At 38.3% G+C, this 72089-nt stretch overlaps 1 protein-coding gene across 1 annotated transcript; it reads right to left on the bottom strand.

Moving 5' to 3' along the window:
• Nucleotides 1–4843: 4843 nt before the first annotated feature.
• On the bottom strand, nt 4844–28161 carry EIF3E (eukaryotic translation initiation factor 3 subunit E). Its single transcript, XM_035546442.2, has 13 exons — nt 28006–28161; nt 26328–26442; nt 23217–23334; nt 19701–19743; nt 19112–19216; nt 17018–17143; nt 15452–15576; nt 14679–14805; nt 12645–12746; nt 11585–11694; nt 6566–6668; nt 6219–6353; nt 4844–5025 (listed from the first exon to the last, which is right to left on the bottom strand). The coding sequence occupies exons 1-13, from the start codon at nt 28093–28095 to the stop codon at nt 4987–4989; spliced, it is 1338 nt and encodes a 445-aa protein (XP_035402335.1). The 5' UTR covers nt 28096–28161; the 3' UTR covers nt 4844–4986.
• Nucleotides 28162–72089: the final 43928 nt, after the last annotated feature.

Consider the following 72089-nt stretch of genomic DNA (forward strand, 5'->3'; position numbering starts at 1 on the left):
ACACAGTTCAAAACCTTGAAAAGTTCTTGAAGTGATTTTATTATTTTTATATTACAATAAAAGCTGTTCATGAGAAACTTCCCTGACATGCTGGCAGCAAATGGTGCTCAACAACTAGAGTGTGAACCTGGCAAGGACTGTGAACTGCTTGGGGGTAAAGCTCTACAATGTGGGTATTTTTGTCTGCATCCACATTTATACCTAGCTTGTGTTTAGAGCTGCTGATACTGCATTAGTACAAGATGTAATGGCTTGAAAGCACCAAAAAATTATATCTGAAAGGCTTTTCTTACTTTATATCAAAAACAAGCAAGACTCATTGCTTTCACTTACCAAGAGATACATAGAACAAGGTACACATAAGATGAGGGGCAGAGAACACTTGAGCTGCATCTCACACGCAAAGTGGTTCATTCTTCTGTGGGCTCCACAGTCCTGAAGCTGTTTCTTCATCTGAGGACTTCACTGAACAGTGTTGCAGCACCCTTTTGGCTGTGCAGGCTTCTGGATTTCCAACAAGGAAATGAACGACAACCAGCTCTCCACTTGCCACCCTGCCACTTCAGATGCAAGGAGAAGTGCTGAATAATTCTCAGTGGAACATGGTGCTGAATACATATCAGCAGCATGCACCAACCCACAGCAGCAACCTTCAGAGGTTTTGAATCTTTAGTTCTTGCTGGCAAAGCCAGCCACCCTCAGAACACATTTACATGGCCCTTGTTACCATATATGCAGTGCCCAAATACATTAATGTTTAAAATCTCAATGTATTACAACTACTAAAATAGAAAGGTATACAACTCCCTAAACCATATCTATTGCATTCACATCGCTTATGTCAAAACATTTTCTTAACAACTTGATCTGTTATTTTTGTTATATGATACAAAACAGTATTTTATTTTTTTTTAACGAGATGCTGGCATAGTATTCTTAGGCATTAAAATGTAGCGATCACTTGGAATAAAGAATAACATGTCTGTCTTTCCATACTTGTGTGTTGAAACCTTCATTTTAACGTACAGCTCACAGGCATCTGATTTGAGTTTGCTTTTGTCTCGGATATTGAAGTCTACATAGTAATTATCAGCTAATTACAGAGAAGGAATGTAACTTGCAGGCTGAAGTTCCTCACACCCTTTTTACACTTATACATGGTATGAAAAGGAGTTTGTTATCAGAGATACCACTTGATTCCTCTTGGTTCCCCTTGATGCTGCCCTCCTCTTGAAGAAAATTTTTTGAATGGCTTCTGCAGGTGTAATTTCTGGTGGCATTTCTCCAGTAAGAATATAGAAAACTTCATGAAACTATTAAAAATTTTATTTAAAAGAGAAAGGAAGATGACATTTTAACACCCAGAAAAATCAGAGCTTTACAGATTACCTTTTAAAGAAGGAAAACTATAGTCTTTCCTACCAAAGAAGGAAAACTTGACAATAATATGTTGTAAATGCTCAACAAATTTATTGGGTGAAAAAAAAAAAAAACTTTGTTCAAAAAAAAAAAAAGCTCTTACAGGAGGAGAAGTAAAAGATTTCCCCATCTTGAACCTTTCCTCTGTTCCTCTCTTCCCAAAAAAATAAAGAGGGGGAAGTCTTAAAATGTTCTTCCTCTCTTCCTTTTCCAAGGACTTCTTTGAGCAGTTACTACAAATATTTTTCTAAAAACAAAGCCAAAACAAGAGGCACAAAGTTGATCTTATCCTCATGTAATTTAAAGATGGGAGGAACTATTCCTGGATGTTTATAAAACATCACTACTAATGAGATTTCTAAAGCTTAGTCAATGAAACATTGTGATGGAATCTGCAATTGTCGTACTTGACATTTCAGCTACTGCCAACCTCTCGCAACACTCGTGCTCCAGACAGCTTCATCCTTTGGCTGAGAACATGTTTTGCTTTCCCTCTTTTGCTCTTTCTCCCCTACATATTTCAATTTTAACCCAGTTATTTTGTTAAGACCTCCTAGGTGTACAACTTAAGACGCGTTACCAATACCCACTGCAACAAGCCATACTGAGCACACATTTACTTGTGCAGCAAAGCAGTTCAGCAAGATCCAGGGCTGAGCATTGCCATAACACTGACCACTGAATCCTGTGAAGGCTCACACTTCCAAATTCGGGTTGAGCAGAATACTTCCCCTCTAAATAGCCATGCCAGCACACCGAAAATGAAGAGGGGGCCATTTGGGCCAGTAAAAGCATAAATTTTTTTCATCAAAGAGTCACCTGGGACTACAGCCCTGCATAGCCTGAAGGATACCAACACCTTGAATGAGGCACCTCCTGTTCACCAATCCAAACTGGCAAGACCTATGTGATTTTGATTTAAGAGAATGATTTTAATAACGTACCCTCACAGCTTCAAAACAGATGCACTCCTTATCAGTGATATAGCTACTTCCATGTTTTATTTATTAAAAGGGACATAAATAGTCCTTCACAGCTTCCCATAGCAGAGGTATCAGGTAGCTGACAGAAGTAATATGAAGTTATATAAAAACAAACAAAACATCATTTCAAAGTCAAATTTTTAGAAAATTAGGAACTACTTACAGTACACTTGCAGGTACCTATGAAGATATCACCAGTGAACATAGCTTGCTCTGAATTTCACATATTTTTTTGTAATTTCTGTTTTAGTGAACTGACCAGTAAATTGCTTCTTTTAGAAAATGGTACAAATTACTATTTTGTATTCCTGTACTGAAACCTACCTGACTGTACAATGAAGTCAAAGGCTTCAGTGATCACTGCACTGGTATTGAAACGCTAGGGTGAAAGCAAGATATCACCCCTAACACCCTCAAAACCAAACACCACCACCAAACAACACCACCAAAATTCTGCTATGTGATTTTTACATCTCCAGCAAGTTGGATAAACCTGACACTTTCAGCTTCCTGGAATGGACCAAAACTATCACGGTCATTTACTGTGCATGAATGTCCTAACAGTGATTGATTTTGTGAGCTCGACTGAACCCTTTAATAGAGGACCCTTTGAGACACATAGGTCCAGGTCTGTCATATCTAACGTGTATGATGAAAAAATATTTAGGTATACAACACATTTACAGAAGGTACTGTAATAATTTTGAACTGACGTTTTTCTTCAAGTTTTATATACAGAATTACTCTCAAGTCTCAAAATTGCTGATAAAAAGTGATGTTCCACTTAATAGCTGAGGGAAACTCAAGAATTTAAGTAGTGCTACAATCTGCACACACCTTTTTAATGCATGTGCACCTGAGAGATGAAAGGTTGAAAATAACAGAACTGAAAACTAACAATTCTGTGCCCACAAGACAAGATGATTTTAAAACTCAGCAACTACTCTTAAGTAAATTCTTCCCGTCAAAAGGAAAGCTGCATGTGGGCCATTTTCCTGCTGTTTACAAAAAACATTCCAATTTTATCTCATTTTAAAATTCTTGAATTATTACATAACAGTTCTTCTGTGATTGTGCTATCAAACAGGGAACATGGCTATTACACAATCTGAACTGTTCTAAAGCTAGTAGTTCGGGGCTGTAGCAATATAGAATGAACCTATAGTTTGCAATTCAGTCACTCTCTCAAGAAAAAGCTTGAGAAACAGCAAGAAAACTCATCATAAAGAACACACTCAGTCCTAGGAAACTATGCTCCAAATGCACCTTGCTAACTGCAGCTCTGATCCTTCAGCCCCTTCCTAGAAACCAAACATTCATCAGTGAAATGACTGCTTGTGCAGTAGAGCAGCTTTCTGTGCTGCTATATACAGTCCAGTAACAATTCACCTTTAACTGCTTATCTCCACCATGCTAGCACAGTTGTTTTATATCATGGGCTCTTCCTCCTTTCCTCCTCACCATTTCAGTGGCCCTCCCCAGAAGATCAGTCTCTTTGTATCAGGAAACCCTGAACTTGGGCGCCATATTCCAGCTGTGTTCTCACAAGGAGAATAATCACTTCTGTAAGCCTGTAAGTTCCAGTCTTTGCTAATAAAGCTCAGACAGGACATTGTAGAAAGATATGCCTATGGCAGGACCACAAAGCACCTGCTGACTTGTGTTCACCTTGCTATACACCATCCCCCAGGTCCTTCCTTTTTAGGAAAGTTGCATTCCCTTTAGTCCATGATCCTTGATGTTATTCCATCCCAGATGCAGGACTTCACACTTTGCCTTGCTGAACTTCAGTGTGACCACAACGTTCTAGTATATGCAAGATGAGCATGTTACAATAGATACAATAGAGGAGCAGGAAGAGGAGAAACACTTCAAGCTGGAGCTGCTACCAAATACCTTCTAAAAATTATGATCAGGCCATAAAGGTAGAAAGGTCTTCCTTCTCTTTACATGAAAAATTCTAAAAATCAGCTTTTGCCAGCTCTGGCATCATACTAGCTGTCCAGTAAGTCTTAATGTAGCCAAAAATACAAAATATTCTAGCCTGGAAAGTATTATAGGAGGAAGGTTGGGAAGTTGGAATAACTTGCTACATGTAAATAGGTTCCAGAACTTTAAGAAAAGAGGAAAAGAAAGTATACGATTGGGGGTAAGGTGAAAGGGAGTCAATTTTTCCTTCAACCCTAAAAGCTGAAGTATGCATGCAGCCAGTATCTCTTCCTTTCTGATATTTGCATTGACTTCACTGATCAGTCGCTATAGTTCACAAATCCCTAAAAAGGGACCTGGACTTTCTGGCTTGGAGGTGCTATGCAGTATTCTGCAGAACAAAGGTGCCAAGGAAATCCACTGAAGTGTGATCCAAAATGCTCCAGAACATCATACTAAAAAGCCCCTTTACAACATAATTAAGTACAAAACTAATCAGATTACAGATGACAGACTGTTAAAAGCAGCCAATTTTATTCAAATAATTTTTAAGAGAATACACAATTAGCTTTTCTCAAAAAGGTTACATATTTCATATTTATCATATGCTTTTTAGTCAAATGAAAACTGATTTCTTCCCCTCCGCAGAATTCTCTCAGTAGAAGCCAGAGTCTTGAGTAGCCCAGTTAGGTGCCTAGAATAAAATAAGGATCAGTAGGAGAGAACTTACTACCCCTATCAGTAAGTTACTGAAATTTATGAGAAACGATTTAAAATTCTTCTAGGACTGATACAGGACAGAAGTGGACATTGTTAATTAGTAAAGGAACTCCTCAAGTTTCAAACTAGTGTTGATATAGCAGAAGTATGCAACATAATTAAGTCGTACAGCCAGAGTCTCCCAACCTAGTAGCTTCAGAAAATGAAGTTTAGAGCATTCCAAAATAAAAATATAAAAAATTGGTAGCTATATTCACTAAAAAGTAAATTCACAAGTTTTACAAAATTCTGTCTAAAATTCTGTCTAATTAACTTTCTTAACCTTTAACATTCTGTCTAATAAACTAATATACCATTGCTTGTTCAACTTACCTTAACACTTTCGTCAAGTAGTGAGGAAGCCCAATAAAGTTTAAGTTACTAGCTTTTTTTTTTTTTGAAAAATTTCTCAGCAGATCCTTAGTGGACCTCAGTCATCCATGCTACACTATCTTTTTCTTTGCAAAATTTCCAATTTTCTAAGTAAGATGGACAAAAGCTAAAAAAAGATGATTTTGCCAACTTTATTTTCACTAGTGGCCAGCCTCATATTCTCTAACCCTTAATGATATAGGTCAAAACATCAGGGTTTTGCACAGCTCCACGTCCCAGTTTTAAGCATTGTTAATTCTTCTCCCAGTAGTACTTACCTAAAAATACTTCAATTACAAATGACAACGCAGAAGGAATACTTGCACAAAACCCAGTAATGTCAAAGAACACTGAAGTGTGAGGGAGAGGGCCATTTATCTCAGTGTTCAACATTCAGAATGGTTCAAGTACAATCCACTTGGAAAAATAATGCAACTACTTTCATACATGTTCCCCTTCAGTAACAGCCTTTTAAGGTAGCGAAGGAGACCATTGCAAGGAAGTACAGAATCAAATGATGACAAACAACTAATCTGGTATTCCTTTTTTCGTAATGCGAAGAGAGGCAAGAAGAAAACAAGAATCACCATCTAATGCTCACTATAAGAAATAAATATCTTCGTATTTAGCTTCTGGAGCCAGAACTAGAATTAGGTACTTCTGGTGAACTTGAACTAAAGAACATTTTAGAATTATACTTTAATATTACTCACAAAAAAGATAGCAGGAATTCAGAAAAATACAACTTATACCAACCTCAGATCTACCACTCTGATTCAATTTCTTCTCAATGTTCATAGCCAGCATTTGACTACGAAAAGACAGGCTTTTGGTTTTTTCAATCACTTGTTGATAAGGTGACACTGCGTTGTTGCCCATAACTACATGGCCCTAGAACACAAGATACAGGAAATTTAACAGCCGCTCAGAATGCACAAGCCTTTAATTTAATGCTCTGCTTTCAAAGCTTTCACAAGTCATCTCCCACACTAAATCAAAACACAGTAAGTGAAGTCCACTACATTTTACAGACAAAAAAAAAGAACTTGTTGCTTCTAGATAAAGAGAAATAAATTTGATGAAAATTCAACAGATTCACATACCAGCTTTGAATCCAATTTGGCATCTAATCTTGCATTTCGTATTAGATTAACAATCCATCTTTCTGCTTCCTCAGGAGTCATGTTTAGTTTATCTGCCAACATACTAAGAGATAACAGACTTATCAGAAACTGAAATACAATCCCTCTCATGTTGGTAAATATACTCCAGGCCTACAGAATATGCACTAAAGCAACACACCAAATTTAGCAGAGCACAAAGCTTGTCTTCAGCAGATATCACATACTTGGGAAGCATACTTTCGTTTGATTGAAATAACCCTAAAGCTTACATACATACACCCTTTCACATCTTCCCCTTCCTCCCCTTTTGTTTTTCCCTTTCATAAAAAGATTTATAAAATTCCTATCACTGCTTGGGACATTCTGAATAAGGAAAGTAACTTTTTGAAGTATACACCTACTTGCTATGAACCTGTTATTTTGCACTTAAATCTTGGCCTGTACAGTTTTATATAATATGTTCCTATTAAACCTTGCCCACATGAAACAGCAACCATCACCATAAAGCAAAAAAATGAATTGCTTATAGTCCTATTTAAACACAGACAGTAGTCAAGAAAGTTTACAGCAATTACTACAGGAAAGTGTTTGACAATAACTCCATTAGCAACTCCGAAGTTCCAGGAACAAGTGCCATGAGACTACACAGCTTGTTATAGAAGATGTGACAAATACATTATGCATCCAAAGATGATGCACAACACTCAAACTTCTTGCAGTTTCAAAGAGGAATGAGAAAGGAGGGGAAAATGAAGGAAAATGCCTTATGAAGCAGGCACTCTTGTCCAGGAATAATTCCCTCTGATGGTGTTTTCTGTGGCTTTCCAGCCAACTCCTCTAGTTCCCTACTGGCATTTGGCTCCTGCAGGTTATTTGTAATGCTCATTCTTCCATCAGCTTTCAGACCGACACAACAAACATGAGGTAAGGGCTGCAGACATCACCAAAAACCCAGCTGGCTATGCTGGAGTTGCACACGAGGTCAATTTCTCACCAGTTCACAGGATCTTGCTTACATATTTTTCTGCACCTGAAAGTCATTTTTATTTTGATACTAATTACTGACAAGCTAATACTTGATAATCTATCAATTATTAACTAGTCTACCTAGCTAGGCTAGGCATAGAGTCTTCTTTATACAATCTTCTCTCCTACATGCTCTTGATGTCTCATCCTTCTTCCAGCTGTAAAGATAAACTCAATTCTCCCCACCACCACCACTGATGACTGTGAAGTGGGATAAACAAAAAAACTCAAGTAATTTATATCCTGAATTCACTTCAGAGAAATGACAACAAACAGACAAGGTACGTGGAGCTTGACAAACCAAGGGAAAGTTAAGACCCAACCACAGTTGCTCCTATTCCATCAGAACATTAATCAGTGGCTCACTTCAAGGTTGTAAAGACTTAAGACAAAGCAAGAGAATAGAAAATATCAGATGCAAACATTATGGAATTATCAGTATCTTGACAGTATGAGATCGATATTTAAATAGGAAGAAGCTACAAATTGCTTTATCATCTTTGAATCAATGATGCTAAACACTATGAAAATTCCAAATTGAAAGAACATGGGGTAGGAGGGGAGGAAGGTTAGGGGAGTTCATATTTCTCTTTTGGAGGTATCATTTGGATTCTGATAAAGTAACTCCTCCAGATGACCCCAAAGTTGGCTTTTGCCACTACTTTGTAGATTAAGTTATCTACCTTGTGATTTAAATATCGACTCTCTACCCTTGGAAGCAATCAACCATCAGCTAGGTAAGGCTTTGAGTAGCACAATGTGACATTGAGGTAGCCCCTGCTCAGAGTTGTAATTGGGTGCACAGGATTGAACCAGATGGCTTCCAGAAGTTCTTTCCAACCCTCAGCACCTAGATTTTGCTTTTTCCTTATCTTACAGTCCCTCTGTACTTCAGGAACTGAGGGGAGCACACAGACTTTGAGGGAAGAGTTATTCCAAACTAGAAAATATTGTGTCTTACAACATTCAATAGATAATTGTACCTTTTCCTATTATCAAGAGCCAATGAAGATGCACTTCATCAACTGGATAAACTACAAGCATCTACATTAGCATTTAAGTTTGGACAAGAAATTCAAGTCTCTCAATCAAGCTGACTTACCATACACTGAACTTGTGTCCCAGTGCAATGAAAACTATGATCAAAAACAGCCTGAAAACTAGATTCTTATGATTAGACAGTAAGCTAGAAGACACTTAAGTATAGAGCGCTCTAACTACTAAGAGGGGGTCAAATCTATATTTATGTCAAATCAGAACATGGAGGAGTGTGGATGCCAGGATCCTCAGCAACAACTTTCTCTGTAGATCCACTCCTCTTACACCCCCTAGGAAGTTTTCCAACCCTGACAATGGCTTTTGAGAAGGAATACATTCTCTACACCTACATACTATCAGTCTCAAACAGGGGATAAGCGCTATAAATTGCTTTATTCATGTCTATAATTTAGTAGCTCAGCTTCTTCAGAGGTAGGCTCCTCTGTTAGCTAAAAAGTTATACAGCACACATGACAGAAGTCACACCTCTGTACAGCTTCTGGAGAGGTTTTTCTAAATGCATATGCAAGAAGAAAAATTTCCATATTACAGAATGAAAGTGACAGATGGCACAGAGGGATATAAAAACAATTCTCAGTTTAACTTCGAAACGTACATGGATTTAACTTTAATATAAAATAGCTGAAGTTACCAAGCAACAAAACAACTTTTAGTGAAATATATACCCATACACACCAGTATTAAAAAAAATCTATGATTTTATCAAACTTTTAAAGCAAAAGATGATCTAATTTCAGCATTTCCAGTTATTGGCTTCCACCTTAAAGTCCCCTTGCAGACACTAAGACAGTACTTCCCTGGTAAAGCAACACAGCCAAAAAGCATTCGATCTTTCCAAACTGATTACACTGAATACTCATCCTGATTATAATGTTCCAACAGTATTCTCCTATTGCACTGTTGATATATGTATCTAACACTCCTATCTCCCAATTCAGGTTACAGGTGGTTTCAAAATTCGTTTCAGAAATAGTTTTCTTGATTATTTCCATCCCTCTGTTTGCTAAGGGAAGTTTACCAAATTCCACACATCTTCATATATAAACAATTCTATTGTGTACTGTGCACAGAAGGAAAAGAGAAGAGCTCTTCAATTAAATATAGGCATATCTAACCACACTAACCAAATCATATTTGGAACTCATTTGATCTATTATTCCCTATTAAGGATTACAAATAGTGAACTATTGTAGGATGATATAGCATATATAAATTTAAAATTACAATTGATAAGTGAACTGTGTCCTTCAGAAAAACATCAGCTGCCTAACAGATGGAAGTAGTTAAAGAATTAAACTATCCCTCTATTTTCTATTTAACATAAGGAATAGAAGTTTTCTCCTAATCATTTTCAAATTTGTTCTGAATGCTTAAACAGTACTTAATAAGCACTGTGGTACAGCCAACTAGTTATCAACTCCAGGAATAGCAGTGGAAGTCACTTGTGGACTGAAAAATACAAGAACTATGCCTTAAACTTAATAACATTTTGACTGGCCAATTCCTTCAAAACAAGTCCAGAATGCACTAAGAAATACTTATGCACCACACTTAAGCCTAAATTTAATGATTGTTACAGCTTGTGCAGAAATGTGCCCATCATTTAAAACACTATGTCCTAGTGAAAAATCTTATTACTGATTGATTCCACATGCAATTACCTGAAGCAGTATATGCTAGGAATATCCATGTCCAACTCAACTCAGTTTACCCCTTGCCTCAGAACACCATAATGCTTATAAAGACGCTGCTACATACATTTACGATCACACAGAACATGCACAGCAAGCCACAATATTTTCAGTCATACTGGAAACTAAAATACCATATACAGCATGAAGCAGTATGAACCATAAAACAAGTAGCAAATACTAAATAAAGGACAACCACCTACCACAGACCTTGATTTGTTAAATAGAGCTTGTTACTTTTGCCTAACGAATCATTTGTTGTCCAGTCTATCAGTATCTTCCAACAGAGACTTCAAGCATACTTAAAATGCATCTTCCAGGCTCTCTACTCATAGCTTCTATAATCCAATACCAAATTTCTCAAAGATATTTAGTCTTCAGTTAAAGAAAGCTTAAACATCTTTATAAAAACTTGTGCCTTCAAAACATAAAAGGATTTTTTTTTTTTACAGCAAAACAGCAAGATGCTATGTAGCTTTATATTCCTTAAAAACTCATCCTTGAGAGAGCTTCACTTAATATATTTTTTCTAAATACTTATCCAAAATCGTTTTATCCCCAAATGTGCAGTACTTAAGGTGATTTTTAGGCAAAAATATTAGCCTACTCACTCAAGTGAAAGTATTGAAAAATTTTGTTCATCACATTTAGTTCAGATTACAAATGAGTATGCTTAAAACATACCACAGCTAATGAAAATTCCCTCCAAAATTCGTTGTCTTCTACCAACTTTGGTATTGAACTCATTAATGACTATTTTAAGCTGATACAAATAAAAAACCCTATCATTTTGCAGATGCATTTGAAGACAACTGTCACACTAAACAGGAAGTAATAGTTTCTTTCGCCTTTCTCCTACTATAAATATTAATGCAAAAAAGTAATCCTTTCAATAAGCTTCCAAAACTCCTAAGACAATTTTCTGTCAAATCTTTTTGTTTTGAAATCAAATAGCATTAAAATGCATCTTCAGAGGGCCAGAGACTCATATTCGCTCTGGATGCAAAGCTGGTAACAAGATTCCATTGAATTTGATCGATTTACCAGCTTTGGTACCTGCTATCCCAGATCTCTGCAACGTTCTCTAGAGATTTAAGTGATGTGGAGCTATGGGGAACAGGAGCATAGCATAACTGAAATACATCACTTTGAAGTTTATGCTTTTTGTCAAACTCATCTGCAACTGATTTTTCTGAACTGCAGTATTAAAAAGTTACCTTACCCAATGCTGATACACTGATGGATGCGACAGAAAGTCTCAAATATAAAGAGACGGGCATTCTCAATGAAGTCTTCAAGACATGCCACTAAGAAGAAATCATTCACAAGCACCTGCAAGCGTAAGGAGAAAGGCAACACTTAGAACAAACATGGAAAGAGCAGATATGTACATACCTTCAATAAGCATGATCAGGGAGCAGTCCATCTAAAAACAGTTCTTGGCATATTCCAAGATGTGGACAGAAATCTACATATCTAGAAATTTTTTTTTATAAATCTGTAGCTTGGTAAATTAAAGTCATGCACTAATATACCTGAGGTTGGACTCAAAAAGCAAACAAGGTCTACAGTTCTCATAACTCTGAAGACCTCCCTGAGTAACGCATAAAATTTAAGTACTGCACTCATTCTCTCATCGGGCACTTATCAGCATTCTCCTCAGCATACAAACCAGCTTAATAGATGCATTTGCACTACTGAGTAAGTTCAGACAACAGGGCCATCAGCTCTATGAAGCAAACAGAATAGCTAACCTGATTTACCCATTTAGGTGACCAATACCAATGAAAAGAGCCAAAGCAGAAGCTGTAAGAACTGGCACTAGCTTTCAGCTATAAGAAGTATTAACCTTTACACTAGTCAGCTCAAGTGCTAGGTAACTTTGTTTATTTATTCCAAGAATATGCACTCCACTATCCTTGTTATTTCATATTGTTTTTCACCATCACAATTCAAGGGTGCAACATCTTTCAGAACAAGAGGTAAATACAAGCTTTTCTTCAGACACTTCTCAAACAAATGGAGAAGCTGAAGCTCAGACAGATGAATGATCACTTATTCCCTTTTTGCTCTAGAAACTGATTAAATATAATTTTAAAGCTATACTCTTAACAGTAAGTTTTGTTTAAGTGTTACAGAATGAGTTGATCAAAAATCATGAATTAATGCTTATCAGAAGACATCTGCAATGAAATAAAATACCACTTCAAACAAATTAGCTGACCATTGCTGATTTTAGAGATCTGTACTTAAAGGAAAAAAAGAAGTGTTCTAAAGCTTACTGTTTCACACTCTCTCAGCTTCTTCTGTGCACCATCAAAATCAAAATTAACATACAGGCATTCCACAAATTCTGTGATGGGGTCCCTGTACGTGTAGGACTCCTGTCAAAAATCAGTAAAATCAGGCAATAATATTGGAAACCAAGGCCACAAGATCACTTGATCACTGTATCACATAAAATTTAATACTTGAAAAAAGTCTATACAGTATCATAAGAGCCACAAACACCTATTTTTAATAGTCTCATGAAATAATCAGGAGTGCAGTTCACTTTCAGCATGGCAATCTTCAGGTTAGAGAAGTGTTACTGAATAGAACTGATTTTGTGTCAAACATGCTATTTTCTTAAAATGTTAGAACACATTCTTCCTCAATTTGGATTAGTTTTTGTAATTGGAATAGTCAATGCTTTCAACTGAATCAGCACTCAATATACACAAAAAAGTCATGACAAATAATGCTACTTCCCTTATACAAAAATACTTAACTTTGACATTACAGAAAATACTCTAATTAAAAGGCAAGAACAATAGATTTATATACATCTGTGTAAATTAATACATAATACAATTGGTATGTTCCTAATGTATATTTTAGGATAGTTTAATTCAATAGCTGTCATTATCAGCTTCAGCATCCAAAGATGAGCAGATGAAGGAAAATTACTACGAAGGCTCTTTTTGTCAAAATCATTTTTCAGTCTCATTTCCTTGGAATCTCATTATTTATGTTTAACATTCAGTTTTATGGGCCATTTTACACATCAAAATTGCACTTACTAACCAAGAAATTAACACTCATGTGAAACAGCCCTGGATAACATTTTCAGTGTAATAGAGATGAACATACAACTGCTCACCTATTAGTTCAATACTTGCAGAACATTAGTGTCTTAGTGTTTAGAGAATGGACTGACTTGCCTCTTATCAGTAGTCTACCACGCAACACTGCGCAATTGCTATTCATCCTGTGTGAAACACTTTTTTATATATATATATATATATATATATATATATATATATATAAATAAAACCTCTACCATGCAACAATGATATAATGAACCATACAGAGTAGAGGAGTACTAAGAAAAAACTTTTAATGGGCATTTCAAAACCAACAGAATTGTTAGTTTCAAAATGGAATATGCTACTCATCCTTTTTTCCCCCATACTGAAAGTGTAAAATAAAATGAAAGTGTAAAATGCTGTAGAAATGTTGTTTTTTTTCAAATACTAGAAATGTGTATTACAATTCAGTCCTAAAATAAGGTTTTTCCTCAAGACAGGTCTTGACACTTGAACTTCTTTACAGTTGCTTATGCTACTTCTGCTGTGAAGACTAACACTTCGAAAGATTGAGATGCTTAAAACTTGAATTTTGCATTGATTGTACTCAGCACAGGTAGTTGTATCGCTGCTTAAAGTGGACAAGATTGCTAGCCTTTAATAAATGCACCATCACATATATACCATAGTTTATTATTCACTATGTATGGTAGTATTTCATGTTTAAAGGCTGATGGCTTTTATAAAAAGTCACACACCAATTTCAGCTAAGAATCTTTGTGATCAACCGCTTAACTGCTATTATCAAGCACCTTGATTCTTTTATAACTCCTATCGATGGCTACATCCTCTCATAACTGTGATAAAACAAACATTTAAGAAATGCATGTGAATTTGAACATAAAACAGGGTACACTGTTCAATTGTCCTGAAATGCAAGCAAGATTTTACTCATACAATTCCTTGTAGGGATGGCTGAAAAAGAATCAGATCCAGAATAATTCCAAGGATCTTGCTGAAATTTTCTGCACTTGATCATACAGGGAAAAAAGCAAAATTGACAGCACATTCTACTTCACTCATTATTCTGTCCCTCCAGCAAACAATATACATTTTACTCCACAATGAATAACGAATTCAGTGAGAGAGGTAGGAATGAAATATGTAAGAAGTCCCAGAACAGGCACATAAGATTAAAGTTATACAGTCTCAGTAAAAAAACAGGAAACATCAGATTTCAGTCCTTACCTGTTGAATAACCTTGACTAGATCTTTCAGCACTTGTCTACGTTTTCGAACATCCTTATTTGTTATGACTGCAGTAGTGAGGTATCGGAGGATATGTGGGCACATTGTCTGAATTGCATTGAGATACCTGAAAAGTCCAGACAGAGCTCAGAAAATGTACTTTTGCATCAAAACGATATTTATAATAGCTCATATCTTTTATGCAATACCATAGTACATTTATTCAAATACAGAACGATTATTTATATTTGTTAATAATGACCTCTGGTGAGGAAGGAGAAAAGGCAGCAGTGCACTAGGAGAGAAAGGAGTTTACACTGCAAAAGAACAGTCCATGTAATACTCATAATTAATTTCTGGTGTTAAGCTGTTCCAGATGTCATAGTTCTACATCTCAATTCGCATTTTTATTCTTCTCAGGTTTTCTTCAGAAATTCTCAAATTGATCTTGTAAAATCAAACCAGATTTTACAAGATCAAACCAGGAACCTTCCCCACCACCCTAAAAGATGTTGTAGGAGTCAATACATAAACAGTTATTCCATACACTTCAACATTGGAAAAAAGGGCCAGTTCTTCCTGTTTTACCATCTGCCTCCTTGAAAGGGAAGTATAGCCACAAAGAAAAGCAAAGTATAAACAAAAATTTGGAAAATGAAGTGCTAGTATCACTGGAACTCCTGAAACAGTGGACCAAAAACACTGAACAAGCTTGCATATGTATCTTCTGTCTTCACTAACCCAAGAAAACAATAGAGCACAAAGCAACTTACTGTGGTTGATAGAGAAAGAGATCGATGATATTGTCCCTCCCTTTAGGATGATTAAAAAACACAAACAGAGACCAGTGGATGAGCCATGTTCTTTGCTGAAGGGACTGCAGTGGAGAGCTTACTGACTAAAAGAAAACACTAGGTTAAACCAAAATAACAAAACAAGACATACAGAGTTCACATGAATACCAATACATGGAAAATACATGAAAATGTGTAACTAACTAATTTTCCACTGACTCCTTTTAGTTATCATTCTAAGGCAGAGTTTAACCTCCAACTTTTTAACTTATCTGGAAAATACAGATTTGCTGAAAGCTATGACCAAGATAACATTTTTTCCAGCATTACATTCCCAATTGTTTGCCAAAATTCATATTCTGTTACCACAAGAGCATAGACTTCAGTTCTCGAAAAAAATCGCCATACTAACAAAGTAATTACTTCCCTTTTTAATCCTGAATTTCAGTTCTTGTGTCTTCACGTACAATCTGATGAACTACTTGGCTTCTCCAGCTTTTCAGTTTCTCTTCTAAGCATCATAAGAATATTTTTTCTGTACACTCTCAGACGATGAAATGCCACAAACATTTCCAATGAAAAAATACAAACCTAGCTATCTTCATTTAAACTAATTGATACAGCACAAATAGGGCTTCAGTTCTAAGCTTACCTGGATTCGCTCCAAATTTAACAGCACTTCAAAGAGGTTGCAAAGCAACATATTGAAAACTAATATATACAGCAAGTAATAATCACTCACAGGATCAGGACAACTATTATGATTCTACCCTCCCAAAAGACATGTAGTCTCAGGACTAAACCAAATTTAATAGTCTATTATAAGCATATAGGTTCATAGAGATTAGAAAATTTGACAAGAAAAATTAACATTTATCTGCCATGTAAGATAAAGAACAATGGGGGGTAGAGGGGAGGGAAGTGTTTCAGATACAGACACTGAAGCTTTACAAAAAAGTAGTTAGGACTAAGACTGAGAGATCCTTAATCACTTCAGGTGCTTTGAATTAGTATTGCAGCCCCATTCTTCCCCTTCATGTTCCTGGTAGTCATCTGAACTCACATGTAGCTGGTAGGGAAACTGAATTGCCTGAAACTTGTTTCCACTAACAAACTTTCCTGCATTTTCTGTTAAGAGTTGTTTTCATGCAACAAGAATATAGTTCAGATACATGCATTTAATTCTTTACAGAAAAGGAACAGTACAACTATCTGAAATTTAAGTAGCCAACAGTTTCTCAGAGTGCTACCTTGCTTTCAAACTCATCCCTGAGCCAGGTGTTTTTTTTTTTGTTTGTTTTGGAAATACCTTAAAAAGTTCTCAGCTTCATTTCTAAAACAAAAGCAAATCATTTGAAAAAAGAAAGCCTGGATAGCTCTTCAACTTTTCTTCTTGAGCATCCTTCTACTCTCCTGTCACTATTTAAGAAATGCATGTCTCTGGCAAAAGCATGATAAACTGCTCTTAATGACATATGAAGTAATTAATAGCAAGACGTGAACAACAACTCCTTGCCTTACTAACATGACCAAGATCTTACTTACATTATTATCTATTGTCTCCTTCAGTCTTGTGAGATCTTCCATGGCTGCATCCCAATTCTGCATCAGAATTTCAGATGCAAGTTTCCCCCACAGAGAACTCAGAGCATTTCTGTCTGTAGCTGGAACCTATTTCAACAACAGCAATAAAAGTCATTTTTTTAAAAAAAAGATTTTAACTTCTAAAAAGAGAATACATTTTCTGGTAATATTTTTAACTTACAGGATGTCAAACTCAGTCCTATCTTTCTGAATTAGATGTACATACATACACACACTTCAAATACTTATGTATTTAAAGCAATTTAGGTTCAGAAGGTGAAAGAGCAGTAAAAATTCTAAAGTAGAAACTAGAAAATCCTCTAAGACAAAGTTCCCTGCTGCTCCAGTTTTAACTTACACAAAAGAAAAAATTATATGGCTGAGCAGGAGATGACACTAGTTCCAAATCTATGATACTATGTAAAAATGCTTCTGAGCTATTAGAACAAATGCCTCTTTCAAAGCAGATTCCCAAAAAACTTGGGACAGCAGATAACCACCATCACCAAATCTAAGACTCCAGAATCCTTTCTGCTAATGCTGTAGAGAAAACATACTTCTTACAAGTGTTCAGTAAGACTACAGCTTTGCAGCAGTGAGTCTGTTTCTTACACGAATAGTTCCAAGGTCAAGCTGTGTTAGTTTGATACAGGAACGAGTTACACTAGATCATTCAGTGTTAAATCTTATTCTCAAATTAGTTACCAGATTTCTTTCACACGTTATGGTTCATCAAAAAAATAAAATCTTCTCCCAGAGTTAGTAGCAAGCCCTACACCAAGCTATTACCAGCACCAAAACAGTATTTCATGATTTTAAATCCACTGACCTAAGAATATAATGTTAAGCCCAGAGTTACAATGCAATTAAGGACAGCTGCCCACAAACCTATACAAGTTAGGTATTTCCTCTCTCAGAACATTAAACTCTCAGTACAGAAAAGTAATACAGAAGAATTCCACCTTATCAACATTTGACTACGAATTCAACTCAATTCTTACTCTCAACCCTATTTTCATTAAGGATTCATTTCACAGATTTGCTTTTTGAACTACAGGCAACTACAAAAACTGTTGCTATCTAACCTAGCAGCATTTCAGAAAGTTTAGGGCCCTTTTAGATGGGACTAGAAAGTAGATAGCAAGAACTGAACTTGAAGACAACTGACTTCAGTCAAGTCAATCACTACATACTGTTTTCAGCAGTCATTTCGCATATCCTTGAGTGATGCATGGTTTAAGTCTATCGTCCGGAAAACCAAGGTGACAATTTAGTGGATACTTTTAATCAAGGTGGTTCACAAGTACTGTGCTGGTTCCAAATCACATAGTTAGCTAGCTATTCACACTAACTGCCTTCAGATACTGCAACTGCTCTAGCTACAGTTACTTTAAAATTCCATTTATTAATAAAATGGCACATTCACTGTACAACAATAAATTGACTGTATTGAGATTCTCACAAGACACTCTTGTCTCTCACAAAATTCATTCCCACAATTAACAAATGATATGAGTTACAATAACACGAGCAGAGTTGCTTAAGGGACGATAGATTTGGTTCTACAAATCTCATTTACTGCTTACACTTCCTAGGTACATGACTTATTCTTAAATCTGTCATAAAAATCGCAAAAAGACAGGTTAAGAGTCCAGATAAGTTGGCAGTTCACTATTACCAGTGATTATCTTCAATCTACCTGGCAAGCTTTTTACCACTGTTAGTGCCTGTGCACAAAAACAGCTATCCATTTTGCTGTATAAGTTTTTCTCTAGGATACACTTACAGAGGGGAAACAAGAAATACGGAACAAGAACTAGCGCAAACCTCAGTCTGATCACAAGACCTACAAATGTAAAGAACAAATCTGAAGTTTAGCATGAAAAGAGTTTCTGGATAACAGTCACTAAGACTATTATGAGTCTGACAAGTCTTTTCAATTTTTCCTTGGTGCACAGTAACTGTCTCAAAAAAGCTCGCAAGTACTGTATTTTCACAATTACCACAGACTATAAAGGTCTAAATATTTCATTAAAAAACACACCTAAAACTTACCAGAACCCTAAAGAAGTATAGATATTCTGCAGCTCCAGAGTAATTGCCACATTCGTACTGGAATTTTGCATACCTGTAGAGTGTATCTAGGTACTCCTGCCTAAACTGAAAAGAAATAAAAAAAAGTGTTTTCTTCACTAGCAAAACAAAATGTTGTTAGAAATCCATTTCAATAGTAACCCTTAAAAGCCCTTTTCGAAAAGTTGAATAACTTGTCAAAAGTTATTTGAAAGATATTGTAGACTCCGTAGACAATGCAAGAGCTACTCTTAATTTACATCACTGAATCAGTGATTAAACTAATACTTTGGAAAAAAGTTCTGCATTGCAAAGTAGAGCACAACTTAGTTACAAGGGCATAGCTAATATTAAGCTCCAGCTTTAGTTTTTGTTTGTATTATTGTATGAGCACAAAAGCATTCCAATAAAATACTTCAGAACTAGGTATTCCGTCTATAAGCTACAGTCAAGTGAGACAGGCCAAAATGCCTGGTTCGAGCATAATGGTTCAGAGCTATTGGCTGTGGGAGAGGTGGGATGGAAATGTTTAGACCTGAGTTCCAACAGATAGAGCAATTAAAACACTTACACCATGCTTCTCAGCTAAGTAGTCAAACAGCATTCGACCGTCCCTATAATGAAAAGATAAAAACTGCTGTTTTCACAAAACATACTGATTGTCACCACGCAACACTACACAAACACAATCTTTAGCTGTTAAAAATAAAGTACCCAAATAGTGCATGAATTTAGAATGATACTTCTCCAGCTGTTGTGCAATAGTAACTGCAGAAATAGCAAGCCAATTATTCCCTAAGTAAAATTAATGTAATTTAAAATAATGAATGCCACCTGCAACAACAGATAGAATCAAGAAAGGGTGGGAAATTGTTTTAAATTTGACAGCATCCCCAGTGTTCAATATGAAAATTAAATTCTAACACAGCTCTTCTCACTCATGTTCTAATTCACAGCAATTACTCTAGCCAAGAAGTTTGCATTTAATAGGAGATGAGAAAAAAATTGCATTGACTCAAACCACTAGAAAGGAAACTTATCACACTCAGCACTGGGACACAGTGGTTAGTAGTGATACCTCTATGACAGAAGTACCTGAAAAGTACACAACTATAAATAATCATACTTAGTAGGTTGTAAATGTTTAATTTACACATGAACACATTTATGAAGCTTTTTGGATTCAATATACATAATAAAAGAACAACCACCATTATCGTGACCAAAGAAAAGTTCAAGCCTCCAGCAGGCAAACACAGGATGACCTACCACCAGTGTCACACTACTGACCACAGGATTTTATACACCTGATGTATTTTTAAACAATAGCTGATTTTGTGAATGATTTTTTTTATCCAGGATTTGCAATAGTTCCTGATCAGCTCTTGGAGTGCAGTTCTACCACACCGGCTTTTTAATGTCATAAGAGTTCCATTCAAACTCACATGCAACCACCATCTGGCAACAAGCACCAACACTGAATTCATAAACACAGCTGAATTGGAAAACATTACTGAAAAGAGTCAATTTGGCACTTTGATTGTATGAACCACCTTTCTACAATACTGAAAGAACATTACTTTCTTTCTATTCTAATGCCTCCCACTTCCTATACCCTTGGCTACCCTCTACTTCTTCTGAGAATTCAGATTTCATTCAATCATGTGGGATAGACACAAGGACTCAAATATAATTCTCCAGAAAAATAACTTAGTGTTTAATGAACTCTGTTCAACTGCATCCTATTTTAGGAAACTTGCATGTTAGCTGTTCTTCATGAGATTGACTGCATTTTTGCTATTCGGTAATTCAAAGGGAACAATGGCAAACAAGTTGAATTTCATATATTACGTAAGTAAATCCATATGTAAATCCATTTCCATACTCTAACATACCCAAGATGTAAGCACCAAGCTACAAATTACTCTGCGGACAAAGATACAGTGAAAATGCACACAGGAGACAACTTCCCCAGTCATTCTGAAATCAACTGACCACGAAGCTGTAAGACTGTGTAACTACAACTTAGTATCTGAGTCAAGATCATACAGGGAAATGGCACACTGCCAAGGCAGCCAACAATGACAGACCTCAGTAATACCTGTCAAAGTTCTGAAAGGCTCACAGGTTTCTTCCAGTGGAAGATACTGCAAGGAGGCGGCATACTGACTATTTCTCTATAATTTTTAAAGCTTTATGGCCTTTCTCCAACAGCTGCATGGAAAAAAATAAAAATAGAGATATTTTGGCTTACTCTTGAAAGAGCTGCCAGTTGCAACGTCTTTCACACATCTTCCACCATTTCCCAGACTTCGATGTTCTAAACAGCATTGTCATGGTTCAAAAACCGATCTAGAGCCCTGATGATACACAGCTCTAAGTCTGATACAGGTTACAAGTCACCAGCAGAAATTCAGAGGCCAAGGAAACAAAGATTGCTATCTACTTATCTAAAGACCACTACTCAGTTCTAGGCGGATTTATACCTTTGAGCCCAATTCACCCCATTACTGTAGGATAACAACAATCCCAATCAGGATTCCCATTGAGCCAATAACCTAAACCACTATTTCTGAGTGGCAAAGTTTTCAGAAATTTCAAAAATAAAAAAAAATGCACCAGTCCTGAAATAAAACTTGCTGCACATGAGGAGCAGGGATAGCATTTCTTAGCATCAGACAAATTATTTTGTGTGGTTTTCTGATACTCTTGCTTCTAAACAGTGTCTACAACTCGGGATCAGTACTACCAACCAGCTCCCTTGGACCAAGGATCAAGGTAACAGAATAAGTGTCCCATGGGATGCTAGGTATTCGAATTGCAACAAGGTTTCTAGTCAAAAAAATTGCTTTAAAAGAACTGGCTAAAGGCAAAGCAAGGATTGAATGAAGTCCCTACATATAGATCCGAAGTTCACTTACAGATTTGAAAAGTTGTGATACCATCTAGTACCTTGTTTAGGATTAATACAGTCTCCATCAACAACTTCAAGACAGTTAATTGCAATTGGACTTTTTACTTTCAAAGCTGTATTTCCAAATGCTCTCAAATGGCTCCCTTTTTCCCATAACCACTCAAGCCATAGGCAAACATAATTCCTTCTCTTATTATAATGGACTTATATCCGATTTCTGCATGGATATGCATATAAAGGTACTTTATTTACCCTGACAATGCTTTTTACAGGGGAAGCTTAAGTACTTTCTGAACAGAAAATAAAACCTTTTTCTGATTCCCTGGAAAGCTAACTAGTTTCAATATTCCTATTCCATACATAGTGGTACACTATTTGAAATCTTAAAGCAAGCAAGTCTGAATAAGGGATCTAACTAATTTTTTACCAAAAGGTAAGACACTTTCACAATAGTAATAACAATGTTGCTAACGTAAAGACAATAAGCAGTAACTTACACACACACACCCCCTCTGTTGAAGTCACACAGTTACTTCCTCAACTACTACAGCTGAATCCTTTTAACTCAGGCTTAATCATAAGAAAACTGTCTAAACACTGCATCTAAGAACCGACAGACTCATTCTACTTGAATTACTTCAATTCAAGCGAAAAGTAATTGGACACATCTTCAAAAAGATGATTATTAGCACTATCTCACATCAACAACATGGTCAGTCCATGGTGGGAAGCAGATGGTGGAAGGACATCATATGCCTGAAAGAAATAATTGCTATGAAGCTGAAAGGATGTTTATCCACCAGGCTTCCCAGAATGACAGACAGCATTCAATAATCCTCTGTGAAAGATACAGGGAGAGAAGGTAGACATCCACAAAAGAGGAATCCAAGTTATTTCAATTTCCCACCCCCAAAAAACAATGTACTGAATAACAGCAGTCACTTGTCTGCAGTTGATTTAGCTAAGCATTAAGAACAGAAATACTTGTGTACAACAGGTAAAAATTACCAAAAAGAGTAAATTGGGTATAGCAATTGTAATCAACTGTCCACACAACTCAAATACTGGTTAAAATATAAATGCCTTTCTTGCAGTTGCTACAGACAGCATTCCTATTATCAACACTTAAGAGGTACCAACAAGCCTTCCTGAGAAAGTTATGTTAAAAATTACCTAGTGGACTGCATTTGCCTCGTAGTCTCTGGATCCTCAAACATCTTGACAATAGGTTCAGTTTCAGCTTGAAGTTGTTTCAGCTGTGCAACAACAGTTGTTCTCTTCTCACGCAGAGCTAAACACAAGCAAATCCATGTAATGCTTTAATTTTTTGCAGAAACCAAGCCGTAATTACATGGTGCTGACAGCACATGTAAACACGTTCTTCTAATCCCCACCTGGCTTGTCCTCTCAGTCAAGTCACAAAAACAGGGGTATCTAACAACTCATTATTCCACACAAGAGGAAAGGAACCAAATGATAGATGCTTTTTATTAAGTTAACGTCTCATCAAGCCATCTAAGGAGCAGCTAGCTCAAGCCAAGGCTGTATTAGGCAAGGTATCTCCAGGCTTCCACTGTGGAAGAAAAACTTTAAGTAACTTCATATATTCCAAAATAAACTTGTAAAAAGTAAACAGTGCTATTACACCAATCAGATTAATTTTCCTGTAACTGACCAGGTTCTAAAAGCACACTTTTAGAATATTTAGCTGAAAATTCACAGAAAGACTTTAAAGCAGTTCAATCTGCGAGACTACAATCTGAAATGTTATTCATGTTTATTCAGAATATTAACCCTTTCGTTTGTTTTATGAAAAATTGGTAAGAAACAGAACAGCTTCAGGATGATGGTTTTACAGACTTACAAGCTTTTCCACCCAGTGCTACCATGTGCAACAAAAATCAATACTTAAATTGCAGCCCTTGTGCTTTAAGAAAAAAACAGAAAAAAAGCAGCTTGAGACCAGCAATATGAACAAAAAAATGGGATCAGAGAACCCAAGAACAAATACCAGAAGAGCACAGAATCCAGGAAGACATGACAGAGGGCCACGCACCAGGGCATTCAACACTACAGTGAGCCCATTAGACTTGGGTTTATGATTTCGTTGGCAGAGGAGGTCCAAAGGGGAAAACACCATAATAGTGACCCAACCTAGATCTACAAACGACTTGCCTGACAGGAAGTACTCCAATAAGGAGCAACTATCTCCAACTTCAGATGAATCTTGAAGTTATAACAGAAGGGGAAACAGATGTAAGAAACTATTGGTAAGTTATTAGGAGTACAGGATTTTTTTTTTCTGACATCTTCTGGCTATGGAATTGTGAGGTGATCACAGAAGACAAGACAAAAGGAACTATAAATTCTGCACAGACTTTTCTAAATATAATAGTTTACTAAGTATAATAGTTTAAGCGAACTTAGCTTTGACGACTTAAACCAGTAAGGCCTTAACAAAAAGTTAGTATAAAATTTAATGAAACCAGCAATTTTGCAGGCAAAAAGACCCTGTCTGTGCCTACATTTTGGTAGTATTGCTTCATGAAGGGGACATGTACCAGAAAAATCTCACAGTAAGTTAAGACCATCACATAAAAAAAACAAAAGAAATCTGAACAACTCTCAGATGAAAGTACTACCTCTGTTAATTTAATGTTATACTGTTAAATGAAAGCCAAAGATCAAAGAGTATGAAGTCATTGTATTAAAAAAAAGTTTCACACTGCCAAAATAACAACTTAAAAATTAAAGAATAGTTTACGAAATACACAAAGCAAAACATTAGAAGGGTGGGAGCTGCTGGACTGTATGAAGGCAGAGCTTTCCCAGTGGCCAAGTTCATTCAACTTACACACAAATGAGAGCTTTTAAGTTTATGCAGTTTAGCGATCTGCTTAAATAACTGGCTGTAATCAGATTAAAAACCTTGGACTAGTTATTTTGTGAAGGTGTACAAGGATTGCTACTTCTTGTACTGACATTTTACTGTGCATTTACTATTGATATTGTAATATCCTTCAGTAGTTTAGAAAGTCTGGAGCAAGGAAAGAAAAACATTGACCTTTAAGACTTTTACAGCCCTGAGACTAACTTTTGCAACCAACAGCACCAAAAGTAACTTAAAGGTAAAGCTATCAATACAACTGTTTTTTAGATGAGGAAGTGAAAGCTTCTGGTTCTCCTGATTGGTATTATCAGTCCCATGCATCATTGCATATGCACCTGTAAACAGTATCTAATGCTGGCATATAAAGAGTTTGTCCAAAAAGTTGAATCCTACACCTACAACTCAGCTCTATGCATTCAAAAAGGGCTAAATGCAACTGTACAGTTCAAAGAGCAAGACCCAGAGGCAGAAGAACAGCTGGATCTTGCACCTGACTAAGCAAGAGCACTGAGTCTTCCTCCTACACTGCACAGGCAAGGCAAACTGTAGTCCCTCTACAGTTCAGGAAAAGGTGATTAATTCCATAAAATTCAATAAGATGTGGAAATGGGGAGAAAGCAAATATTCAGAGACTAAGGTCAGGAAGGAAAAAAACACAAACACAAGAAGAAATGACAAAAGGAAAAAAGCCACAAAGAATAAAAGTTATATAAGGAAAGATATCCTATTTTTCTCCCCTCCCCAGGTGTTATGCAGGAAGATAAAAGTTGAAAAGTTTTAAGAAAGCTTCCAAAAATCACAGAGACAATAAGAGACTAAGTTTCATATTCATCATGATAATATTGATCAATACTGATTTTCATATATCTTCAGTTATTTCATTTGGAGTTTCTCCTTCTAAAGCAGCAGCAATTTATCCATTCACACAAGCAGGCAAAACATGTATTTCCAAAAATGACTATCGCCTCAAGATCTGAAAATCAACTACTGATCAATGGAATTACTTATAAGGGAGATCTAGCCTTAATATACTGGATGCTTTAAAGAAAAAGTTACGCTAACCCCAAAACATTTTGCAATAGTATCTAATTTGACAGATGAAAAATAGGTGCCACTTTCAGGCTATACCACTGAAGTGCTTGGAATAACCAAATCAGCACTGAAATACGTGCCACGTTCAAAGACTGGGTTCCTGACTGACCAACTAGCCCCAATGTCCCGGGATTAGGGTACTCATTTCAGTGTCACACATCCTGTCCATAAGACCAAAACTAAACAGTTTTGTAGTCTGAGTGCAATATGCAAATTACTACCTGCTATTTATGATTTCAGATAGGTTGCAAAACAAATACATAAAATTTGTTTCAAAACTTTGTTTTAACTGAGCAGCTTACCATGTGGAATTTCATCGGAATAAAGGTTTTTGTACACATCCATAGCAAAATCCACCATGTTGGTATCACTAAGGAGATCCAGCTTTCCTTGAAGCAGTTCTTTTTCATTGTATATCTGAAACAGGAATTATCAACAGATTTCTCTGAATACCACTGAATAGTTTCCAATGAATATTACACAGTTAACTTTATGGTAAAGTTTATTTTATGAATTTCATCCATTAAGTTGCTTTAAACATCAGGTCTCCCACCTCTACAATGCATCACACAGCTCTGTCACTTAGTGTGATTACCATACAGCCTCCCTACTTCTAGTCCAAGCAAGATAATGCCAATTCCCTACTATCCATGAACACTTGAACTTAAGAATAGTCACAAGACAAGTAACATTTTTAGATGATTATTTCTAATGAAGGTAAATTAGTTACTTAGTAGGCCAAAGTAAGTAACAATTCACATGGTGAAAGGGGGCAGGGGTATAAAACAGGAAATTTGACTAAAATTTAAAAAGTTTTGAACCCAGAACTTAAGAGATGCAACACGGAGGGGAAGTTCAGAGAATAGTTTCCACAAAATAGCATCCTGAACCATGCAGACTCATCAAATACTTTAAATTGGATCTCAGAAGAGACATTCAAGATCAAACTTCACATGTAACCGTAACACATCTTAATCTAAGACATTATTAAGTCTATAGCATAATAAGTAAATTTAGCTGAGCTTCTGTAATTAGTTCACTATTTTTAAGCTTATTTAATTATTTCTTAAACATCCCAATAATTTAGCCTTCAGCTGGAAACTGCTGCTAGATCATCAAGATGCAGGTGGGGGTGTAAACTAGCACACACCTCAAAAATACATTTACACGAAGGGTGCATTACAGTTCACCACATCGCATGCAGATCTCTCATATATAAAACCTGCAGAAGCTTAATTCAGCTCTGAACACTATTATTCAAGATAACACACCGCAAAAAAGTAACTGTTTAATTACCTTGAGCTGGTTTACAAATGCCAAAATACAACTAATGCACTCAAGATGAGTGACGTCAAACAAAATCCACATAGTAGATACGAAAGCTTGTTATGTCAAGCTGTTGCAATGTACATACACTTCACTGGTTTGTTTCTGACACAAAATTTCAACTTCAAAATTTAAAGTTTATGAAGCCTGGCATGTTTTTAAATTTTAAAATAGACCAGCTGAGTACCTTAGGTAATTTTCGTTGGCAAGAGCCGAGCCTCGAACACTTCTGACACCACCGGGATTCCCCCAGTGACCTAGTTTGACGTAAATATAACCAACCAACGAGGATTTTCGGCACACAGGACCTGCCCCTGCCCTACACACCAGAAGAAAACCAGCGAGGAGGGCGGCTCGGAAGGCCAGCTGCTTCCTTACACCGCCCCCCCGAAGGGTGACAGCCCCGGACCGGCAGCAGAAGCCGCTGCAGCGAGGGTCCTCTCCTCACCAAAACGGCGAAGCCAAGGAAGCCCCGAGCAGCTCCGAGCGTCCCCCTGCCCCCTTCCACCCGCCTCCCCCCGGGGCGGCCCCTGCCCGCCGCTCCCCACATGGCGCCGCGCCCCCTCCCGCAGGGAGCCGGCCCCGGGCCCGAGCAAGGCGCCGGCAGCCCCCCAGCGGCGGGCCCGGCCCCCCCCCGCCCCGCCGGGCACGCACCTCCTTGACGGAGAGGAACTCGAGCAGCGGGAAGACGAGGTGCCGGTCCAAGAAGTGCGCGATGCGGGTGGTCAGGTCGTACTCCGCCATCTTGGCGCGGGAGGCGGGGAAAAGGAAGGGCCGCGGCTTTTACCGTGCTGAGCGCCTGCGCGCGGCCGGCGCAGGCGCGGCATTGCCCGACCGGTATGGCCGGGGCGCATGCGCGGAGGGGGCGTGGTTCTTGGGTCGTGGGTGTTGGGTGGTCGTAGAGTCATGGGTTGGAAGAGACCTCCAAAATCACCTGGTCCAACCATCCACTTACCACCACCATCACCCACCAAACCATGTCCCTAAGCACCACGTCCAAACTTTCCTTGAACACCCCCAGGGATGGTGACTCCACCCCCTCCCTGGACAACCCGTCCCAATGCCTGACTGCTCTTTCTGAGAAGCAATGTCTCCTCATTTCCAACCTGAACCTCCCCTGGCACAACTTGAGGCCATTCCCTCTAGTCCTATCACTAGTTACCTGCGAGAAGAGGCTGACCCCCAGCTCCCCACAGCTTCCTTTCAAGTAGTCGTAGACAGCAGTAAGGTTTCCCCTGAGCCTCCTCCAGACTGAACAACCCCAGTTCCCTCAGCTGCTCCTCATAGGACTTAAAAATTAAGAATTTTCTTCTGAAGTGTAGTTTCTTGTGAACTGTCTCGCACTCTAAAAGCATTGTGTGACATGCCTTTTGTCATAACTTTTTATGTTGAGAAAAATCCATGTGGATTTGTAACATTTTTTAAAATGTCATATCTGGAGAGTCCACGTTTTGTTGCTCCTCCTTGTTTTCCACAATGTAGGCTTTATCGAAGTATCAGGTACAATGATAGTGAATTCTCCTTTTTACAGTAATAAAATGAAGAAATGCAGTTAAAGGAAGGAAATAAATGTAGTGAATAAAGCATCTCTGTGGGGAATGTAATTGAAATATATATATATATATATATATGGTCATATTTCCCAATGGCCAGAGATTCAGGTTGTTGGAGTTCTGCACTCAAATTACCCAATAAATTGGGGAGAGGGTATCTGAAGTATGGCACATAACTGTATCTCTGTGGCTGTCATATGAGGCAGGGATTGTAAGTTCTGGTGGTTTGTTTTCTTTTTTTCTATTCTTTTTTTTTTTCTCCCCAACATTAAATTTTGTGAATTGATGTGATCTTATTCAGAGCAGGGGCTGTATGTTGAATTTGTTTATAAAGGTCTACGCATTGTGTTTTAAAAGAAAAACTTATATATATTTTTTTTTTCTGAATCAGGTTTTGGCATAATGCTAGAAAGATATTGTCCATCTAACACTATCTTGTCATGCTGGATGGATCTCATTAGTACTTCTCTTAGAGTCCACTAGGAAGTTGGGGTGGACAGTGCACGTTTGGGATCCAAAATCCGTGATCTTCATTGGCATCGTTGGAACAGATGTTGGTATTCAGTGTGTCACTAGTGCCTTTCCTATATAGTGGAACAGATTTTTTGTTAGCCAAACTACCTCAAAAAGAATTCTTAGCATTCACAAGACAAACTTCCTAGATTGTTTTTAATACTGGAAAGTACTTTACTGAGTTGTACCCAATTCAGCTTTTAGGGATGGGAAGATGGCTTTGAAAAACAAGATGGACAACTTGAAAAGATCATCTGATTTTCAGATCTTTCATTTTTTTTACTTTTGGTTGGTGACTGACATTAATCCACATTTTTTTAGTTTTCTTATTTTAAAAGGGGTCGGGTGGAAGAATCACCCACCAGTAAGCAGCATATGAAGTCTAATAGTAGTCTAATAGTCTAACAGTAGTCTAATAGGACTTTCTCAAACTGAAATGTGACATCTTGAAGATGTATATTTTTGTTTGAAGGCTGGAAATGTGTCACTAATTTCTTAGTTATGGTAGATTAATAATACATTTAATTTCAGCTGTGCAAAACATTACAGCTTTGCCTTTTGTAGAGTTGATTTTTGTTTTTCCTTTAAAGTATCAGTCATGTTTTCCATGTATTGTCAGAAAGAGTCTGTGTGTTGCTATCTGGAGGTTGAACAAAGAAAAGGAGATCTAACTATTAAGATTGAACAAGAATGTGTTAACAGGATTCGTCTTTAAAGCTCAGTCTCATTCTGAACTTGTGAACAAGCTGCATGAATTAACTTTTCTAAATTGTGCATAATAAATGCGAGAAGTTGCTGCATGAGAACACTCCACTGATTTTTATCAGGACACAGCTGAGCTCGTTCAAGCGAGTCAAGTCTCATCTCTTCACGTAAAGCATGACTCCATGGTTTGTCAAAAGGATACAAGACCTTTCCCTCCTATGGGAAGAGGCACAAATCATTTGTTTAGTGAATCATATAACTACAGATTATGTCTGTGACAGCTACAGTTGCTGTTTATGTTGGAACAGAGAGTTAATATAGTTGTATTACAGGCTAGTTTTACAGCTTGTTTTGTTTTAAAAGTCACTGAGAAATAAGAAATAAGGAGGTGGTACACTTAGGAAGCCGTTCTTCAGGCTGTTAGTGGCATACTCCCTGTCTTGGTGGAGAGATGTAAAGGCAGCACAATTAAGGTTATGACAGGCTGGTTTTTAGAGGTCAGTCTTTGAAGCAGCTCAAAGATTACAATAGTAGAAGGGATCCTGTAAGATGAGAGAGTGTTTATGCAGGAATGAAGTCAGTTCTTTACAGGATCCTGTTTTGACGCTTTTATATAAATCTATGGTACAGGTAGTTTTGCATACAGTAACACTCTTCCCAGAACATCAGCTGTGGAAATGGCTTTTTATCTACAAGACAAGCCTGTATTTTTCATAGTAATTGTAGACACCATTTCCTTTAAATGATATCTAGATGATATCACTGATGGCATGCATCAATGCTAGTGGTGAAAGCGGTCCCCCTGTAGTATTTTTCATGTGGTGATCATTAGGACCTGATCAAACTCTGTGCTGGTTGTTCCTGCTTATGCAACTGATAAGTGATGGTTGGAGCATGCTTTGGGGCAGGTGCTGTGGGCTTGTAGGTTGCTAAGTGATGTTCGGGCCTACGCTCGAACGCAAACCAAAAGGGGCAGCCAGGGGTTAGGAGGATGGGGAATAGGAAGGGCTGTGACACTGGTGGTGGTCTCCTGCTGTGAGGGCCTGCCCAGCCAGCAGAATCTGGGTTTTCAGGGAAAGGCCATTACAGTAGCAGCAGTAACAAGAATAACAGCAAACAACAGCATTAGAACAATTAGGGGAAAATACTGGCACGGCAACTGAGGAAAAAGGCTGCAGAGCTGCCTGTGGAAAATGGGCCCTGGAGGTACGGATGGAAGGCCTGTAGCCATGCAGAAGCCTCTGCATTCAAGACGCTGTGCAGCACTGGCACCTAGTTTATTGATGATTGTCTGCCAGAAATAAGTACAGTCATGAGTGAAACAGTGTAAAGAGCAGGCTGAGGAGGGCCTTTCAGCAGATGGGACAATGCTGTGCAGGAGGAGCTGTCAGGACAACCGTTTGTTGTAACACCACAAAGTGGAACACGCTGTGGTGAGAACTATTGCTCTAAGAAACGTCTGAGTTCTTAAGACCTATCACCTAGTGAAATAGCTAAATCCCCCTTGGTGAAAATTATTCTAAAATACACTTTCATGGCAAAGCAGTTTTAGCTAATTTTAACTGTAGAACTGGAAATTTGGATTTGTTTTGAATTCTTGTACAAACACCTGACTGAGGAACGGTGTGAGGCATGGTAACAGCTAGGCAAGCTTTCGTATTTGGCGTAGACAGGACTTGAAGTCAGAGTGCTTTGACCTAGTGGACCATTTCTCTTCCGGAAATTCATCTCAATGTACTTAAGATACTTAATGTACCAGTGTGCTTAAAATCTCTGTTTTTCATGATGAAATAAAAGCCATTTGGCTAGAATTACCTAGAAGAATATCTTAAGAAAATTAATCAGGGTGTATCTTGTTCAGGCTGTCTATTTTGATTCCTTAAATCTTAGTGAGCAATTTTTGTCTAAAAGATTCCAATTTTGTAATTGGTTCTCATTTAACTTATTGTTACCACAACAGTGAAATCCAACATTCTTTGAATTGCTAGAATTAAGTAATCATAGCAAAATATTTTTCCTCTTTTATTATCAAGAGGATATTGAACCTATTAACTTCTTGCACATCTTTTGACAGCAGGGATAGAGCATATTATTCAAATCTTATTTAACTTGTTTATTGAACTGCTCTCCATAATTATTTATTTTATGTTTGTTAAAATGAAAATATTTCTAAAGTCAAGAATGTGACATAAGAATTCTCTATTGTCAACTATTTCTGAATAGCTGTATCATAATTCTGTGGAGTCATCATGAAACAGAAGACAAATATGTTGACTTGCTATTGAAAGTATTTGGAAATAAAACAACTAAGGGAACACAAGAGACCAAAATAGAGTACTGTGTGAAAATTTTGTAATTGTTCAATACACTTTTGCTGGTGCAAGAATGTTAGTAAGGAAGCTGACTGAAGATGCAGGACCAAGACAGGAATGATAACTAACTAAGTGGAGTTACTCTGCATTTATACTGGTGGAACTGGTACTGCAGGGTTTTTTTCTCTTTGTAGGGAGGCCGCCTTAAAAAGCTGAGGGCAGCAACGCTCACCTAATTTGGCTTTACCAATGGGCGGTGCTAGGTTCTGTCCACAACTTTCAAGTAATGTTTTCTATATTTTTGAAGTATTTCTCGTATTAAAAAAAGTAAGTAAATAAATTACGGAACTCTGTTGTGCTGCAAAATTCACCTAATAATGTGAATCAAGTGAATATTTGAATAGAAGCCAGTCAGTTCTGAGACATTCTCTCTCTGGGTTTCAGCTGGACTTGAGTTTTTCTGAAACAGGCAGATGGAATGCTTATTCTGTTGGGTTTTCTTCTTCCACAAAGGTGATGAAGAACAGAGGAAGCAGGAGGACATTTATATGTACATTCCACTTGCAGGGAAAAATGTTGTTTTTCTCCTATGCTTGCAAATATAGGATGCCTGTCAGGAAAAAAGGCTTATGGGTTGAATCTCTAATATATGTAGATGTCTCTAGTGACTGACATCCTGTTAAAGGATACACCATGTACCATAATACACTGGCAGATAAATTATAATTGCAAGGAAACTTGTATGACTTGTAGCATTAAGCCTCTTCATAGTCTGTTGCTTTGCTTTGTTCAGGGAATGTAATAAGTCACAGGAATGGCAGGGTGGGAAGAACCATTTGCACGAAGGTGTCCCTATCTTTTCCACCCTTTTGCCACAATTCTGATTTTGCTTGTGAAGCTAACAAGAAAATAATAAATTCGTCTTCAGTGTTTCTGGTTTGTCCAATCCTCTGCTTTCAAGAGAGATTTGGAAAGCCTGTTAGAAGGCAGAACTAGAACTGGGATTTACAGAAGACTTGAGTGAGCTTAGTTGGATTGCTTAGGAATAAATGAATTTGGGTCTGTAAGTATGACATAGTATACTTTAAATATACAAAACAAGGCAAAGGAAATTGTAAGTAAAGCTTTTTATCCCAGAATATTGGAATCAGTGCAGAAGGGCATAATTCAATCTCAAATCTTTATTATTGGTGATGACGGATGAGCATGAAAGAAACCAGCTTCGCTTTCCAATCCCAAGCTGTTAGCAGGCAAGAGATCTGAAGAAAAACCTGAGTTCAAGACTACTTCTACTCAGGATCAGTGGAACAAATGAGCTTTTTCAGAATCCGCATATTCTAAAGTTATTTTTCAAAATAGCATTGTAAGATTGTAAGTTAAGGTTATAATTAAATATAAATTATAAATGAATATTGTGTAAGTAACTTTAAATTTATTAGGATTTTTTTTTTGGAGGGAGGGGGCAGGGGGAGGATGGGGTGAAAAAAATTCCCAGTAAGGAATTATTTGTGACATGTTTTATCTTCTGGAAGTATTTGGGAAAGCATAATAGGTTATTATGGGAAAAGTTCTAATATAATGATTGTAGAAAAACGTAGTAAATACTCTCTTGTGAGTTTATATATGGGAAGAAGGCCTAACTCTTCATGCTGATGGACTGAAAACAGCTCTTATTTTACCTTCTTTCTGCCCTTGTCTTTTGTTTCAGTTTTAGATTGAGTTTTAAAAAGAAATAAAAATAAAAATCATAAAAAAGTAGAATGTTGGTACATGGAAATCTGAATTGAAGGTGATGCAGGTATTTATAGCACTAGGCTTTTTAACCTTACTTGAAAAATATCTGAGGTTGATATAAACCTCTTTGCAGCCCTGAAGAAGTTTACCAGCTTGTGATTAATTCATTTTTGTTGCGTTTTCTTATCTTAGTATAGGGTAAATGCTTTGTTGCTGCTTTATTTAGTACTGCATCAGTTTTTTAGTTACTGCATTATTTAAATAAATTTTTCACAAAACTGGTCATCTTTCTTTCAGTAATTGTGGCACATTGTGGATGCCATATTGCTCCAATAAGGGCTGCAATTGAGTAACACTCACAACGCTACCTTTGACTCCTAAATGTAAGATTTTTAAATCTCTGAACAGAAGTGGTACCGAGATCTAAATGCTGTACTTGCCCTGCTTGCTCTCTAGGTTCACTAGGACCCAGTAAGCTCTGATCCAAATGTCTAAAGCTCCATGTGAACACTGGACTACCTCCTTAAAAGTCCTGCTAACTGGAGCACAAGTAGACAGATCAATCCCGCAATAAATTAATGGTCAAGTAATCTGCCCCGTGAGTTTAAGGGGAAAGCTTGGGGGGAAATATGTATAATGCTTGATACATGTTCCATCTTTTTTAGGTTTAAAATCCATAGCTTTGTAATCAGTGATGGTAGGCCCAGCCAGAAACTTGGAACAACATCAGAAGAACAGTGCAGGGTCAGTACTGGGTGGAAGGGAGCTGTGACTCTTCCACTTCTCACTTCCACACATCCTGTTTTTTTTTCATAAACAAACCAGCTCTGTTGCCTCTGGGAAGGATGGGTTAGCATTCTCTTGCAGCAAGACAAAATTCAAGGAGAACAGGGACTTGGGGTGGTGTCCACCTGCTGGGCAGATGGAGAAGGCAGGTGTGGTGGATAAGGTGAGAATGTTCCTCTATCCAAACCGTAAATGCTGCAGTAGGCAGATGGTCTGGACATTGGTTTGGGGCATATTAGGAAGAGTTTTGGGGCATTAGAAACAGAGGCACTCCTTCAAGAGGTAGTTTTCTGGCAGCTGCATATTTACCTGCTCTTTTCTAAAGAAATAATCTGTCATTTCCCAGGATTGGTCGTTAACCACCCCTCTGTCAACTTGCCTTGTTTTTTTGGGGCTTAGGCTGGCCCCAGTAAGTTAGAGGATGGGGTGTCTCAGATGCTAGCCCCACACTCGTGCTCCTTCCTTGTGCTCTTGTGGGACAGGACTTAGGCAAACCTTGCCCTGCCTGCTTGCAGGAGGTTCTCAGGAGCGAGTAGTGCAGGAGGGGGTGGCAGGTTGTGCTAGGTGCCTTTGCTGTGGGAGCAGGCTGGGGACCTGCTGTGAGCGTGCAGTATAAATGCAGGCAGGACGCTTCAGCTTTGGGTGCCTTTATTATACCTGCCCGTGGGGGTAGCAGAGATACAGCTGCAGAGCGATCCATGATTGCAGTCACCACGGCAGATCCTACCAGAGAGCTGTGTTCGGGTTGGTCTGTACATCCGTGGCCTTGTGCATTGGTGCCAAACAGGCGGCGTTTGCTCAGAAAGGCAAATGGATGTGAGCATGTAACTTACATGGGTGAGGCAGAGTAGCCGACAGCCCATAGAGGGTCTGGTTTCTGGATATATTCAAGAACTGAGAGTCAAGCTTTCATCCTCCTTGATGATCTCCCACGCTCGCTGGCTCCTCCCCAGCGCTACGGTCAGTAGGTCTGGGCTTCCCTTCTCGTCAGGGAGGTCACTGCTGGCCTGGAAGCTCTGGGGACGAAGTTGTGCTGGGTCGTGCTGGGCTGCTGCTGGCAGTAACCAGCCTTAGGTGTTACAGGGCAAGATCCCTGAGCACCCTGGCAGCTGTTTCCACACATGACCCCTGGGGTCTTCTTCCACTTCCAGGATCTTTATTCCAGCTGAGATTTTCACCACCACCTTTCCAGGCCCCTTTCTTCTTTCCAAAACCGTCTTCTTTTTGGGGAACCCTGCTGTGAGGTGCCTAACCTCTTGTTTTCCCAACCTAAGCAGTCAGTGTGCAGAAACACAATGAGTGATCAGCCTCTGAATAGAGAGCATTCTGCATCTTTATTAATTGGAGGATTTGGTAGGTGCAACTCTGCAGGTCCAGTTTTATGGAAATGAACAGCCAGGCCATAGTGATAGCAGCTCAGAAGGAACAGTCTTCTGAGAGTTCAGAAGTTCAGTTCTGGACATTCACCCCCACACAGGTGTAGACCCAATTATCAGCTGCCTGCTAGCAGTTAAACTTTTTATTTTATTTTATTTTATTTTGGTATACGATGGTAATGCATCAAAGATGCCAGAAAATGCAAAGTGAAACTGGCTGCTTTCGGGCTTTGTCCCTGAGTAGCAGGCTGAGTCACTGTGCTGACTGTGACAAAAACAGCCGAGCCTTAAAATTCTCCCCATACTCATCTCAAATCAGCTTCTCCAGGAGGGATAGCATTGTAGGCACAGTTGATGAGGAGGAAAATTTGAAGCAGGGGGATGATAAAGACTTACTCAGAGCTAACACAATAGATTGGTGGCAGAAACAAGGAAAGAGGGAAAGATCTGACCCCAGTTTGGTCTCTTCTAGCAGTACTTAATTGTTGTAGGGGCCTCCAGTCGGTAATGAGTCTAAGACAGTGGAAAGGCAAAGTTTCTCACGGGGCGGGGGGTTGTGGTGAAGATGTTCATTCCTTTTCTTTTGTTCAAGAGCTGTCTTTGAAGGCATTGTTCTTCCACAGCTGCAGTAGCCTACATTCATTGTGATAATTGTGGGACAATATGTAGGATGGATGATTGATACATGAGATGAAGTTGTGTAAGACTATTACTAGAAAATCATATGGAGATAATAAATTATGCAAAGGCAGCTCAGATGCTAAGGACAATTTTAGTGGGGTGCAATAAGGGAAAGGGTACAGCAGATCCAAACAGGGCTAAAAATGGGTCAGAGAAAGAAAACACAACAGTCCCTGTAACTAATCACGTAATATGACACGAGTTGAAGTATTACAGACAGGTAAGGAAGGAAAAATACAGTAAGTACCTCACGGACAGAAAATGGTCTTGACTGAAATGCTACTGCACTCCCTGTGCACCTCACCTCTTTTTCCGTATCAGAACAAGGACTGAGTGCGCCGTCTTCCTTTGGTAGGGAATCCAGGCATGCGGGCAGGGTCTGGCTCTCTGGGAGGCTGGCACCACAAGGCACACAGCAGGGCTTGCAGAGCAGCCTGCATGCAGCTGAAGAGGCAGCAAGATGCAAAGGTGGAGAGACTGCCGGCTTCCCAAACGTCAGATGGACTCAGAGCATTTGAAGCAGAGCACAGGTAGGTAGGAGGTCATTCATACTCCTGAAGGGTGTGGGATGCAGGCAGTAGCAAGCAGGAGAAGACTTCTTTTTTTAAAGCCTTTGTAAATTACTTACAGCTCTGTGCTGAGGTGTTCTGGGAGCCAGGTATTCTCACATTTCCCAACTCTTCTGTTCTCACTGTTAAACGGTTGCGCTGTTGTTCTGGGCAGTTTGAACTCTCAGTGAATTTAGCTTTAAGAACATCTTGAAGGATTTTATAACAAATTAGAGAAGTGGATAGAAAAGTGAAGATACAACCTGCAGTGAGGACAAATTGTTGTTATTATTAACAGAAATATGAGGTCAAGATACTTGCTGTGAACAACCGTCTACAAGTCCACCAATTTACTCTGTCTTTTTAGCAGATGCTGTAAGAAATGAAGACCCAGTTGGCTGCTTTGGGGTAGGAGCAAGCAGTGGAAAGAGGAACGGTATGGGCAGTCCTGTCAGGTTAATCCCCTTCACCCCATGGTTGTGGGTTTCTCTCCCCTTGGACAACAAAGGGAAAATAGTTGCTGACTAAGAGGCTGTGATTGCCTCCACTGGTACAAACTTGCTCAGAATCCCTGCTCTAAATGCAGCCTCAGAAAGGATGGAGAAGGGAGAGCTGCCTTGCCTTTCTCACTGTTGCATGCATAGTACAGTACTGATCTGCACAACTTGTATTAGCATTTTAGTCAATGGTAGGTGATGTCTTTGCAATAGTTCTACACTGTCCTAATAAGGCTTCTATATCTAAATTTGTGGAAATGTAGAAGAGCTTCCTGTGGCACGATATAATCTTCGGGAATTTGATGCAAAGCCTGTTGAAGGTGGTGGAACGAATCTATTGATTTCAGTGGATTTTAGAGGATTGGAAACAGATATGTGATTTGGACCAGAGCATTAGCCTAACTGATAATATTATTGTCTGCAGCAGCACAGCATTTCCCATGCTGTGCTAGATCACCTTAAGATGTTTAGGGAAGTATAAGAGGTCCAATTTTCCTTTTACCTCCCAAAATACTTTAAACATTTCAGTTGCTTATGTTAATGTTTTACAATATTGCATTTGAGAAATACAGGCAGCACAATATACATACAGGCACAGGATGTTTATGAAACTGTGAAAATCTTGTTTTAAGTTGTGGAAACAACCTTTATTCATGATGTTACACGTTATGTTTCAGCCCACAGGGAAGGTGTTTTATTATTATTATTATTATTATTATTTATTTTTATTTTTTTTCTCAGCTGAGTTGTTAGCACTTGAAAAAATGGAAGTGCTGATATAATCTGAAATAGTATTTCCTGAAGGGCCATGTTGGAGCAATATTCTAGGAGTTTAATAAGTCCCACTGTGAGAGTCATTTGTCATTTTAACCCTAGAGGGAAATTTGTAAAGGTTAGTGAAGGCTATTTGTCAAAGTTAAATCAGCTGCTTAAAATGTTGTTTCTAAAATTAGTAGCTTGAAAATACTACTAGTTGTTGTTTTCAGATTATTTTGGTTTAAAAAGCAAGGGCAGATGGGCAGATGGAAAAAAGTTTCTAAACTGAAATTGTTTATACATTTGCCTAATTATGAAATCATTTTCTGTGTAAATACAGAAAACAAACAGCACAGTGAGGCTGCATTGTTTTTGAAAATTAGGATGGTCCCTCTGTAAAAACTCCCTATGTCAATGGCCGGTACTCAGTGCAGATATTTTGAGTGGGAGTGGTTTAAGAGGGGAACCTAATGTATTGGTGGTTAAATTGTATGAATTGTGTATCCTGCTATTTTATCCTTCTCTAAATGCAAATGATGACTTGCAATTCCAAAATGTCCTTCTCAGTATGCAATTCAAACGGTTATACTTGTAGATGCAAATTAAGTTTCCAGTCTAGCAAGTTCTCCCTACTTAAAGACTTTATTAAACCAAATTGTAGTTATATAACCCATTTGGAATACTAGGAAAAAAGGCTGATATATAAACTTTGCCTTTTCAGTGGCAAAAGGATTTGTAGTTATTGCTTTTTAACATGTATTTTAAGGCATAATTATATGAAAATGCTTATTATTGAAAAGCATATTCCACTTAGTTACAGGATTGGCACTCTGCAGGGAGTTGTGTAAGACCCTTTCTTGTAAGTTAGGGGAATTTAGGGTTTTCTTTGTATTTTTCATCGTTACTTTTTATTATTTTCTGGCAATGCATAAACAGAGAGTTAGGTAGCTGAGTTCACAGTAAGCTTGTTGTAGGCTTACAGAGCTTGATTTAATTAAAATAGCCTTTAGTTAGGCAATAGCTCTTCCGCATAGCTTTATAGTCAGTTACCCCAATTAGTAAAACAAATACTGAAACAAAAAGGGCAGTGCTTGTTTTCTTAAACTTTGTAATCAGGAAACTCTTCCCAAAAGGTGGATCAAATTCTCTTTTTTAATTTGTTCAGAATAAATGAATTAAATTGAAAACTGATTAGCTCACAGTTGGGAGAATATTCCTGCAATGACTTGGAACGCTTGCTAGGGATTAACCCTAAATCCCAGGCCCTGTATTCTTCTGCACTGCTTTTTCTAGTTGCATCATTTGTTCGTGGTAGCAGACCTTAGAGCCTTTCTTTTGGAGGTTGCTGAAAGACTTAATGTGCCTTTCACCTGTGTTTTAAAGTGCTCATATGTTAATATTATACTCAAGAATTCTCCAGTAAGAATTTCCTGAGAATCAATCAATGAATAAGTGTTTATGAAGTTCTTAGCTACACAGAGGTATTGTTATATTACTTGAAGCAGTTGAGGAACTGCCATGACTCTAAAGTAGTAATTCCATTAGTTTGATGTCAAAACTATGCCTGCTTCTTTTCTGTTAAAGACAAAAGCTCTTGTGAAAGTGCTTGCTCATTATCGAGAAATAATAGGATAATACTGTGCAGTTAGAATAAAACTTTTCATGCTTACATCAACAATATGCTAATGATGAGCATAGCATTAGCCTATTGACATATTGAATGCTTTAGAATAATCGTTATGTCAAATGTTTTTAAGTTTTACAAAGTCATATTTTTAAGTCCAGATCATAGCCAAAAGGTGGCAGTATTCTATTCAATATTCATTTATAAAACAGTAAAAAATGCATGTATGTATTGATGCTTCATCTTCTCGTATCAGATCGAACTGGATGATTGTGTCTTGCAAATAACATTGGTTTATTAAAAGGACTTGTTTAGAATAAAATAATGAATGAAATTTCTTATTTACACCTGAAATGTTGCATAAATACATTTTCACTAAATACAATACAATACAGTATAATACAATACAATACAATAAATACATTTTCACTAAAAGATAATTTTTTATGGAGTTCTTAACAGGATCAGAAATTTATCTTGAAGTGTTAACAGAGTTAACTCCTTTTACCTTCAAAACCAGAAATTAATCTCCACATGCTTTTAATATGAGCCTAAACTGCTTCATTAAAAGCAATTTATTTATTACACCCTAGAGACTTTGTAGTGTTTTTCATAAAGTGAGTATGGGCTTTCTTTTGTGCTGAGACGGCAATAAGTTGAAGAATTGTTGAAATACCGCTTCTTCTGACTGCCAGGTTGTTTAGCCATACATCAATGGTTTGTCGTAGCATACTTGGAGATAAAAATTTAAATGTTAATGGGGGAGAATGTGTGCAAGTGCAGTTATATTCAAGCAAATGTTTCCATGTAAATTTTGATCCATAGTTATATCGGATGTAAATATAAAATTATTGTACTTACAGAAGAAGTCCCATGCAGTAAATAAAGTACTTTGTTACATAAAGTTCTTTTACAAATCACTTTGTGTTACACCCTTTTAGAAATATTAAAAATCAAACAGTTTCCCTAGTCTCTTTCCAAGTGAATGTATTTCATCCTTTTCAGTGTCGAACAGTTTTGATAAATATTGTATGTGGGATAGAAGAAAAGCTGATCAAAAGGGCAGGATCTGGGAAATCTGGTTGCAGTGGTACTGTTCTTTTAATATATTCCCATATTCAGCTCCAACCAAGTACAAAAGACAAATAGGTGTGAATTATAATGTCAAGCAAAACACAACTGGTACAGTTCCTAAGGGAACTGGAATTAATAGGCATTGACATTCAACAGTGGCTTCTATCTTTTGCCACCTTAGTTTCTGGAATAGCCCACTCACTCATCACATCTCTAATGGCTGTTCCTTTAAAGAAGGTCAGGAGACTTTTTAAAGACGTATGTTGCTGTTTGTGCATCAACAAGAAGATGTTAGGAAAACTAGTTAATTATTTGATCAAGTAAGGCAGACCATTGAATCACTTGCATACACTTGGGAAACGTCATGAATGTAAGCGGGATGAAGATATCGGACAAATATAGTTAGATGCAAGAGAATTAATTGAGACTATTCAGAAGACCAAAATGAGTGATATTAGTTTTTCACCAATAACTCTTTACCTTCTAACAAAAAGAAAAGTCCTAAGGAAGTACAAGTGTGTGTTTAATTGCTGACTTTGCTAGAAATTTGTTTCCTGCTGGGATCTGGTGTTTGTGATCTATCTGCTTCTGGAGTCTATTTCCACAGGATATTTTAGAAATGATAATTATTCAGAAAGGCCTAGAAATTTCCTGAAATTATTCTGGGAACAAATCCAGGGGATAGTGGAAACTCTGGAACATGTTCCTGCATATGGATAATGAAAGAACCGTTGCTTGGGGCAATGTATTCCCAAGATACTTCATATATCCCCAGGGCTGGTGAGGGGAAGTCTTTTCAGTGTATGCATCACATTTTAAGGAAATTTGGTGAGCAAGCAAAGCATGACTGCAGCAATAATACTTACATCATATTTCAAATACTGTGATCACATCTAAATTGAAAACCAATGGCATACAGTTCAAATAAAATGTAACTGTCATAGCTGTGTGTAGGTTAAAGGTCTTTTTATGCATAAGCATAAAAAGAGAGCAAATTGTGCTCAGTTTTCTTGTGATTAATCTAAGTTGTGGGTTTGTTTTTTCTCAGATTCAAGTATTATGCTTAACACTAAACTTCTTTGGTCACATGAAATTAGAGCTTTGGGTTGAAGTTTATTTGCTAAGAGAAAGACGAGCTCCCTGAACAAAACAGAACAAGTGGCGGAAGCATTAGGAAGAATTTTGTAAGCCACATTCATGTGTGGGAGGAGGTTTGCATCTGCAGGATGCATGTGTGCTATATACTGTGTATTTACTGCTCTGCCTGCCCTGTGCCTATGCACTTGTTTCTTGGGGCTGCTATCTGTGCTCATGAGAGAGGTTGTGGTTTCCTCTTGAACTTTTCTGCTTCTGCCAACACCCTCTGTTTTGTCTTGCTGCCAAACGCAGCAGTAGGCGGAATGGGGGAGGCCGTGCGAATGTACGGCCGCTCCTGACGTGCATGTGCTGCATCACGTTGCGCTGGTCAGGAAAGGCTGTGCTCCTGGACCCTACGTCGTGCTGATGCTGCTCTTACAACATAACCAGCATGCAAAGTTTGTCCTCTGGTCCTCCAAGAAAAGTTTGCAGTCTGCAATAAATCAACAGTTATTGGTTATTGTGCCCTGGTGGCCAAGAAGGCCAATGGGATCCTGGGGTGCATTAAAAGGAGTGTGGCCAGCAGGTCAAGGGAGGTGATCCTCCCCCTCTACTCTGCCCTGGTCAGGCCTCACCTGGAGTACTGTGTCCAGTTCTGGGCTCCCTGGTACAAAAAAGACAGGGATCTCCTGGAAAGAGTCCAGTGGAGGGCCACAAAGATGATACGGGGCCTGGAGCATCTTCCCTATGAAGAAAGGCTGAGAGACCTGGGTCTGTTCAGCCTGGAGAAAAGAAGACTGAGAGGGGATCTCATCAATGTGTATAAATACCTGAGGTGTGGGAGACAGTGGAATTTGGCCAACCTCTTTTGAGTGGCTTGTGGGGACAGGACAGGGGGCAATGGCCACAAAATGGGTCACAGGAAGTTCCGCACCAACATGAGAAAGAACTTCTTCATGGTGAGGGTGACAGAGCACTGGAACAGGCTACCCAGGGAGGCTGTGGAGTCTCCTTCTCTGGAGATATTCAAGGCCCGTCTGGACGCCTACCTGGGCAGCCTGCTCTAGGGAACCTGCTTTGGCAGGAGTTGGACCCAATGATCTCTTGAGGTCCCTTCCAACCCCTGCAATTCTGTGATTCTGTGAAATGAAGTTGATATCTCCTTTGAAGATACCATTAATGAGAGCACTGATGATGGGGTACTGAAGTTGCTGTGAAACAATAGAAACGACAGGTCTGTAATTTTCCTGACATTTATTTGAAGACGCTTGTGGGTACTATGTGCATTCCCTCCTTACACGGTGCATAAGCAAATATTGCTTTCTCAAGAAACTGCTGCTTCCATTGAAGGGTTTTGGGAGATTATTTTCTAGATTCTGTTGCACTGGTATCCTGGTACCCTCTATTTTCTTTTCTTTCCTTTCTTTTTTTTTATTTTTTTTATTTTTTACATTCATAAAACCACACAATTTGAAGAATTAATTATTAATTTTGGTGAATATCATCATACATTTAAGCAATATATATTTCTCTCTAGGGGCTTTGTTATAAAGGGTGCTTATTGTTTGGAATGCATTATTACTTTTTTTTTGATTTGGCACTCTTCTACATAAAATTTAGGACATTTAAAGTATGCAATTTCCTATTTTAAGAGAAATTTCTAACTTACAAATTTCCATCATGCTACATAAAGGATAAACTTCCTGTTCTATCCATCCTGTTCTTCCTTCAGATTTGGACTGGGAGCACTTGTAGGAGGACTTTCAAATGTTTAAGGTTATTCTTTCTCAGACTTTTGAAGTGATATACCTTTGTGGAACCCTTTGCATTAGGTTCTGGTGGTTTTAAAGGATTTGAAACAGTGGAAATTGGGAGGTAGTGAGATAGTAGGCAAAAGGGAGTATTAACAGTTTGCCCATGAGCGTGATCCTGCAAAACTTTAGTTTAACTACTCCCAGGAATAGTTGGTTATTCTTGCATTTAACAGCCACTGCTTCATGTGTAGTTATTCCATAGGTCAGGTGTGAGTTGTTTTTCAGCCTAGTTCACTGAGGAAGTGAGGCTCTGCAGTCCTGCTGCAGGTACCTCTGTTAGTCCCTCTGCAACAATTCAACCTGGAGGATGGTTCAGTCAAGCTTAAAAGTAGGGTAGAGAGCTCAGAAGACAAAACCTTCCATAGTAGTTCCAGGGACAAAATACAGCCCCTGAACCTATTTATTCATCTACCAGAAGATGAGAGACTTGGCTGCCAGGAAAGCCAGCTGAAAATCAAGTAGATCAACATTTACAGGTATGTATTTAGCAGGAAACAAATACAAGCAAATAGGGAGAACTTGAAGATGCAACTGCAAAAAATGTGTGTGTTGAGGGTCAGGAGGTTGGTGTTATGGTTCAGCCATAAGACTTGAAGACAAAGAAACGCAGCTGTAACAAGAGATGTTTGATTGCAGTGTGTGCAACAAACCTTAAACTCTTTTAATAAATTGTTCCTTAGTGTATCTGCAATTGAAAATATAATCACACAAGTTAAAGAAAGTTAACATCAAAGCACTTCTGGGTAGTTGCTGTGAGTTTTGTGGACTTCTGTGCTGAGTCAGTCATCCTTATTTTATCTGAAATTATTTTAAATTTTACTTAATATAGTAGAACTTTAAAATGCTGGAAATCATCAGGGAAAAATACATCCTCTAAAAAAGAAAAGGCCCATCCATATGGTTGATGAAGCTTAAAATCTTATTTGATCTTTTTGGCAACCAGCCTGCATGCAATCTCTAACAAGGCCTTTCTATGTATCAGACTTGAAGAACTGCTGAAATACTGAGAAACACAAAAGCAGAAATTAACTTGCTCATATTTCTTTTCCCACAGTGATGAAGTAAAGATATAATACTCATGCTTTAAAAATGATGTTGACTAAATAATGTGAGTGAAGGGAAAGGTGTGTGCAGCGCTGTCTGAAATCACAACCCTGAGGGCCTTGCCCTTTTGGTCTCAGGTCGAGATCGCAGCAGAAATGACATCCTCTCCCCCCTCAAAAGGATGCGTGTCTTGCTAACGTAGCCCCTTGGGGGTACAATTAGTTACTTGGAGGAAAATGCTTGTCCTCCCATTGGCAAAATACGTGTAGGAATCACAGCTGTTACTACAAATCCTGAAAATGTCTTCAATAGCTGTATGCTCTGAGCTCAAATGAAAACTGACTGGCTTTAGCTATTGTTACAGAATTTAAAATTTCTTTTCATCTATGTATTGCTTGGCCCTGCCTAAGGATAATTGTATGTAGATTTTAAAAACATTCAAACATACATGTAAGTACAAACTTTAATGATATCCTTTAATGAAAATGTTCAAGGTAATTTAAACAATGTTGACATAAATAAAGGTACTATCTGTTTTTCGTAGAAAAGCCAATAAGATGACTGCTGACTGCTTATCTTGATACCAGAAGCTCATATGAAATAGCCCAAAGCAGAACTTCTTGCAGATGCTAGCTCTCCAGAGTTCACAGTACAACTCAGTTTGCAAAGACTTCAAAGCAACAATAGTCTGTCTCACAGGGTATTTTCATATTTGCATGCATATTACTAGCTATTTCATTGAATTAACATATATTGAATTAACAGAAATTGTAATTAAAAGCATGCTTGGGCCACTCCTGAAACTGAAGGCTTGGTGGTAAGAGATGATTCAACATGCTGCCTTACAAGCATACATGCCACTTCAGCTCACTTTTCCAGTTTTCAGTCATATACAGTTCGAATTAATTTGGAATGCAGTTCAATTTATGTGTATTTCAGATTTCACTGCTCAGAGCACAGTATATTTTCCTTTTTATGATAGTTATACTGAGATTAAAAGAGATACAATTGCAGGCTCTGGATCAAGTCATAGCTGAAATGTTATCTTTTTTCATTTATTTTAATGGAGCTACTCCCTGAACTAGTAGTAAATGTGAACAAGACTGGTTAATGTGAATTTAAAAGAAATCCATGAGCTTAATAAGTGTGAAAATTTTCATTGACAGAAGGAAAATCATTATATTTCTGCAGATCTTTATAGCAGTGTTGCAAACAGGGAAATCAGGGTGTGTGATAGGATGAGGGGTAATGGTTTTAAACTAAAAGAAAGTAGATTTAGGTTAGATATAAGGAGGAAATTCTTCTCTCAGAGGGTGGTGAGGCACTGGCAAAGGTTGCCCAGAGAAGGTGTGGATGCCCCATCCCTGGCAATGTTCAAGGCCAGGCTGGATGGGGCTTTGGGCAACCTGGTCTGGTGGGAGGTGTCCCTGCCCATGGCAGGAGGTTGGAACTGGATGGTCCTTAAGGTCCTTTCCAAACCAAGCTAACTTCAGGGTATATAATTTAAGATTTAAAAAAATCATAAAAGTCCAGATGTATTTCAAATTATATAAAGGAAATTTTCTCATAGGTTGAGAAGAGAGCACAACCATTTTTTTGTCTAAGAAATACTGTTTAACTCTCTCATTTTATATTTTTCTCTCAACTGCATATATGCTTAAGCAACTCCAATCATGCCAGAAGTACAACTGACCAAATTTTAAGAAGTTATCTTATATTTGCTCAGCATTTGCTTTAAAGTTCCTTATATATCATTTTCCCACTGAAAGCATACAACTTTTCTGTTTAGTACATTTAACAAATGCAGATTTATTTAAACAATCCAACCTTGATTTAGAAATCCAAAGTTCTCTTTGTAGAAAAGCAGAAATATTTGTCTATGAAGCACTTGCTGGCATTTCACTCAGTCTTTCAGAGCTAAGAAATAATGCAGCAGATTTAACACTCTGTAAAATACTGCATTTTATGAGCATCATGGTGATGAACATCTCATCTCCGAGTGAATACCAGCCTGTTAGCCCAGGGATTAGGGAAGGCATCTATACAATCTGCCCAAAGTGGAATAGTAGAAAGAAGCATCCTGCAGGTCCTGCTTCTCTCTAGTTCTGGAAGCTCTGTCTGTGCTTGCCACATGTATTTAGAGGTGGCTTAATTCTTATCTACAGGCCAGTGTGTATCCCAGCATAGGTTAACCATTTTAAAAGCAGTGTTAATACCTGCACTCTCCTCAGTGACTGTGGGAATGTGATTTTGAACTCTGGACATGCTCCAAAATAGCTCTTGCATGCTTAAAGTACAACGTAGATGCAACTTACACTTGGAAATATGGGGGAACAATCCTGGATCAGGTTTCATCTTCTCCATTGGTTTTGGATTTTAAGTGCTCTAATCACCATAGCTGTTTACAATATTGGTTTTTAGCAGTAAAAGAGCAGCACATTTCTGAATTCCAACAAGGCCTGTCAACATGAACCTAAGTAGTCATGTCCAGCTCTGAAGCCCAGTTTAACATGCCACTGCATGTCATGAGTTTGACACCTAAAGTTTAGGTGACAGATTTTTAGGCATACTTCGTCTGGTGTTACCGTGGAGCCAGAAAGAGAAGAGTTTAATTCCAGAAGTACTTGTGGTAAAACAACTTTAACTGTAGCATTGATAATTGGTTTTGAAAGACAAGAAATCAAGTGACTGCTTGTCACTGCTTGACTGCTTGGTCAGCTGCTTTTGTTCCCCAGTCCTGTAGATCTTTCTGGATCTAAACAACAATTGCCTTTAAACTGAAGAAGGTAGTTCTTGGTAGCTTGCACTTAGAGAGAATTGGTCATCACAGAGAGTGATAAAACTCCTGTAAAAAACAGCTTGAATAATTTAATTCACTGAAAATTCACTGAGGTGCAGAGAATAGAGGTAAAAATTATTTTAACCATTACTCAGTAACTAAAGACAAATGACAGATGTGCAGGATAGCTGGCTGAAGTAGCAGCTCTTGGTTTGCTTTGCTAGTAAAATTAGCTCATTTTCCCCTTTGTTTTAAACTACATTTCATTTTACACTGTATGTTCCAAAGAGGCATCATTAATTTTTTCAGTTATTCTGCTATCATCCCCATGTCCCCTGTGGCTTTGGGTTGCAGTTTGTGATTATTTATTGGGAAAGCTCCTAGTGTCAGTGCATCTGTGCAGGATTGTGATTGGAAAGAAAAAAACTGTGGTGGTATTGTGAGATGTCCAGAAGTTCTCTTCTGGATGTTCAGGCTGCAAATTCCATAAAGCAGCTTGCCAAACATACACAGCAAAACTGGAAACTTTGGTGAATTTCCATCAGCTGCACTGAAAGGAAAAAAAAAAAAAAAAGAAAAAAAAAGAATTGATGATCCTGTAGTCATCATGGGCTGGAAGATACATTGCAATATACAGCAACTAACTCTGTGTCCTCTAAACTCTTTCTTTCCTTTGCATGGGTAGTTAAACACTGTTGTCAGAAGTCTGGCACAGTTCACGAGCAGGATTCCTTCTGTCGTCCACTCATCAGTTGCTGGCTCTTACGAGGTGCTGCCAGGAGAGAAGGAAATTACTTGCAGTCGGTACAAAAGCACACTGGCCCTGGGGCCTGGCCCGCTGAGCAGACATGGGAGAAGAGTGCCTGTGCAGGGGAGTGTGGCTGCTTGGGCATGGCAGTGATGGTCCCAGTCCTGTGTTTTCACACAGCTTTCCATCAATCTTTGGAATTCAAGGGACACTTGAAGTCAAGAGCTGGCTCAGCCCGTAACAGCATGGCTCCAGTAACTTGTGCAACCTCCATTAAAATCTCCTGGTAAAATCTCGACCATGTTGCAATCAATGGGAAGGTTTGAAGGCAGGAGGTTACCGGAGACTTGAGTTTTGTTTTGTGGGCCTATACTTGGCTTATAATGAAAAATTTCCAAATTGCTTTAAAGATGCTGAAAATGTGTTGTGCCTGTTGAATCATAGTTGTTATGCCTGTTGACTTCTGTAGGACATTGATTGAATGTTCACATTTCAAAAGATAATTTTTTTATTTGCTAACTTAGATGAGAATTTAAGAGCAAGTTTTGACTCTCAAATTTGAGCTTTCAGCTACTTCATTATTGTAAGGAAAGCTTGAGAAACATACCCTAGAAATATGTAGCTACTCTTTAGGCGATCATGTAGAAATCCAACAACACTGTATAGCCATCTAAAACTCTCCTGTAAGTGCATGTTTTCTGTTGCTTACCAGTGCCAGTGGGCAATCAGCTGGGACTTTCTTTTGTCTGCCGTATTATTCCCTGCTTGCTTTCTTTGCCCTCGCTGTTTATAAAAAGCTGAATACAAAAATAGAACTTAGTGAAAATCAGAATTCATGCATGAATGTGGCATTCAGGAGGTTTTTTTTCTTTGTTTTAAGGCAATACTTGTTTGATGTAACCCATATTGTTTTGGCTCTGTGACTGTACATACCAGTGAATGTTTTTGAGTCCTTTTGCAATGAACTAGAGGATCATATGTTTAGCTTTCGTGATTCCAGAATCTTAACACCACCTCCTAGCCAGTGACCCCGTAATGCATGTTCCATTTACATGACCAAATCTCATCGCTGTATGTCTGTGTATGCTGTGGGGTTCAGAGCAGTGAAGACTGCTGTAGTTAGGTGTGCGAGATGAAATGAAATACAACTCCAAGTGTTACACAAGGAATTTCTGCAAAGATGATATTTAAGGATACAGTTACTGAGGAGAAACTATTATGAACTTCGAAATTAGCTTGCCTTATAAGACTGAGCAAAAGATATTTCCTTTTTTTTTTTAATGTACACAGTGAACATTGGCAGCTAGTAGCTGTACAAGCAGATATTTTTATTAATTGATATGATTCATTCTTTTAAATAAAGCTTTGTAGGTGTTTTATATATGTGTTCTGAGGAGATAGTTAAGGTTTTGTTTTGTTTTGTTTTATTTTGTTTTGTTTTGTTTTGTTTTCTTCAGAATGATTACTGACAAAGGATATATAAACAGACAGGTTGACTTTAAGGATGAGTCATTCAGATACAAATGGTAAGTAAAACCAGTTATTTGCATTGTGCTTTTTGAAATTTTTGCTTAATATACAATGCAACATGGACAAATTTTTGGTCTAACATGTATAGTTTCCTTTTTTAAGCCTTACAGGTTACCATTCTGATAGTGACATTCTTTTCATCTCCTAAAAACACTTAATGAAGGAGATTTCCATTTAGAAATTATTTCATGCCTTTAAAGACTTTTTTATATATGCATTTATATACACTCTGTCATGTGAGAAAGATGGCAAGGAACTGCCTCTGTACAAAGTTGACTGATTCTACTGAAAGTGCTTAATTATTCAGTACAAGAATACTTTGACTGCAGGGTAATTTATTATAATATATTCACAGATGTGAAGGTTGAAATGTTTCAAGGGATAACACCACTTTCTTCAGAAGACTCTTGATAATCAAATAGGAACAAGAGAAAGAACTTTCACTGATTCATGGCCTACTTTCTATCTGCCCATTTTCTTTTAAACTGTTTTTATAAAGAAAGACAAATTATTTGATTCTACTGCTCTTCTGTTCCTCCATCCATCCATCCGCTTGTCTAACAGTCCTATAGTAATTTCTGAACCTGGTAGTCAATTTTAACTAAATTTGACTGAGGATTAGAGGTCTCAGAACTATTAAGGTCTTGCATATTTCATGAAAATTGATACTAAAGGAGAGAGACTTAAATCAGTGTCCCTGCTGAGTGAAGTTCAGTTGCAGCTTGCCACGGGGAATCTGCTTAACTGACTGCAAGTTCACAAATGTAAAGGTAAACAAACTTAAGTACAGGCTAGCTCAAACCTTAATTTTGTAGTGAATGAACAACAATGGTGGTTGGTGTTCTTTTTGTTTATTTTGTTTTAATTTTTGCAGAAAAGATTTAGACATTAGAAAGAAGTTTAGACATTAGAAAGAAATTCTTTACTCAGAGAGTGGTGAGGCACTGGAGCAGGTTGCCCAGAGAAGCTGCGGATGCCCCATCTCTGTAGGGATTCAAGACCAGGTTAGATGGGGCTTTGAGCAACCTGATCTATTTGGAGGTGTCCCTGCCCATGGCAGGGGGGTTGGAACAAGGTGATCTTTAAGATCACTTCCAACCCAAACTATTCTGTGATTCTGTAATTTTCTCTTTGCATTTGACCCTCCCTTGGCTTTTCATCATGGCAATGGAGTTTCTTGCTTTTTCAGCAAGAAGCTGGAAAGGGGTTTTTAATACTGTGCTGGAATAGATGTCTGCTGAGTTTCAGACATTTTTGAGGTAGTAACCTATATGGTAAGTTTGCAGTTCAGAGATAACTAACAGATCATATTCTGTGACTAGTTATGAGAAATCTGCAGAAGTTATACTTTGGTTCACTTTCATTTTAGATTCTCATAAATTTTTTTATTGGATAACTGAAATGATTTGTTTCGGAGGGAGTTAATGAAATCCCTCATGGTAATGTGATAGGATAATTAAGGTTTTCTACTATTGCAATTTATATTGCTTTAAATATTTTTAACATGGTTTAATTTCATTTCTTGCCAAAGAGCGCTCTTGTTTTCACAGCAGCTGCTGGTTTTATCTGTAAAAGTGCATGGTAGTGTAGCTTGGAGTCCATCTTTACTCAGGCAAAAGTCCCATTCTTTTCAGGATTAAGATTTTATTTTTGTTAATAATAATGGGTTTTAATCTCAGTTAGTCCTCAGTGGGAATACAGAAATAAATATTTGAACAAATCTCTTTATTAAACCATTTGTTTTGTTGGAGTTGAAACATCTGACAGTCATCCGAATGGTGCCAATGAACCTGACTGATGTGCGCTTCCAACTTGCAAAAGGAAACTGGTATTCATAATCCTGTATTCACAGGCTTTCAGGCTGGTACTCTGCTGCCAGAGAAAACAATTTATAGCTACCTGGCACCAGACTCACTGCCCTGCCTTGAAGCTTAGCTTCCTAGAACTTGGCACATCACCCTGTGGCTGATACTCCTCTCTACATGAAGTCTGCAGCTATTCGTGTTGGCTGGCATGGGCAGTGCAGGTAAACGTGCAATAAGGGTTATGGGGGCAGTGGCATGGTGGAAGGAGTAGCTGTTTGCACTCTGTTATCCCCTCCTGATGTTCAATCTGTGTCTCGAGACTGTGCTCTTCTAAGGTTTGCAAGTTTGTGCTGAATGTGTAGCTCAAATTCAAGGGTCAACATACACCGTCCATTGGACATTCAGCTATTGCGTCTTTGAGAAGCTGTGCTAACTCTTCCAGAGTTGGCTCAGAGGTGTCTCCTTTAAAGTGGTGTGCCTAGTGACGCAATCATACAATTTCTTTTCACTTTCCTCCATTGAAATTACAGATCCAAGAAGGGGTTTAGTCCTTCTATCTCTCCTTTGATAACTTCTTAAATATCAGGAGTTTCCTATTGTCCTGGCAGCATATGAGGGAGTTCGATCTGCTTCGGAAGTGGTCGGTACTGAAGCGCAGCTCCTTCTGGCACCCCGACTGCCGGTACTGGGTTGGATGTTCAAAGGAAGGGTCCCCTCTACACATCATGCAACTGATGCTACATGGAGCAAGTGGGTTGCACTGATTACTCAGCGGGCTCGAATAGGAAACCCCAGTCGCCCAGGAATCCTGGAAGTGATTATGGACTGGCCAGAAGGCAAGTACTTTGGGATATCAGCAGAGGAGGAGGTGGTCCATGCTGAAGAAGCCCCACTGTACAACAAGCTACCAGAAAATGAGAAGAAATACGCCCTGTTCACTGATGGGTCCTGTCGTATGGTGGGAAAGCATCGGAGATGGAAAGCTGCTGTATGGAGTCCTACACGACGAGTTGCAGAAGCTGCTGAGGGAGAAGGTGAATCGAGTCAGTTTGCAGAAGTGAAAGCCGTTCAGCTGGCCTTAGATATTGCTGAACGAGAAAAGTGGCCAGTTCTCTATCTCTACACTGATTCATGTATGGTAGCAAATGCCCTGTGGGGGTGGCTACAGCAATGGAAGCAGAACAACTGGGAACGCCGGGGCAAACCCATCTGGGCTGCTGCATTGTGGCAAGATATTGCTGCCCGGGTAGAGAACCTGGTTGTAAAGGTACGCCATGTAGATGCCCATGTGCCCAAGAATCGGGCTACTGAAGAACATCAAAACAACCAGCAGGTGGATCAGGCTGCTAAGATTGAAGTGGCTCAGGTGGACCTGGACTGGCAACATAAAGGTGAATTATTTATAGCCCGATGGGCCCATGACACCTCAGGCCATCAAGGTAGAGATGCAACATACAGATGGGCTCGTGACCGAGGGGTGGACCTGACCATGGACACTATAGCACAGGTTATTCATGATTGTGAAACATGTGCTGCAATTAAACAAGCCAAACGGTCAAAGCCTCTCTGGTATGGAGGACGATGGCTGAAATACAAATATGGAGAGGCCTGGCAGATTGATTACATCACACTCCCCCAAACCCGCAACGGCAAGCGCCACGTACTTACAATGGTGGAAGCAACCACCGGATGGCTGGAAACATATCCTGTGCCCCATGCCACCGCCCGGAACACTATCCTGGGCCTTGAAAAGCAAGTCCTATGGCGACATGGCACCCCAGAAAGAATTGAGTCAGACAATGGGACTCATTTCCGAAACAACCTTATAGACACTTGGGCCAAAGAACATGGTATTGAGTGGGTGTATCACATCCCTTATCATGCACCAGCCTCCGGGAAAGTTGAACGATACAATGGACTGTTAAAGACTACACTGAAAGAGATGGGTGCTGGGACATTCAAAAATTGGGAAACACATTTGGCAAAGGCCACCTGGTTAGTCAATACTAGAGGATCTGCCAACCGAGCTGGACCTGCCCAATCAAACCTGTTACGCACTGTAGAAGGGGATAAAGTTCCTGTAGTGCACGTACGAAACATGCTGGGTAAGACAGTCTGGGCTACTCCTGCCTCAGGAAAAGGCAAGCCCATTCGTGGGATTGCTTTTGCCCAGGGAGCTGGATGCACTTGGTGGGTAATGCAAAAGAATGGGGAGGTTCAGTGTGTACCTCAAGGGGACCTAATACTGGGTGAGAATAGCCCATGAGTTGAATTGTAGTATGTTAATTATCATATAACACTGTATGTCATCACTACCATGGTTGCTATATATCATAGATGAAAATGGTGACTAATTAGAAGGTATTGGAAAGAGTGTAACCTGAGCATGACATAAATGGTATGGAATAAGGGGTGGATATCTGTCCTGGTTTCAGGTAGGACAGAGTTAATTTTCCTCCTAGTAGCTGGCAGGGTGTTATGTTTTGGATTAGGATGAGAAGAGCGCTGATAACATGCTGATGTTTTAATTGTTGTAGAGCAATGCTTACACCAAGCCAAGGACTTTTCAGCTTCTCGCTCTGTCCTGCTAGCGAGCAGGCTGGGGGTGCAGCAGGAGCTGGGAGGGGACAGACCCAGGACAGCTGACCCAAACTGGCCAAAGGGGTATTCCATACCATCTGACGTCATGCTGAACAATATATAGGGGTGGCTAGCCGGGGTGGGGGGCCGGCTGCCCGGGGATAGGCTGGGCATTGGTCAACGGGTGGTGAGCAATTGCATTGTGCATCACTTATTTTGTACACATTATTACTATTATTATTATTATTATTATTATTATTGTTATTATTTTTCCTGTCTTAATAAACTGTCGTTATCTCAACTCACAGGCTTCACTTTCCCGTTTCTCTCCCCCATCCCGGAGAGGGAGGGGGGAGGGTGACCGAACGGCTGTGTGGTGTTTGGCTGCCAGCCGGGCTAAACCACAACACCTATAAAGAGACTAAAATACACTTAGTACATATATGTTGTTAGATGTATCTACTGTATACACTAATGCCTAGTCCATAGACTGTCTGATACAGAAGTTTTTCAGGGCCACTGCACCCTGGAACAGACTGGTCATGTCCATAGTGTTTGATTCTTCTGAGCCTCATATGGTGCTCTGGTAGCCCTTCAAGTTGCTATTTTTTGTGTGTTTTTGTGATCAAGTGTAACGCATAGGTTGAACTGCAGTCCCACGGAGTGGTTGTTTCATTATGGGAATGTTAAGGTATGGGTTGCAGGCTCTGGGGTGTGAAATAGAGCAGTGTGGGATTATTTGGAATAGGGGTGGAGGACTACATGAAGCAGGACCCAAGGAGTGCTGGCTAGCCCGTGCTGTCCTCTGGGACAGTTCCTAGTGAACTATCCACACAGGTGCTCTTGTGTTTTGATTTGAAGAGAGATAACTGATCTTTTCCAAATGAAAGCTAGAGAGTAAGTTATCATTTATTCAGTGCGGGTTGTCAGTTTACCACTACCTTGGAGTTTATCGAGGAGCTAAACATAGCATAGACAGGTCCCCATGTGATGTATTTTGTCTACTGGAAGATATGATGTCATACTGTGGTATTGCATGATACAAAGCAGAATACCTAGCTCCTGGGGCAGTTTCTGGACTGGCTAGTGCTTCGACTATAAATCACCAGATTTCAACAGGTCTGGAACTTGCAGCCTTTGCTATTTTCATAGCCTTGATCATGATCCTAACCATAAGGAAAATACTGCATGGCTTAAGGCAGCACAAGAAAGTTAGAGAACATTTTCCTTAGCTTGATACAACTTTTTTTTTTCTTTTCTTTTATTTTTTAAACATCTCTTTGCTTATGATCATCATTTTAGGTCATTTTCACACTTCATCCTCTTTTGTGATTTTGTAATATTGTACAGAATTGCCTGCAATATTGATATATGTATTAAAACAAAACAAAAACATCAGTTCAGTTCTTTCACCATTGTTGAATGAAACTGTTGTTTCAGATCATGGAAAATAAGATCCATTGGGTATTTGGATGCTTCTGGATACTAAAATGTTTTCTGTCATCACTCGAAGCACTGGACTATTGACTAAGCATCATACTGGGGTCTGAGTCACAGAGGACTACACTAATGTCTGAATTCATATGTGCTTCCCTAGAAGCATCTACACAGTCATTTTGTGAAGTTTTCCCAATTGTAGGTTCATTAATCTGTCCACACATGGAAGAAGTGAGAATTAGGTGCTTTTTCTAAGTTTTATTCTTTTTCCTTGAGAAAAAATTAGAAGGCGTAGTTCACCAGCTTAAGTAATTTTTCTGCTCCTTCACAGCATATGCATATGTTAACATTGTAATGCAAATTAGGAGTGCACTTTTGAAGGAAAACTTCCAATTGTCCCTCCTGACTGTGCTCTGCTTTTCATTGTAGGGTAGTCTTGGAGCATATGGAGTAGATTCCTTTGCGTGAAACTAAATGGGAGAATACACTCCCAGAACACACTTAATGCTTGCTAGCCATAAGTAGGGCATTTAGTCCATGGAGCCAGTGTAGAGCTCATCCATCCAGAATTCTTTGCTTAAAAAAAAAAAAAAAGGCACCAAGACCCTTAGTGTGCGTACTGTCAACAATATCAGGTCTTGCACACTGTATTTTGCTCTACCAATTCTGTCCTCTTGGTCTTCTGTTGATGTAGAAGCCACAGTGTACAATACAATACTCAGTGCTTTTGAGGAAAAGAATAACATGACAACAGAAGAACCACTAGTCTTTGTTTCTTTATCTCTTTGGAAACTGATTTAGCTTCATTATCTCCTTATAGAGAAAGGATGTGTGGGCACCATGCCATCTTGTGTTAGATATCTAGATAACCACTAAGGCACTGAACTTTGTCAAGATTCATACTTGGACATCGCAAAGAATTAAAATCAGTAGCTTTTTGTGTAGAGTGAGGATGGGGAAAGCAGAGAGTATTTCAGATGTCTATCACTTGTTCTTAGAATGACTTTATATTTGTTTCAGTGGTGTTACTTGAGAGTTACTCTATTTTAAACGATGAGAAAGATAAGGCCAGTGGCTTGCTGTCCCTGTTTTCTCTGTGCATCCTAAAATACCTTGGAGGCAATTCAAATAAGTGCACTCCATTCTATTTACTTGACTGTCTGATGGCTTAATCATGCAAATAAATGTGTGGATGATATTTATTTCAGTGTCCGTCATGTGGTCTCTTTGTATGGTAAAACATACTTTCTTTTTCCCTGAAGAAATAAATTAAATTAAATGAAAAAAAAAATGTAATGCTACAGTTGAGATTTTAAACACACAAAAGTCAGGACATTCAGAATTATGACTCCCTAGGGCTGTTGCTCAGCCGTGTTTACATGTGGTGCATATTAAAGCAGGGATTTCCTCTCCTTTCTGTACTCTCCTGTGTATTTTCCTCTTTTTCTTTTAGCTCTTTCACACTGTCTGCACTGGAGCTGCTCCATGGGATTGGTGATCCTGTATGTGCCCAGGCTGACAAGACCGTAAGGGAACAGTTCCCATGCACATGGGACTCCCATACCACTCACAACGGCAGAGGACCATAGTGAGGAAAAAGGAGAGCTTGGGGACAGCTCCTGGGACACACAGCAACCTCTTCTTATAGGACATGCCTTCCAGTCCTTTTACCTGCTTTGCTGCCGTCCTCTGGATGTGTTCAAGTACCTTCTTACATCCTTTTTAGGTTGTTGAGACCGGAACTATACACAATATTCAAAGGATCTATAGGTCCTCATTGCCAGGTAGAATACATGTGAGTATCACAGATACCTCTATGAACGAGGTAAGCAGATGATAAGATATCATTTCTCAAGAGTCTGATGCAGACTAAGCTGACTGATGATGAAGGCTGGATGCTTCCCAGCACTCATGGTGGTAAGAATTATCCAAAGAGAGCATGTGAGTACCCACAACAATTTTACTTCCTGGGTCCAGATACCCTTTTTTTCCTTCCTACTTTTGATATTCTGTATTCCTACATAACCTGAATAAAGTACTACATACTCTTTTATATGGTTACCATTTTTTTTGCTGGTCTTGTAAATAACTTCCAGTGTTTTCTGACTTGGCACAGTAAAACTCCCCAAAATTCCTTAACAGTACAAATTTCTGAAGGCTGATAGGTGTAAATTGCCCTGAAGAGAATGTTAGTTTGCTTATAGTCCTCCAGGCCAAATTCTGTAATGGAAGAGCTTCTCTGCCCAACTGTTTTCTTTTTATACAAGTGCAAGTCATTATACCGGTCTCCGGATTTTTCAAAAAAATAAAAATATGTGAGACTGTCATTATTAGTAGCTAAAAGTTCCTGCTTTTTCAATTCTATAAACACTGAGATAATTAAAATATTATTCTAAATCCTTTTGAAATAATAGTTTTGGTTTAGTTATTGCTTGTTAAGCACTTACTGCAGTAAAAATAAACACCTTTCTATTTCAAGTTATACAGGCAGGATATTATTTCTAAGCACCTCAGGGCAAGGATTGTACTTGTCTTTGTATCTGCAAATTACTTATTGGAAGAGGGGTCCTATCCTACACAGGGCTTCTGTATTAACATTAAGTGATGATCTTCATAGTGAAAATAATGAATCTGAATACATGGAATTTTGTAAATGCCAGCAGCCTGTTGTAAAATTATGACAGCACTTTCAACTATTCAAATTTTTCTCCTTAGTTCTTCTACATCTCCTTGTTTAATTGACTAGTGCACAAAGCAGAATAGTGAGACTCTAAAGTTAATAACTGAAGTGCAGTTGCTCTGAAAAATATTATTATTTTTTGTTTGTTTGTTTGTTTTTGGTTCTGTTTTTCCTGTGAGGTAAAGGATATGTTGAGATGTGTCAGGAGTGGTGAGTATATGCATTATTGGCTTAAGGAGGAATTCTATCTCAGATCTAAATCTTCCCACTACTTCATGGGCTAATTTTCACTGTATGACAGCCATGGTCACCCATCTCTTAGGAATGACAGTTCTGGTGTAATGAGTCTGCTGTGCTTGTGACAAACTCAGACCTATTCAGGTTCAATTCACCTTCTCCCAGGTATCACAGAATCACAGAATGCTTGAGGTTGAAAGAGACCTCTGGAGATCATCTAGTCCCTCCTCCCTGCTCAGGCAGGGACCCCTAGAGCACAGCACCCAGGATTGTGTCCAGGTGGCTTTAGAATTATCTCCAGGAAAGGAGAGTCCACAACCTCTCTGGACAACCTATACCAGTGCTCCATCACCCACACAGTAATGAAGTTTTTCCTCATGTTCAGGCAGAACTTCACGCGTTTCAGCTTGTGCCTTTTGCCTCTCATCCTGTTGCTGGGCACCACTGAGTCTGGGTCTGGCTCAACCTTTTTGACACTCTCTTTTCAGAAACTTTCACACATTGACCATGTCTACTTTGAGCCTTCTCTTTTCCAGGCTGAACAGGCCTAGCTCCCTCAGCTTTTCCTTATATGTGAGGTGCTCCAGTCCCCTAATCATATTTGTGGCCCTCTGATGGACTCACTCCAGGTCTCTGCTGCACTGGGGAGCCCAGAACTGGACACAGCACTCCAGCTGAGATCTCATCAGGTCTGGGTAAAGGGGCAGGATCACCTCCCTCGGCCTGCTGGCAATGCAGTTCCTAATGCACCCCAGGATACCATTGGCCTTCTTGGCCACAGGGGCACATTGCTGTCTCGTGGTTAACCTGCTGTCCACCAGGACTTCCAAGTCCTTCTCCACAGAACTGCTCTTCAGCAAGTGAACCCCCAGCATGTACTGGTGCTTGGGGTTATTCCTCCCCAGGTGCAGGGCCCTGCACTTGTCTTTGCTGAACTTCATGAAGTTCCTTTCTGCCCAACTCTCCATCCTGTTGTGATCCTTCTGAATGTCAGCTCAGCTCTCTGCTGTATAAACCACTCCCCCCAGTCTTGTATCATCAGCAAACTTGCTGAGGTTGCACGATATCCCTTCATCCAAGTCACGGATGATTAAGTTAAACAATACTGGACCGAGTATTGACCCCTGTGGGACGGCACTAGCTACAGGCTTCCAACTAGACTGTGCCACTGATGGCAACCTTCTGAGCTCTGCCATTCAGCCAGTTCTCAATACACCTCACCATCCACTCATCCAGCCCACACTTCCTGAACTTGTCTATTGGGATGTCATGGGAGGCAGTGTCAAAAGCCTGTGGTACTGTGACTTATTAGTAATACACTAGCTACTAGGTTATCAGTTCTAGTGAAATAACAACAGTGAAAGTAATCAGTCTGTAATTATTTTTCTGTAATTGCCTTCACACAGTGGCTTCATGTATGTGCCCACTAGTAGTGCTTTGCATGCTAGCATGCTCAGGTAGAGTCTCATAGCATCCGTGTTGACCCCTCAGGATCTTTGGGACCTTCCTTATGAGTTCTGCCTTTTCCTGCAGGTTGATAGTTTTATCCCTTGCAAAGTTCTTGCTTACTTGGTACATGGAGCTGAAATATGAGCAAGGTTAAAGAAGTCCAAAAAATAAAAGCAGATGTAAAAGAATTGGTTTGCATATGTGGTTTTACTCAGTGTTGCCAGTTCAGTTTCTATTTTATAACAGGCTTTGACGATGGATAAATGTTGTATTTTTAGAAAAAGAAAATACTTGCTAGTACAAAGGAAAGTGTATTCCAAGATTTAGTGGAAATTATACTACCTTTTCTTTCTTGGTCTGAAGAAAGAAATTAAATGAACTTATTCAGGCCTGTTTTTGATAAAAGTAGAAACTGAGAGCAATAACAAAATTGGAGAAAATAACAGACATTATGAGAAAATATTGGATGGAGCAGCAATTGCCAGCATGACATTGTAATTGAATGTACTAGATCATTGTTTTTGTTTTTTAATGAAATGCTGTATATAAACCTGTAAAAAGGAGTACCTTTTCTTCCTGCTTAAATATTTACAGATGATATTTGGAAGCTGTTATCAGAGTTAAATTAAAAGAGTGTACTATTTTGTATCTTGTATGTTTGCTTAAACCATATCAGTTCACATTTAATAAGATTTGCTATAAAGAGAACCACAAACTTTAACTTCATAGCATCTGCAGCTTTTTGAGTTTTTTTTAGGGGTTACATATCTGAGTGGATTTATTTAACTCAAATAAGGAATTATGGAAATGATTAAATTTCTTCCATATTTTCATGTCAGGGAAAGGCTTCCAGTTCAGCTTTCCAATATGGCAGTTCTTTGCATACAGCTAAAATGAGACATTCCACAGAAACAAATATTTGCCATTTTTGTCATCAACACAAGCATATGATATCTGCCATCAGCAGTTGGGAAAGAAAGAAATATTAGAGAAATATTAAAAAACCCTTTTAAACTAAGTCCCAGTAGGTGTATATTGCAAGAACACCAGTTTTATTCAGAATTATATTGATTTTTCATTTTTGTCTTTCATTGTGGTAAGTCTGCCTTAGATCATTTGTTTAAATATGTTGACAAATTTACAAGAGAACTGTTCCAGTTATGTACAACATGCCTGACACTAAAAGCTACAGTTTGGATTTGTACTTGCTTATGAAGGATAACATAGAAAGCAACACGTTTCAACCCACGAAGTGTTATCAAAGATGCATTTTGCAAAGGGCTCCCCATTGACTCATTCTTTGTGTACTGTTATTATAAATGTGAGGCTCTTCTGTCCTGCAGCAAGGATCTGTCTGGCAAGCAAAGTTATTTTCGCATAAATGGAAGATATGGATAATAAGAAAAATGACTTGATAGTTCACTGTGTCTTTCCTGCTCCTAATGAAAGATTGTTCAATACAATATATTTTGCATTACTTTACCGAGTCCAGTTTTCAATAACTCATGGGATATGATTCTCTATACTTCCCTGATGAAGTCCACTCTCGTATATACCTAGGTATTATAGTCTCTTGTGTGTGTGTGTTTTTAATTGTGTTTTTTTTTTTTTTTGTTATTATTTTTGCTTAAGAGCATTCCTTTACTACCTGTTATGTTTTTTGTATTGCCCTGCACAACTTCTCCCAATGGTAGGGGCTTTGAGTGCTTGTCAACTGTCATGACATAAGAAGAATTTACATTTCTCTAATCTGCCTAAGAGGAACTAGGTCTTTATAGGCTCTCTAGGATCCAGCTGGAACCAGTTAGACTTTTCAGAGCCTCATTTTTGTACCAAGCTCAGATCAACTGGAGAGTGGGGAAAAGAGGAGGCTTGTTCTCTTTTTCCTTCTCATTAGCACAGGATAGCAATTTTGACATGTAACAGACAAAGAAAGAATGTTTGAGATTTATACACGAATCCTTAGATAGATAAAAACAAATCCTCAGTTTATTCTTAACAGTTATAAAACACATGCTTTCCTTTTTTTTACACCATGTGGTTAGCTAGTAACATGAGGATTCTGGAGGTGACCTAAAACAGAAGCTGTGACTGGGATTTGTACCTAAATTTGATACTTCAGATCTTTCTGAACATCTCAGTCCAGGACTTAGAACATAAGGACATGGATTATGCTGCACCTGGACAGATCTGTCTGCAGCAGTGCTGTAGAATGGTTTCCAAAGGGCTATGAACAACCACAGTGCTGCTAACGTCTCTTTTCTTACATTTTTTCTTCCTATGATTTTTTTATATATTGATGGTGGGAACCGCGAGATGAACAGACATATCTGGAAAAATCAGTAGTCTTTATCATTATTAAATATCAAAAAATGGGTGAAAGAGAAGAACTCATGTCTATTATAGTATTATGCTAATCATCATTGTCTCTATCCTTCAGCCTCTCTGGAAAAATCTACATTATCCATAGTCTCAGTCCATCTGGGAGAGAAGTACACTGTGTCAGATATGGCTAAGAGAGAGGACCAGGGAAGAAAACTAGTTTTGATTTTATGTGAGTTATCAACATTTGTAATTCTGGCACGTGATCTTTTCTTTATGTTCTAAATGTGCACTGACATCATTGAACTCTTGGAGATGGCCATTACAACAGGAAGGTATGCAACAGCAGAAATGTATTCCTATGTACATATATAATGTATATTACATGCTTAACTTGGACACCCATGGTGGGATGTCCTTCCAGAACGTTTCTCCAACTATCCTTGTCCTGTTTCTTATGCTATGGCATATAGACTGGACTAAATGCAATTTAGAGGTGGTAAGTGATTTCAAGAACATCACAGGGACCACCATAGTTGGTAAGATTCAAAACCTATCCAATCTACTTACTCATTGCCATCAACCCCCCTAACTTAGAGTTAATGTGAATGTCCATTGTCCAACATCATAGACTTGTGGCCGGCATGAAAATTTAGGAACTACAGAAAAACAGAGATAGCTGTCTGTCTTCTTTTTCACTGGCTTGAAAACTGCTGATAATCCTAAAATAACTAAATACATAATTAAAGGTCCATTCAGTGCTCTGGGACAGTATGATGTGGCTCTTCTGTATGTCTGTAAATGTGCAAATTTGAGCATTTTTTTGAAAGCTGGAGAGACTCACAAGGTTTGCACCCCCACCCTGACTTTTCAACTCAAAAAGCAAGTGCTCTAGCAAACTGCTTGAAACCAGTGGAGGACCGCCTGGGTGCTCCAGTCCTTCAGTATGGAAACATGTAGAGGAACATTCTGCCTCATACTGTTAATTGAATGCTTTGCCCTGGAGGGAAAATTCTCTGAATTAAAACATATTCGTTCTCACCTATAAAAATAAATAAATGCATACGTAAATAAACAATTTTCTTTTCTTTTCTTTTCTTTTCTTTTCTTTTCTTTTCTTTTCTTTTCTTTTCTTTTCTTTTCTTTTCTTTTCTTCTTTTTTTCCTTTTTTTCTTTTTTTTTCTTTTTTTTTCCTTTTTTTTTCTTTTTTTCCTAAAGGAGGCTTTAAAACCCCTGTGTAATCCTTCTGTTATTTCGTCTTCTGTGTGAAGGGCAAGGTAGAGGTAAAAGATGGTCTGTTGTAGGCAGAGGTGAAGAAAATTGCCTGCGTAGCTGAAACAGTGTTTTTAGCTCTGGAGACCCTAGTTCACCCTTGAGATCAAGACAGTGACTATCACACATTCTTGCCTGAGAAGGAATTTGCTGTTAGCAGAGGCTGAGGAGCTGCCACAGATGGTGGGGAGGGACAGGACAGGATCTTCTGCTGCAATGTGAGCAGTACAAGGACTGCTCACTGTTTGGGTATGACAGCCGTGGGAACTGAGGCTTTTTTTGAGCTTTAGAAATAAGTGAGATCACCTTAATAAGGCTTTACCCTGTTTTCTTACTAGTTTTTCTCAGTTTCTACTGAGAACCTACAGTTTTCAATATCCCTGAAATGTCACCTGTCAACCAACCATGGAGCCGTTTCATGATTAGAGCTGTACTTTAGACATGTCTGTCTCCTAAAGCAATTAAGAGCTATCATTTTGCTTCAGCATCATTATAGAATGGAGTTTCGTAATGAAACCAATTCTGAAGGTTGATAGGAACATTTGGCAGATTCCCTGTCTGTTCTACCTCTTCTGTCCACAGTATTGTGATCAGAATCAAAGCTAATTTAGTAATGTTTAAAACAAGCTGTTCCAGAGCCAATTGAAATTAATGGGAATCTTCCATTGATTTTGGCAATTCTTATTGATAATGAGTGCATTGCCAGCATCTCAGATCAAAGCAGCAGATAGGGGAAAATAAATTTGCTATTTTTTTTCTGAGGAGTCTTGCAGAAGGAGGAGGCCTCTGCAGAATATTTGAACTTCTTGCAGCATAAAGACCCTTCCTGTCTTTTCAAATTAACTTGGTTTCAGTCAGTCTTGCTGTAGGGTTTTAGGTATAAGTGAGTTTGGAACTCAAAGCCAAGGTAGAAAGGCCAAACCTTAGCATGATAGATATTTCCCTTGAAAACAGAGTGGGCTTTGTATCTTATTTTAATACCCTACACCAGTCTGTGTACTCTCTTGAGGCATAAATTAGATGATGTTTCCATCAACATGCAAAATTACTAATTAGGAATAATATTTTATAAAATATAGTTCAACTATGGTTCTTAAGCAGGTGACCCTTTGTTTATGTCTGTAGTACATACATGCATAACATATTATCCCCAGACAGATAGCATATTTCCCAGATTCATTACCTGGTGTCAGAAAGGGTATTTCTCTCTTTACATGCAAATTTACCTGGTGAAAATTTCATGGAGATAAGAGAAGAAAGATGCAGAAAATCAGAGGGTTTCTGTTCTCATATAGGTATAAAGGGAGATGTCACTGTAATGGTAAGAGTGTGAGTAATTGAAGTCGTTTTTAAACTATTGAACTTCAGGAGAAACGAAAGTTTCTAGAAAATGTTTTTTTCTGCAGAACAAAAGTTTTGAGTGAGAAAAGTATTTTCATTAGTTGCTTATATATCAAAAAGGAGCTTTATATTATGAAATAATGAGAAGCAAATGTTCTATAATTTTGTTTAGCACACAAGATGTACTGATATAGTTACAAAAAGTTATATATTTGTAAGATGCATTTCTTTTTTCCAACTGTTATAGCTGACTTCCCTTGGTTATGTTTCAAACATTCTTCTCCTCCATCTCTGTTCCTGGCTGATACAGTTTCTTGCACATAGAAGTTCCATTTCTTGTCAGGGTTCCGCACATATCAGTAGTATTAAAAACAAATCAATATCACAATGGCAACATTTTTCTAATTTTTCAGGAGACCTACACTGTTAAAGGATAAACATAGAGAAATTAGAAAGAACCACCATGAAAACTGCTGTTCTTTTTGCTGTTTAACCAACAAATGTCTGAAGAAACAAAAAATGATGTATTTCTGCAAGTTATAATTTCATAATTTCAAATATGATAGACTTCCAAATGAGGGAAAGGTATTAGCTTGTCAACTACTTTGACTTATTACTGTCGATCTATGTGTCTAGTCCACTAAAATATTGTCCTTTAATTTAAATGACTGGAAATTAGATTTAATTTGCTGTGGCCAGCCACTACTCATTAGAAAAGAAATGGTCTTGAACGAAAACCTTATCTTGGTATATAGTGTTCCACCATCCAGATCACCTCTGTTCAGGGGGAATTCGGAATGGTCTTGATTTTCCTCACAATATAACAGTGAACTCAGGACTAGAGCCTGCCATGACCTGGTAGTTCAGGCCAAGATCCTAGCACACTTGAACAATGGTCTTGTTTCGACTATTTGTTGTCACAGGTTAATTGAGAGATGGCAGCACACAGTGTTTATGTATGAAGAAAATTTGTACTGTAATAGTATCAGAAGCTGAGGAGCTTATATAATGTTTCCTGACCCTGAAAAAGTTAACTATTTCTTTCTTTCTTCTTTTCTATTAGTTATTAGTTATCTTTCTTCTTTTCTATTAGTGCTATTTTTTTCCCAAAATAACTCCTTCCTTCCTTCCTTCCTTCCTACCTTCCTTCCTTCCTTCCTTCCTTTTTCTTTCTCTTTCTTTCTCTTTCTTTTTTCTTTCTTTCTTTCTTTCTTTCTTTCTTTCTTTCTTTCTTCCTTTCTTTCTTTCTTTTTCTTTCTTTCTTTCTTTCTTTCTTTCTTTCTTTCTTTCTTTCTTTCTCTTTCTTTCTTTCTTTCTTTCTTTCTTTCTCTCACTCTCTCTCTCTCACTCTCTCTCTCTCTCTCTCTCTCTCCCCCTCTCCTTCTCTCTTTCTCTCTTTCTCTCTTTCTCTCTTTCTCTCTTTCTCTCTTTCTCTCTTGGATTCCCCCTCACTTCCCCCCCCCCCCCCCCCCAGGTATCTGGAGAAAAAGTGATGATTACAATAAGAGAAATTGCAAGAGGTTTTCCAGGTCTAGGGTGACATCCCCATAAATCATGGGTAACCCTAACATAGACAGTCTTAAAGAGGCTTAGTTGTCATAAACATATATACATAGGTAAGACTGTTCCCATCATATTTATCTTTCACTCCACAGCTTATAGAAACCAAATTTCTGTCATCAACAATTATTAATCATCCATTTACCCTGCTGAGAAATCTAATAAAGCATCAAGTACAGAGTTTGAACATGAGAGAAAAGGAGAGAAAATGTAATCCAAATTTTTAAATGTAAAGGGAAGAAAAATCTCACGTAACATCTGTTCACCACATGTTCATAAATTACAGTGGGATTTTGAACTTTACTTCTCTCGTCTACATGTCACGCAGATTTAATAGTTCATAATTTTATGGAAAACAAGATAATTATGCACGATGCTTAAAAGGACATGATCAGTTCTCCAGCAGCAGTATTACAAGCAGCTCTCCATTGATGGCAAGCCTGTGGTAGTTCAGCATGTTGTGGTGTCTCGGTCTTTGCATGCAAAGCTCGTTCTTCATGGCAAGACCAAGGAAAGCACTGCTGAATTGCACCTTGTGAGCCTGGGCCTGAATGTGATAACCTTTGACTCTCAGGGGAAATTAAAATTTAATGCTTAGACCGCAAAAATATGTTGTTGGCATGTAAGGTCTCACTGAGAAATGCAATTTCTCATTGAGAATACAGCCTTTCTATCATCAGTGTGTTATAAAAGTGTGGGTTTTTTTAGCATGAATGAAAAAATGGACAAAGCAATTGTTACACAGTGGGCACATTTTACAAAATTTTTGTCCACTGCAGAACTGCGTGTCTTAATCTAAACATGTGTTCTTCCATCTGCTTAACTGAGACAAGCCAGTGGTGTACATATGAATACAGAGGTAATCAGGTTCGCTCTTCCCATTTACTTCTTGTGAAATCTATCCATCTCTGCATCAAATCTACACACAACATTAAATTCCAGGTCTTGGGCTGGCTCTGCATGCCCATAAGGAAAATCCAAACATTTTCTTGCAAACATTTATTCCAAAATGTGAAAGGAAAGAGTTAATTTAGATTCAGTACGAGAAGCAAAAGAAAGAGAGATGAGTCTGATGAAAGGAAATTGTCCTTTTAAATTATCTTCATTCTCCTATTCTTAAAATAGCCCTCTTCCCCACCAAAATAATGACATCCTACAGAAGAGATAAAGCTAATAAACATACAAGAATTTAAGGAAAAAAAAAGAAAAAAAAAGGCAAAAAAAAAAAAAGCATGGATTACAGGATTACAATATGTAAGAAGCAAAATCAAAATCTCCAGGAAACACAATAATTGCAATAAACAAATTAGAGATTAAAAACATTCCAGAATTAGCATGTTAAACACAATGGCAACATTTAGAGTCCTTACGGCCTGAAACATATAAACTTAACTATAATCATAATATACAACTTTAGAGTATTGTTCAAGAAAAATATGGCTTGGAAGCAGTTGCCAGCATGAGAAATTTCCATGGTTTTTCTGCAGATGATCATTCTGATTTAGGGAGCAGTATAAAAGATGGAAGGGGCTGCAAACACAGTTTGAGACATTTCATACCGTTGTTCTAATGAAGAGCCCACAGATACAATCTTCCTCTGCTGAAGTCTTCATTTAACAAAGTGCTTAAGCACAAGCTTGAAGATTAAGTAGTGGTTCTGTAAATTTGCTAGGAAATCTTGCTGCAGTTAGAAAATGCTAGCAAGAGATTGACTTCTAAGTAATCAAATTACTTTGTTAAACTAAATCCTCATATTTCTCTTCCAAACTCTTGAGACAGCTACTGCATTTTATAAAGGGCCATTAAATGCAACGCACAGCAGGCAGTGCCCTGCTGACAGGAAAGATGACTTTCCCCAGCTGAGTTCTCAAAAGGAGGTCCAAAGCTGCCAAGGAATGTAACAGGGCTCTGCGTGCCACAAAATACCAACACAAGCACAAACAAGGCACAGGAGCAGGGGCCAACAGCCAACAGACTGCCTCCCCCAAGCCAGGTAAAAATAAAAACAAGAGGTTTGAACCAACTTCTTGAAAATTGCCTTTCTCTGCAGCTGCACAGTGAAATAATTCATTATTCCAAACCAACATACAAAATTTATTTTTGCACAGGAATAAAGAAAAATCATGAAGTCAGTATGCCTGTCCAGACAAATTTCAGGTTTAGAAAACATTATAACTTTGGGAACAAATTGTAACATTTTGGTTCATCTTTTAATTATTCAAAGATAAAAAAGATGACTGGCATTGTTTCAATAATGAACAAAATGAGTTTGTAGCAAGTATTTCTGTTTCCATCATTGGAGAAAAGCTTTTTAGCAGTCCCTTTTACTTGCATTGTTGTAAGGTGCGCTACAGTCCTGTTGTCTTGCAGACCTACTGTCTCCTCACACTCAGAAGACTCAATTCCAGTAGACATCCTATAAGTCTGCAAAGATAAATCAATTCCATTGTTTTTCATCCTGGGAAAAAGGAGAGTAGAAATCAGCTTTTCAATGAGCATGAAGAACTTCTGACTCATACCTAATTTGATCTAATCTAAAGCTTATTAAGCTTAGAAGAATCCTGTTGGGTTCCTTTTAGCTGTGTTTCAGGACAATGATTCATGAAGCATGTTGCATCCCTGAGCACTTCACATCTTTTCAGTTTTCATCCATTTTTATTTAATCCTTTGTTTATCAACATGGGGTGATATGTTGATAAAATTTACCATTTATCTTCCTTGAAATTACTCTTTTTGATATGAAATGTTGGAAATTTCTGGAAATATACTTTAAACTGGCATTACTGCTAAGTAAATTATTACCCAAGGGGAAGAAAAGAGTCTGAGAACTGTGCAAGATTTTAATTAAAATTGAATCATGGTATGAACGGACAGCTAGAAAATACAGTCTCCAAAATTCAGTGCTATCAAGTTTTCAGGTCAGTCATTTTTGTTATTTAATTCCGAGAATGCTTGGATGTATCACACTGGAGGTAGCATACTTCTTGTGAAGAAAATGCTTGCTGGGTAATGTCAGGGACCACATGAGAACAGTTGCAAAGGAGGCTCAGAGAATATGAAAGCATCTGATAGAGATAAATTCTTTTCTCAGGAGGGGAAGTACAGCACATAGGAGAAGATCCATGGGATAGGAGCTGTGTGTTCAGGGAATTGATTTCAAAGAAGAAAAACAAAGTTCATTGATACAAGCACATTGGAAATCAAACAAGGTGGGAAGACATTTGCATTCCCAGATGTGGCTTTGTTTCAGCTTTACCTCCCAGTACGAGAAGGATTTGCTTTTTGTTTGATTTTTGCGGTCTGGGACTGACCACGGAACAGATGCTGGATGTCTGCTGGACAACCCAGCCCTTCCTGACCGCAGCCAGAGCAACATGTGATTTATCATCGAGGAGGTGGTAGATATCAGAAACACAGCAGCAGCTGAACTGATATTTTGGTTTTGTTGCTGGGAAACTGTGACAATGCACCTTGCATGGGTAATATGGCTGAATACGGTGAGAAATCTTGAACAGTGCCTGCAAGAAGCACATATTCACTACAATTATGTGAGTTGTCTGTAAAATGGAGTTCAGAATGTCATCTAAAATACTGCCCACGTAACCCCAGATAAATTCAGACTGATTGCAGTTCATGTCTTACAAGTTTGCTTTTGTTCAAAAGCATTTGGAAGTGCTTTGTGGACCACAGCCGTGTGGTCCAACCACGAGAACATGACATCTCTTGGGTCACGCTGTACTGGAAAGACCATGCAGGAGATTAAAAGATGACAGATGTATTCAGAAGTGTCTACATAAGAAAAAAAGGATGAGAGGAGCATTAGGGCACTCCTTTAAAAGGATAACATGTTTCTCTGCTACCAGTGAAATGAAAATGAGAAGAAGATTAAAACCTGAATGCTAGCTTAAGGAAAAAAAAAAAAAAAAAAAAAAAGAACAAATAAATCAATGTTTTATTGCACCTCTGTAAAATTAGAAATGGAGATGAATGATCTGCACTGAGGCCACAGTTCCTCAGGAGGGTGGAAACCAAAGATCCATAGAATAGAAGTTAGAGCCTTATTTTTACAATAGTGGAACCCAGCATTTTGGCATCCTGGTGGAATTTGGAGTTTCTCATTGTACCCCAAACAGGTAGCAGGTTACCCAGAAGAAATATAATAAAAATTATCCATGTTTCTCTATCTTTCACGAAACAGGGAAACTCAGGAGTGTGCAATATTAAAAAAAAAAAAAAAAAAGTATTGAGATATTTCCTTCAATTTTATTTTTTTATTTTCTTTAAGTTTTATTCTGATTAGAACTTTATTTAAAGAATTTTAAAATTTAAAGTTGTAAAGTTTTAAAATATTTTTTCATTATATTACCTTAATATTTATTTTTTTGTATAGTAATGGTAGTGTGTATTATGCACATACTAGTGCATTATACATTATACAAATACGTATACATATATATGTATATATACATTATGCAAATTTCTAGTGACCAGTTGTTTCATTATCATACAAACACAAGGAGTTTTAGCTTAGAAAAGAAAAAAACGATGTTTCAATGAAAGTTATACATGGGCTTAATGATGACATCTTAAAGGATTCTGAAGGTGCAAAGGAACTCTTACTATTAACAAGGCATAATAAAATAATGTAAAATGAAATACCAAATATAACATCATAAAATACTATATTGGAACCCTCTAGATGACAGCTTTCTAGAATAAAAGCAATTGGGTTTGCAATACTGCTTTTGTGGGTTTTTTGTCCAATTGAATTTTTTACAGATATGCTCATTTCAACAACACAACAGTTAGTTCCATGAGAGTTTTAATAGATGAACTTATTTCTGAAATTCAAAATAGGTGTTGAAAAATTCCCTTTTTCCTCAGTCTTTTTATGTAGTTTAGAA

The sequence above is a fragment of the Cygnus atratus genome, chromosome 2, assembly GCF_013377495.2.
Source record: "Cygnus atratus isolate AKBS03 ecotype Queensland, Australia chromosome 2, CAtr_DNAZoo_HiC_assembly, whole genome shotgun sequence".
Lineage (NCBI taxonomy): Eukaryota > Metazoa > Chordata > Aves > Anseriformes > Anatidae > Cygnus > Cygnus atratus.

Excerpts from the sequence above, each read along its gene's own strand:
- EIF3E (XM_035546442.2), bottom strand. The coding sequence starts at position 28,095 with ATGGCGGAGTACGACCTGACCACCCGCATCGCGCACTTCTTGGACCGG. Across the intron at positions 19,744-23,216 it reads AGGCAAATGCAGTCCACTAG|GGACGGTCGAATGCTGTTTG; the intron begins GTAATTTTTAAC and ends TTTTCATTATAG. Across the intron at positions 5,026-6,218 it reads ATCAGAGTGGTAGATCTGAG|GCACCTAACTGGGCTACTCA; the intron begins GTTGGTATAAGT and ends ATTTTATTCTAG.